Raw genomic sequence first — 60,948 nt, 5'->3', positions numbered from 1 at the left:
TTACCATATGCCTCACCTCTTTCTCCTACAAAATGACAATTGCCGCAAGTAAACTCGCCCAATGTAAATTGGGACATATTTAGAGTTGGGCAATCTCGTTCCTTTTGCGGTTCGATCTTTTCCGTTCCGTTCCGCAAAAGGAACTAGGTCGTTCAGTTAGTTCCATAGTTCCTTTTAGTACCAACCTTTATATGTATACCCACACTCATACTCGTTCACTCAGTTCATATCGTTCGTGCTTCTTCATCAAAACAAAAGAAAAATAAATTGTTTTCGGGTTTCTTCATGGTAAATTACAAATATTTAAAACAAACTTACAATCGTTTCGCTAATTAAAAATTCTTCAATTGTTTTTTTTTTTAATTCGGCAAAGATCAGTTTAGTAAGAAATCAAAAACGAAATGACACTATGAAATTCTTATTCACTAATAAAAGACAGGGAGAGAGACATCTGATGTTAAATGAACTGATGGAACTAACTGAAAGAGAAGAGCAAAAAGAATGGGAGAAAAACGAGCGAGGGAGCAAAAGGAGCTAGCTGAACCGCATAGTCGGACCTAGTACCGGTCGTTCCTTTTGTGGAGTAGTTCCTTTGAACTAGTTCGTTCCGGAACGACACAACTCTAGACATATTGAATCTGGTATTGCTGTCTTTCGGCAACTCTTTTTTCATTTTCGTCATATCACGGCAGCCAGTTCAAAATTTTACTGGCATGAAAAATCTAGTGCCAGTGAAGACGACATATTTTTTACTACGATAACATTTTTTCCTTTATGTTATCGAAAAAGAACAGTAAAAATTAGTAGATTCTTGCAGTACTGGAACAGACCAATTGTGTATGTATTGAATTTTTCGAACTGTCACTGGCATGTGTAAACGTTGGGTACACATTGTCAGTTTTGAATGACAGCTTTGTTGTTGCTTGATAGTGTGGCCGTTCATTTTTGTCATTCATCATGCAAAAATGTTATCGTAGTTAAAAATAGTAGCTTTAGCAGGTTCTGGAACAGAGCAAAAATGTATTTTTTTACATTTTTGATAAAATAAAACCTGCAAGAAGCTACTATTTTTTACTAGGATAACATTTTTTCCTTTATGTTATCGAAATAATAGTAAAGCTGGGTACACATTGTCAGTTTTGAATGACAGCTTTGTTGTTGCTTGCTAGTGTGGCCGTTCATTTTGGTCAGTCATCAGGCTACCACAAAATATTTTGTGGTTGCTGGACGGTTGGACAGTTATCGATAATTGCAAAAAATCGTCATTCAAAACTGACAATGTGTACTGTACTTAAAAATTAGTAGATTTTTTGATTGCAAAAAAAATGGAAGAATTGGAGACGCAGAAGCTTAGCGGCCAAACACGTGTATTTCGTGCTTTGTTGTTAACCAACGTAGCAAGCGAAGAGGAAAAGAAAAAAATTATATTAGGTATGCTCGATAACCGAAAAGTTTGTACAAACTTTTACAAAATGCTGTTCGATAACAAACTTGTTCAATAAAAGAGAAATACATCCCATTTTTTCATTTTTTTTTTTTTCGAAATTGCGCTACAGGTCGCAATTTTGGGGGTCCCACAGAGGAAGAAGCCTATTGATTTTGATGATGGTCGGATAATATTCAGGGGTCGGAATGGGCAAAAACTTATTCGGAGAAAAGGTCAAAGTTTTATTTTAATGCCAATATCTCTGTTTCTTTAAGAGGTGTATCAAAAGCAAAACCTGTCAAGGAAAGTAGAAAATATCACCTTAACAACGATGTAAAGTAGGTTGTCGTAGGTGGTCAAACAACAGAGATATCGCAATAGTCGCTAATGCATCCCATTTTCCAATTTTTTTGTAATCACGCTACAGGTCGCAATTTTGATCGGATCGTCACGAATATTTTTGGGAGTTGATGCGGGTCCCACGGAGGAAGAAACCCATTAAGTTTAGCGATGGTCGGATAATATTCAGGAGTCGGAATAAGCAATAAGCTTATGTGGAGAAAAGTCAAGGGTTTTTCTTATGCCAATATCTCCGCTTCTGGTAGGAGTATTCCAAAAGAAAAGCCCGTCAATGGAAGAAGATCTCATTTATATTGATGCAAGGTATGTGGGCAGACAACCGAGATATCGCAAAAGTCAATAATATATCCAATTTTTCCATTTTTTGAAAGCACGCTAAGGTTGGAATTTTGATCGGATAGTCACGAAATTTTGGAGGAAGAAGAGTATTGATTTTGGTGATAGTCGGATAATATTTAGTGGTCGGAATGGGGAAAAATTCATGTGGAGACAAATTCAAAGTTTTATTTTTTGTGAATATATGGGCTTTTATGCCCGTAATTTCTACGAGTTTCTATGAGTTCATAGATATCCCCCGTGTAAGCAAAATTTCATAATTTCAATCCATAGGTAACGTTACCGGGTCGAAAACGGCCGTGTTACTTACACCAAGGATTTTGCCTGGTTGATCGTTGCCAATGCGTTAAAAATTGTAAAACACTTATATGTGGCAATGTTTTTACGAAATCATGAATGAAAATCACCAATGTTACCACATGTTTTCAAAATTTACACGCCTCGGTAAATGGCACGTAGAAATTACCTAACGTGTAGGTAAAGATAACTAATAGGTAGCTACCTATCATGTTATCTAGGGCTAGATATTATGGGCATTAGTAGGGGTATTCCAACGGCAAAGCCGTTACATTGGTGTAAAGTAGGTTGGCGAAGGTGGTCAAACAAGGGAGATACCACAATAGTCGGTAATGCATCAAATTCTTCAATTTTTTGCAATCAAAAATCTACTAATTTTTACTATTTTTTTCGATAACATAAAGGAAAAAATGTTATCGTAGTAAAAAATAGTAGCCATGGTATAAGTAAAGAGGTAGATTTAAACTCCGTACACACTAGAGCTTTTTGCCGGGTTAACCTTCTTTATGAGGATTTGTTTGACATATAAGCAATGGAATTGACATTTAAAACCCAGTGGGTTTTGTTAAATCCGGTTATATGTAAACGTACTATAATGCCCCTAATTTCTACGCGTAGTTATCTATGAGTTCATATATATCCCCCGTGTAAGCAAAATTTCATCATTTCAATCCATAGGTAACGTTACCGGGTCGAAAACGGCCGTGTTACTTACACCAAGGATTTTGAATGGTTGATCGTTGCCAATGTGTTAAAAATTGTAAAACACTTATATGTGGCAATGTTTTTACGAAATCATGAATGAAAATCACCAATGTTACCACATGTTTTCAAAATTTACACGCCTCGGTAAATGGCACGTAGAAATTACCAAACTCGTAGGTAAAGATAACTAATAGGTAGCTACCTACCCAGTTGCCTAGGGCTAAAAATTACGGGCATAAGAGTGGTAAAGGAGAAAAGTGTCAAAATTGCTCTCTCATGAACATTTTTACCAGTAGTGCGATTCTCTAACTCATTTTGTGAGTTACCGACAATTGTCGATATAATTAAAATGCTTATAATTTCGGTAATTACCGATGATTTTCGGTAAGCTAGCGACGAATAAAAATCAGTCGTAAAGTTCAACCGATAGCAAGAGTGTTGTCAACTTTTATTTGAAATTTTCATTCAAAATTTTACGTTTTAATTTTACCGATTTCTGTCGGTAACTCAAAAAATGTGTTAGAGAATCGCACTACAGAAAAGTAAAGGAATGGAATGGTAGATCTGGCAGCAATGTCAAAAAGAAACATAAAAAATCAATTTTCGTCTTTTATTTCACAGTTGTTAATTCAGTTTTGTCAGCGTTCGAATTTTTCTTCTGTTTTTCGTCGATTTTCTTCTTTATTGTGAAATAACCCAGCAAAAAATTTTGGAAGTTGTGCAATTGGTGTTGTGATTTCACGACATCTTTCGATGTACTCCAACAGAGTTATGAAAAATGCACTCCGTTCGATACATTTTATAAGCAGTTGCTGTAGAGATCCCTACACATTTCTTCAAAAGATAAACGAGAGTGTGTACATTTCGTAGAATTTGTTATAAAGTAAATAAATAACAACATAAGGTGCGAACATTTTTGCGGTAATTTACGAGACGGAAATTTTTAATGGAGTGAAGTTGGTGTCCATGTCGAAAGCTGAACTAGTGATGGGAAGGCAACATAAAAAAACTTTAGGATGATGAAAGAAAATCAGATGCACTTGGATTAAATCGGAAACGGAGGAAGTAAGCTCAAATGTGATTGAATTTAATGGAAACTTTTTTTTAATTTGTGTTTATATAATAAAGTGGTCTTGTTTTACAAAAATAAGAAATGCATTTTATTTATTTTGGCATATTTCGCAATGGCTTGCATTTTAATTGCATCTTTAGACTGATCAAAAATGCAATCCGAAGAACGCATATAAATTCAATCCAAAGCACTGCCTCTTAAGCCGTGATTTGGATCGAAAATGGAGTGCATCCTAGATGTGTGCTGTGGAAGCAAAATGGAGTGCATCCTAGCTGCGCGCTCTCTTGTAAAATTCATAAGTGAATTCATAGGAAAATATGTATTCCAACGGCAAATCCCAGCAAAAAGTTTGCATCCGCGGATGAAGTTAAATCACTAGAACAATTGCCGCTGGAGTACATCTTTTCCTATGAATTTTACAAGAGAGCGCGCAGCTAGGATGCACTCCATTTTGCTTCCACGGCACACAGCTAGGATGCACTCCATTTTCGATCCAAATCACAGCCTTTGATGTAGTGTTTTGGATTGAATTTAAATGCAGTCTAAAGATGTTATAAAATGCAAGCCACTGCAAATATCCCAAAATAAATAACATACATTGCTTATTCGTATAAAACAAGAATATTAACTTTATAAAAGGCCGTTTACATATAACCGGGTTAACCCAGTGGGTCTGGGTTTCAAATGCCATTTCCATTGTGTATACTTCAAATTAATCCTCACAAAGAAGGTTAACCCTGCAAAAAACTATAATATAAACGCCGTATTACATTAACACAAATTATAAAAACTCTCCATTAAATTTGATCGTAACTAAGTTTACTTCCTCTATTCTGCTTTTTATGACATCGAAATTGATATTGCTTCATCATCCAAATGGTTTTTCATTTTTCCTCCTACTTCACTTCAAAAATAATTTACGTCTCGTGAATTACAGCAATGTTCGTAACTTTAGTTTGTATTTCTTTATTTTTTATAAAACAAATTCTTAAAATTTCAACACTCTTTCTTGTGTTCAGAAAAAAAGACTGCGACTGTAGGGATAAAAAATTGGCTTGCTTGTTTCGGGATCTTTAAGCGAGTGCTTCCAAAATGAATCGAGAGCATTGCATTTTCATAACTCCGTGTGGACTGTATCGAAAGATGTACTGAAATCATAACACTGCATTGCACTACTTCCAAACTTTTTTGCTGGGATGTACCGTACACTTGTAGTGATTCAACTGCATCCGCGGATGCAAACTTTTTGCTGGGAATCGTCAAACAAAAGTCGAAAAATCAATTCTGCCATTTTTTACCTGCAGAAATTTGTCTGGCAGCCTGTGGTAGAAGAGAAAGCCATTTTCGCTCTCTCTCCTCTCTCACTCTCTTAAAAATTGATTCCAGTTTTACCACTTTTCGGGGTTAAGGAACGCTTTGCAGGTTAAAAATGTTAACAAATGGTAAAAATGGTAACCTCAGGTAAGTAAAGGAACACAGCTAATAGCAACAAGTGGGTTTGTTTACAATACATTTATTGAGCATGTTATGCTTGGTTTACATTTACGAAATCCACTCGATTTCAACTGTCAATTCCATTGCTTAAACGTCAAATGAAATCGAATGGATTTCAGATGAGTTTTCATTTGACGTATACGCAAAGGAATTGACAGTTGAAATCGAGTGGATTTCGTAAATGTAACAGGGCGTTTTTGTAAAAATGCTTGCCTGTCACACGAACCGTTCGTACTAAAACGTATACGTTCAAAATGTGGTTCTTGTAAAATTTTACGAACCATTCGTTTTTATCTGAAAGCTTTCGTCTATTTCGTAAAAGCTTTTATATTTCAGGGTTTCCATGATACTTATTTTGTGAATTTTGCATAGGCATCTGCACGGATGAAAAACAAAAAATAAGAAAAAAATGTAATCAAATTTGTCCAAAAATAATTGTGATAATATGAAGAAACGGATGTACATATACGCGTGTGCTTTTATGGAAATAAATAAAATTGCATTCCCTTCCAGTTTTCGTGTGTTTTGTGCCATTTATTACTCAAATTATTAAATTTTCGTTCAAAACGATGGGTCTTTTCCATTCGTTTATTTTTCACGTATTCGTTCGTCTGATTTTGTTACGAAAACCAAAAAAAAATTAAGAAAATAAAAAGCTTTCATTTGTTTGTCACACGAATACAAACGTCAACCACTATGAAAACCAAATTGTGTCTTCGTTCATGAAATCGACGAACGAATGGGCAAAAACTTTTTACAAAAACACGCTGTAAATGTCAAAGTTTCTCCACATAATCGAATTGTGGATATGATAAAATTATTGTTTCAATGCAAAGCGGAAGAATTTCTTCCATACAAATGTTCTAAAAACAATTTTAAAAATCATTAAATTCGATTGTTTTTAAAATTGTTTGGCATATTTTTCAAACAGTACACACACATGCACTGATTGTGTATATAATTTTGAAGTTTTATGAACACTCGAAAGAAAAAAATTAAAATGACAGATAGGCTTTCTAATTAAACCATGATAGTAGCTTCTTGCAGGTTTTGGAACAAAGCATTTATTATATAAAAAAAATTAAAAAATACATTTTTGCTCTTTTCCAGAACCTGCTAATAGCCCGTTTCCACGGTACGTCGTTCGTTCTCTATTCGTCGTTCGACCCTCAAATACGAATAAATTACTTGATTCCCCATACAAAATTCTGAGAACGAACGAAGATTTTTCTATGTTGTTCAAGTAGAAATACTCTCCGAACAACGATAAAATATGTCCCATCCCTAACAAATGAGAGAATTTATCGAAAATAATAATTATGACATGTCTAAATTCAAAATTGAAAAATTTGTTCAAAACACAAAAACTTTTAGAACAAAGGAAAAATATGAATGAAAATTAATGAACTAAACGTTTTATATAGATGCAGAAGGAAGATGGTTGTGTTTCCTTCTTAATTCCACACACATTTCTTGTCCATTAGTTCAAAATCGCGTAAAAAATCAGAAACAAAAAGGAAACAAATAACTGAAAGTCTGTATACACAAACATTGTTTTGACATGTCTCTCTCTCTTTAATTATGAAAATATAAAAATATATTGAAAATACAAAATTATTCAGAATTTATGGAAAAAATGAATGAAATGTGTGTAGATAAATATAAAAGATACATTTGAAGAAAAGTCTACTGTTTTTCCTATTCATTTAATGTATATTTTATGTGTTTTCGGTTCAAATTTTCGTGAAAATAGGGAAACAAATATGAAGGAAATTTTGTTTATGTTTCTGTTAATTACGAATGGTGTCGTGGAAACGGGTTAATTCGTGCACGTCGTTCGACAGGCGAACAACGTAATTGAAACGCTCGTGTGAACATGACATAAGGCTACTATTTTTTACTACGATAACATTTTTTCCTTTTGGTCTGTTCCAGTACTGCAAGAATCTACTAATTTTTACTATTTTTTCCGATAACATAAAGGAAAAAATGTTATCGTAGTAAAAAATAGTAGCTTCTTGCAGGTTCTGGAACAGAGCATTTATGTTATCGGAAAAAATAGTAAAAATTAGTAGATTCTTGCAGTTCTGGAACAGGCCATTTATTTTACCGAAAAATGTGTACGTGTGACTACGGACTTATTTTCTTACACACACATAACCGAAAAGTAGCGAAATTTCTATTTATTTCACACTAGAATAATTTCACTGAAATTTTAACATGAAATTATTGGTCTGTTCCAGAACTGCAAGAATCTACTAATTTTTACTATTTTTTCCGATAACATAAAGGAAACAATTTTATCGTAGTAAAAAATAGTAGCTTCTTGCAGGTTCTGGAACAGAGCATATGAGTCTCTAGATTGAGTTCCATAGTAGAGTAAAATCATGAAATTGCTGAAATGGGGAATTCGGCCTAAGAACACCTAATTTCATGAAATTTTTTAATGAAATTTACTCTAGTGTGGACCGGGATTTAGGGGTTTTTATTCCGATAATATCGATAGGCAAAACTATCTATCGATATTGAATTTTTAAATAATAATCGTTATTATCAATAGTGCCTTCGATTTTTTGCCAGCTCTATTGTGGAGTCAAAAACTATCTAAACAATCGATTGTGTTATCGATTGTTTGCCAGCTCTAATCAGCAGCAATTTTTATTATTTTAATTAAATAAAAACTTTGGCAGCAAAACAAAATCGTGTCGAAACAGACCACAGGCTGATTTTTATCGCTATGAAATGATAACTTTGTGGTCAAAATAAAAGAATCGCCAACTATTTCGGAATTAAAGTGCTAAGAGTTTCTGTTGTGACGTTTTCATAAGTTTTTTTTCAACAACGAAAGGAATGGATGAAAAGATAGAAAACCCAACGGCCAAACGTAGTCGATGTAATGAGAAACTACAGAAGGACGACAAAGACTTGCCCACATCAGGTTGTAGTAGTGGTCAACAAAGGTTGGTTATATTTTGGAGTAGTTTCCACATAATTTCCTTCTTTATTTCTGCATTTTCTCGTAATTCTTGTTTTTTTTGCTCTGCAGTCCATACGACGATCAAGAAACGAATGTGAGCAGCAACAACAACAGCAGCGCATCGAATAATAACAACAACAGTGATAGCGGCCTGAGTTCTAAAATGGAAGAATCCTCATTTGGTGATACTGATTCTATGATGGTGACAATTGATTCTAAGTGCGATGAAGATGAGAATTTGGATGTTTCGAAGACAGATGTTGGTGATAGCAACATTATCCAGGAAGAAAGTATGGAAAGTTTACCTACTGAGTCTAAAGGAACAGTTTACCCAGAAAAAGATTGTACAGCATCACATCTTTTTAAGCGTTCCAAACGTGATAGATCTCGTAACTATCGTACAGTGTCGGCATCAACGTCATTGGAATATGATGATAAAGACATTTATATGAATATAGACGTTCCTGCATCTTCCTCCACTGCATCTCCACAACTTATAGACATTGAACAAAAAACTAATGTGGTACCCACAACTGTGAACAATGAATCGGACCTTAACGTGGCTCAAGGAAATTTGTCGCCGGTATTGAGTGTAGAATCGGAGGTAAGATAATTAAATTAATATAAACTGTAAGCATTTTTCAGAACATTCGGATCTAAAACCCGAGGGGTATGATCAGAACTGACAGGCCTATAGTACATTTAATAGCGGTTTAAATTAATGGAAAAAGGAAACAGCATACAAACCCACTTCAAATATTAATTTCATTAACTAAATTTCCTTTCCCCGTTTTGTTTTTTTCAAGGAATCGTTGCCGGTGGTATGTTTTAAAAACACAAGCCCCATAGATAAACGGGATGAAGATGAGAATTTGGGTGATTCGAAAACAGCTGTTGGCGATACGAATATTATCCAAGAAGAAAGTATGGAAAGTTTACCTACCGCTGCTACTGGGTCTACAGGGACAGTTGACTTAGAAAAAGATTGTACTGCATCGAATCTTATTAAGCGTTCCAAACGTAATAGATCTCGTAACTATCGTACAGTCGACCGTTCGACATCAACTTCATCGGAAGATGAGGACAAAAGAGAAGAAATTCATATGATAATAAAGGTTCCTTTATCTTCCTCCGCCAGTGTTGTCGTTAATAATACTTCTCAGGAAGAAAGTATGGAAAGTTTAATATATAAAGAAGAAAGTAACAATAATGCTGCTACGGCATCGACAGAAGTTGTCGAGGAAAGTATGGAAAGTTTAGTATATAAAGAAGATAGGAGCAATGATCCTGCTACAACATCGACAGAAGTTGAAAAGCCTTGTACATCATCAAATCTCAATAAGCGTTCTAAACGTCATCGATCTCGTAATTATCGTACAGCAGAACGCTCATTATCAACATCGTCGTCTTCCTCAACTGCTCCAGCATCTCCACAACTTGTAGACGGCGAACAAACAAGTGATGTGGCAGCCACAACTGAGAACAACGATCCAGACGTTAATATGGCAGAACGAAATTTGTCGCCGGTATTAAGTTTACAATCATCGGAGGTAAGATAAACTAAATATTTGAACTAGGTCCATTTTTTAGCTTTAGTGACTTAAGTATAGTTTAGAATCGCCACCTGTATTGCTATGAAATATATATATCAATGTTCTTTTAAATAAGATTCGTACCTAATTGCCAGCCATCGGTATTGATTAAAAATTCGGCAGCGAAAAACAAACCTATTTCCGAACATCTGGGGTGTATGATCAGCACTGAGGGATCTATGGTGTACATTTAAAAAACATCTGATTTAATTATTATTTCCAATAAAAAAATTTTGTGTTTCTCTTTTTTTCAAGGAATCTTTGCCGAATCCTTTCCTAGATGGAGAGGATGACGATAATAGTGATGATGACGACGATGATGACGATGATACGGACTTTTTGCCATCACTATTTGGCGATAGATATAGTTCCGACTATGCCTCTCCAGACTCGGCAGACTCCGCACGTATTAAAGAGAAAGATGAAGAGGTTAACAAATTGTTAAATAAACAAAAGCCTTCTTACACTTGGAGTGCTGCCTACGAATTGATGCGTCGCGAACATGGCCTTAGCGGAGATGGCAGAAGATCACTGCGTAATGGTTTCACTTATGGTTTCAATAACCGTTTCTATGCTTCTCGTCATGTAGTTGAACGTATGAAACTATCCCATGTCCTAAGGAAGCATAATGGCTGCGTGAACTGTTTAAATTTCAATAAAGGCGGAGATCTTTTGGTAACTGGTTCCGATGATGCTCGTCTCATTGTATGGGATTGGGCTGGCAATAAAGTAAAACACATATGGAAGTCTGGTCATAGTTCGAATATATTCCAATCTAAATTTGTGCCAACATCTTCATTTATTGATATAATATCTGCAGCGCGTGATGGTCGTGTAAGACGTTCTATTGTTCCATCATCCGGCGGTAAAGTACAAACATCAAATCTTTACGTACATCGTGGACCAGTTCATAAGCTAGTTATATGTCCCGATAACCCTTCGGAAATCATAAGTGTTGGCGAGGATGGTTTCATTTGTAGCAAAGATTTGCGTGAGGAATATCATAAAATTGATTTGCTGCAGGTTATGTCACACGTAAAGAAGTCGCGAAAGGTGCGTTTATTCAGTATATCCCATCATCCATTTGCTCCAGAGATATGTGTCAGTGGCAGTGATAGTTATGTGCGTGTCTACGATAAGAGATCAATGAAGGATCCTGTTCACACAATGTGTCCCGAACACATACTTGAAGTGAGTTCGTAAATGGTATTAGTAAAAGGAATTCTTTTTTCTAAAAAAAAGTTTTCAAACTTTTGTATACATATTTACATATTCTTGTATTTATCTCTTCCATAGGCCTGTACACCAAGTGTTACCTGTTGTGTTTATAACCATACTGGTTCTGAAATTTTAGCATCCTACAGTGAGGAGAACATTTATTTGTTCGATAACAAGAATTATGTGGACGGAGAATATCTTCATTGCTATAAGGGTCATTAGTAAGTCCACATTAGAACAAACATAAATTTTATCTATATGCAAATATATTTTCTCCTCCCTATTTATTTTAGTAACCAAAAGACCATTAAAGGTGTAAATTTCTTTGGCCCTAATTGTGAGTATGTCATTAGTGGCAGTGATTGCGGAAATATTTTCTATTGGGATAAAAATACTGAGGCAATACTCAATTTTATGCCTGGTGACACTGCTGGTGTGGTAAGCATTTATTTAAGGCAGTTTCTAGCCTGCAGTTTACTTTAATGTTTTCCCGATGTCTATTTGAATTATAATTTTATTAATTAAGGTAAATTGTCTGGAGCCTCATCCTACGACACCCATACTTGCAACTTCTGGTTTGGATCATCACATTAAAATATGGACTCCAAGTGCCGAGAAGGTAACTATCCATATTATTGGCTATCAAATAATAATATTTTTGTTGTCCTTTTCCAGCATCCTCCTGATCTAACCAAACTTACCAACTGTGTACGTCGTAATCTTCGACGCACTGTCATCGAAGAAGCTATTCAATTTGATTACAATCAATTGCAATATTTCATCAGACAAACTCTTTGTCGTCACAGGCGACGAAATCGTGAACGCAACAATGATGATGAAGATGATTCATCATCACCTTCATCTATGGTTGAACTAGAAACCGATAATGATGACTCCGACGACGATGAAGATGTGTCCAATTTGCAACGTCTGAATTGCGGTACACAATAAACAAACAGAAGTTTCACTTGCCATAGATTTTAAAAGGAGGAAATATTATATGAGACTGTGTTGAAAACTTGTTTCTCCTTTCTGTAATTTGTTTAGTTTTATTTTTGGCAAAAAAGAACTTTGTGTAAATGATAATGTACTTGTTTTGTGTTACGCATTCTGTTATCAGCTTTAACAATAATATCTAAAATTTGAATGTCTTGTTTAGTTTTTTTCTTAGAATTTAAGCAATTTCCCTTATGCCCAAAATTTATTTTTAGTTTTACATTCATATGCTAATTTTTAATTAAAACTGTTTCGGTTTCCTGTTTCTCTAATTGTAAGAATGTTCATCTAAAAGGTGGATATTCCAGCTTTCAACCGATGATAAAAAAAATATTTTCGTTATTTTCGCGTTGAAACATATATCACAGAAAACAAGAAAACATCAAAACGAAACATAATTTTTAGATTTTAAATCGGTTATCTGTTAAACAACAAAAAAACATACATATATTTATTTATGAATTTATAAAATAATTGAATTGGATTAATAAAATGTTATAGCATCATAGTTGACATGAGTTATTGAAGGGGTTTATTTTTAAATATGCATCATTTGGATAAGTATAATAAGGATGCCAGAAATGTTCCTGTTCCATTCTCCGGCTTAAGATGGTTTGTTTTGACATGAAAAGCAGTCGTTTTAATGCACCATTTGCGGACCATCCATGAGATCGGCCAACGAGAGTAACTTCCTCCGAGACTCTGCTATACAAGAGAGGTCGATCTATTTGCCTCGCCTATCACTGGAGAAGACTGAAACACACAAGAAATCAAAATCTACATGATGCATAAATTTGGCATATGCAAAAACTAATATATACATACGCAAAATTTATGCATTTTACATACATATTTTCTTATGCAACAAATATTTCAAAAATAGGTACAAAATGTTTGTGTGTAAAATTTTTCTGTCTAAAAGTTTCTTCAGACAAGTCAATAAAATAGAAAAATGTGTAACCACAACATTCAGAATACCGAAAATCGGAAGGTACCGTTCTATGGGGGCTGTATGAAGACGTAGACCTATATTGACAAATTTTAAGTGGAAAGTTTTATACCCCCAAGGAAGACTTTATACCAAATTTCAGCCATTTCGAAGGGATATTGAGGCCACAACCTCCAAAATACCAGAAATCCGGAAGTACCTTTCTATGTGGACTATATGAAGACGTGAGCCTATACCGACAAATTTCAGGTGGAAAGTTTTGTGCCTCCAACGAAGACTTAATACAAAATTTCAGCCAATTCAGTGTGATGTTGAGGCTATAACCTTCAAAATATCGGAAATCGGAAACCGTTTTAATGGGGCTATATGAAGACGTGGACCTATATTGACAAATTTTAGGTAGAAAATTGTTTACCCCCCAAGGAAGACTTAATACCAAATTTCAGTAATTTCGAAGGGATATTGAAGCCACAATCTTTAAAATACCGGAAATCGGGAGTTACCGTTCTATGGCGGCTATATGAAGACATGGGCCTATACCGACAAATTTCAGGTGGAAAGTTTTATACCCCCAGCGAAGACAAAATACCAAATTTCAGTCATTTCGAAGGGATATTGAAGCCACAATCTTTAAAATACCGGAAATCGGGAGTTACCGTTATATGGGGGCTATATGAAGACGTGGACCTATATTGACAAATTTTAGGTAGAAAATTGTTTACCCCCCAAGGAAGACTTAATACCAAATTTCAGTCATTTCGAAGGGATATTGAAGCCACAATCTTTAAAATACCGGAAATCGGGAGTTACCGTTCTATGGCGGCTATATGAAGACGTGAGCCTATACCGACAAATTTCAGGTGGAAAGTTTTGTACCTCCAACGAAGACTTAATACAAAATTTCAGCCAATTCAGTGTGATGTTGAGGCTATAACCTTCAAAATATCGGAAATCGGAAACCGTTATATGGGGGCTATATGAAGACGTGGACCTATACCGACAAATTTCATGTGGAAAGTTTTTTACCCCCAAGGAAGACTTAATACCAAATTTCAGCCATTTAAGTGGACATTCCGGCCACAAATCCTTGCATATATTTTTGCATATGCTCATTTTATGTAAATATGTAGAAATATGTCAAAATATGCACGATATGCAAAATATAAAAAATATGCAAAAATTTTATTTTGTGATATAACGATTTTCTGTTTAATCAGATTTTCTCTACGACCCTCCTAACCACATATGCACTTGCAAAGGATTCCGCTGTCTACTGATTAGCCAGAACCGGATGGATGGTGGCAACATCTATTGCGGTGTTAACCAGGTGTTACTGCTGCAGCTGCGAAAATGAACAAGAGGAGAAATGATTGAAAATTTATTCTGTTCTTGCCCTGCACAAATACAACGAAGATTGAAAGCTCTAGGACGATCCTTTCTATACGATCTTGCTGAGACAACGGAACTAGATCTGGGAGACCTCCTTGGGAGTTCTTCTGAACATAAATTCACCGTGAGTTTTCTCACTTTCTCTTTTAAGTTGAAACGGCGGAAGGACGACATTAAAGAGGAATTTTCGTTCAGAATAACCCCCATTATAATGGAATAGCACCCGAGTGGTGTGGTTTTCAAAACGGGAAATTCAACATACTAATTGGGGCGAAGAACCATGGTACAATAAGAAAGGTATGGAATGAAAGGTATTGTACCATGTGAAGAACAAACCAACCGACGGTTATCTGCATACTTGACCGATATATTTGGTGACATAAACAACTTTGAGTTTTAATTATTTTTTCAGAGACCTAACCGATTTTCACTATTAAATAAGCACATCTTCCAACATTATATGAGTTTGTTGCTTATCCTAGTTGTTCACCTACGCTCTCTCCCAAAGGCTGTGAAAGTTTCGTATGAAAGTTTCAACATGTGGCTTTGGAGTTATTTGGTTATTATTCAAAAAATTTAAAAAACGTAGTTGGCTTAGATAATAAAAAAATCAAAAATTTTCATGACTCAAAAACATTTAAATTTTCTTCACCAAAGCGAACAGATGTTTTAACTTTCTTCTCCCAGTACCAGTAGCGTTTTGTGTCATTGCCCTCCAACGTACTTCCATCTTTTTCCGAGTTGTTTTCACAGTGACCGTTAAGTCGTCGTATAACAAATCATCACAAAAAACATGGAAATTGAAGGCGACAATTCCTTGCCAGAGAAAAATCCTGCTGAAATGGAAACGGACAAAGCCAACACTGAAAATGAAAGCTCTTCAAAACCATTAATGCATTCAACACCAGTCGTTGTTAATGGTTCCTTCAGCAGCGATGATTTTCTCGCCCGCATAAATATTAATTCAAAAATTAACAACATTTTGAAATCGCCAATAAAAACTTCCACTGGTGTTCGTCAACGTTCGGTTTTTACAACATCGGTAAGTTGCTTTGAAGTCGGTACAAATCTATTAGAATAACAAACATTTGTGTAATTTGAAGTCCCAGTTTAATGCCAGTGCAGCTCCATTTGTTTCACAACAACACCGTAATGTGGATACCTCAATTGCTGCATCATCTTTTGATTTGGGACCTAAGGAAACATCCACGCCAACTCCAGCTGGTCATGTGGCAGCACGACAAATGCCAATTACAATGTCACCCCATCCTTCTTATTACGGTGGTGGAGTAGTGGGAGGAGGAGGAGGAAATGTAGGTTATGATTCTCCCATAACCAGTCGTTCAAATATCACTCGCAATGGCTCCTATCTATACAATACACGTTATCCCTTTGTGACACAACCCTCACCGATTTATGAATGTGAAAGTGAAGTTTATCGTATGGTAATTGTTCAAACAAAATGCCGGAAGTAATAGGTTTCTTATATGTATCATCTATTCTGTTTAATATTAACAGCCTCCCAGCATGTCGCCTCAACATCATGCTCAACTATTACCCCAACCAATGCCACCACCTCCCTTTGTTTTGGCACGTTTAAATAGCAGCCATCATCATCGTGCAGTCGATTATGAACATCCTACACCACCGCCGATGCCTGTACCCTGCACTGGTGCTGGCCCCATTGCAATGACAAATGGTACCATCCAGCTACGCTTGCGTGATGGTGTACGGTAAGTAGTGGCAAACATGACATAATCTATAAATAAATCTTTGCAATATGAAAGTCGAAATCGCTTATTATGACGGTAAAAGGACAGACCGAACTGGATCCTATAATCGAATCGTTATTTCTTCTTTTGGCCGCAGAAATTTGGGACTTTTCGTTATAAGCTATTTCAAATGTATTTTGAAATTATTTTAGCATTGATATGACCTTGGATAAGGCTGTTCGCGTATTGAATCAACGCAGCATGGTTGCCATTGGTTTATCCAGCAATTGTAATAGTTCTGCCCTCATTCATCCAAATGGCCGTGTTCTTCAAAGTGGTACTAAAGTTGAGCTTGTAACTTATGACGGCATGAAAAGTAATAATTATGTGTAAGTTGTGATCCCCTTTGGAAAGTTTAAAATCTGATTGAATGAAAATTATATTATTGCATTTTTCAACAGACGCTATGCAAAAATGTGGTACAAGGGGGTCAGTTTTACCAGCGAAACATGTGCATTAATATATTTGGTGGATACAGCTGGAACTCGCACTACAACGGACACATTTACAGATCTTACCAAAGACTATACTTTAACCGTTTTTTATGAGTAAGTTGAGAAATCTGTGCTACAATTCCATTGTTTCCATTGAACAAATTTTAATTTATCATATATTTTACAGCAATTCACGCCATGGCCCATCCTATGTCCAAGCGGCTAATGAGGTTATACAAAATGCCACATACAGCTGTACTGATGATGGAACCGAGACATATGACATCAATGGATTCCGTATTACACAAGCTGCTGATGGTTTAGTAAAGTAAGTATATAGTGGGATATAAATATGGAACCTCTATAGAAAGCAAAGGTAAATACAGTAGAACTCCTCTATAATGCACGTTCCTATAGCGTATAATAGTAATACTCTATAATGCATTGTCTTATTGACCAAAAATGAATTTTCACATAAAATAGTCTTTTTACATCGAAGTTATGTTATAAAGAAGTTTTACTGTGTGTACATTAGGGTGACCCAAAAAATTGCTTTTTTTTAAACGCCTACCCCCAAATTTTTTCAATTTGATCCAAAAACCTTATGAAATTTTATGGCGATCGATTAAAAAACAATCGGATCCGGTTGGCGTTTCAAAAAAACATCTCGTCGTTTTTGGGCCGCCCTAATGTACATTAGTAATAATTATAATTATTCCACAAACATCCCAGAAGGAACAAGAGAGACTTTTCTCATATAAATGAGTGAACCTGAATTCATATTACCTCAATGATATTGGAGACCTATTTTTTTCGCCGAGTGCGAACGGCGTGTCTTACTACACCACTTGTAGGAAATATTCAGGAAATGTCGCCAACATTACTGATGTACATCGTTAAAGAAAATATCGGTCCTCAGAAACAGCGGACCGTTATTCTGGAGGAATAAATCTCATAATAACCCGCATTATTATTATAACCGGATTTAACAAACCCATTGGGTTTCAAATGGCAATTCCATTGCTTATATTTCAAATAAATCCTCATAAAGAAGGTTAACCTTGCAAAAGGCTATAATATAAACATGGCCTAACATAAAGTTAAAAGTGATCATTAAATTTTAAGGAGGACGTTCTTGGTTTTCGTGTTTGATGTTGTTGTTGTTGTAACAGTGTTTTTGTTATGTTTATTTGTTCGTTCCTCTGTTCAATCTGGCTCTGGGTCTATCTCCAGTTCCAGAAAAGTGGCTGCTTCGATGGGATGTAGCCACAGATCCACTGGAGTTAGATGGGTAGGTTTGGCGGGGCAGTTAAAAAGGTGTTGTGTGTCGTGCGGGCCCATGCCGCATATTGGGCGATTTCCGCCCAATAAGAATTTAGGCGACTGCAATATCCCGAGCGTAGTTGAGCCAAAACTACTCTAGTTTGTCGTGGCAGCTGACGCTCCTCAGCTGCGATAGATGGAGGATGTACTCCGAGTACTTTATTCACACTATAATTGCTTAAGACCTTGGCAACTGCATCCGTGTGAATGCTATTCAATCCTGCTTGATATGCTTGTTGATCTAGGGGTTCTCTCGTGTATCGTTGGACCTCTCCCTCTAGAGCATGGATATCCTTCCGGAACTCCCTGAATGGGTCGGGCCCACCCACAAGATGGTGATTGGGATGGCTCACACGATAACATCCAAGCAGGTACTGCAACGAAAGCATCTCATTGTGTTGCTTTACAGGAAGAATTTTTGCCTGCTCATGTAGATGGTCCGCTGAAGATTTGAGGAGGCACCCTGTCGCTGTTCTCAGGGCGGCATTCTGGCAAGTTTGAATCTTTTTCCAGTTCGAATCACACAATCTCGGGGACCAGACTGGAGCCGCATAGCTTACCACAGACCAACCTATCGCGTTATATGTGGTCAACAAGGTTTCTTTATCTGCACCCCAAGTGCTGCCGGCCAGGTACTTGAGGACCTTGTTCCTACTTTTCAACTTGTCGCAGATAGCTGTGGAGTGTGCGCACGACGTGAATGTAGTGTCGAATGTGACCCCTAAAATTTTAGGGCAGTTTGTGGTCGGAATTCTGCTACCGTCTACCACGACATTCAACTCACGTCCAAACTGCGCTGTCCACGTAGTGAACAGAGTGGCTGTAGATTTTGTGGGGGAAATCTGCATATTCCTCGAATGGAAAAAGGTGGTCAGATCAGTTAAATAGTTGTTCAGTCTCTCACAAATGTCGTCAGGATAGGTACCCGACGCCAAGATCGTGCAATCATCCGCATACGTCACGATCTCAATGCCGTCTGGAGGGGGTGGAATACAGGAGAGGTAGAGGTTAAACAGTTCCGGAGATATCACCCCACCTTGGGGAACTCCCTGTTTCACTCTACGGGGTTTGGACTTCTTATTCCTGAATTCCACGTACGACTGGCGTCCACACATATAGTTGACTGTCAAACGTTTCAAGCTTGGCCGGAGGGTTGTCTGCTCAATGTCCTCAAACAGCGTGGAGTGCCTGACTGTATCAAAGGCTTTTGATAAGTCAAGAGCCACCATCACTGTTCTATCAAGGCCTCAAGTGTCTTTGCTACGGGCGACAAAAGCGAAATCGGTCTGTACGATTCACTTTTGCTGGCATCCTTGCCTGGCTTCCGTAGTGGGACCACCCTGCCCATTTTCCAGACTTCGGGAACAACGAGGGTGGCTAGCGACAAGTTGAATACTTTGGTGAGATACTCGACTCCCGGCTCATCCAGCTGCTTCAACATTACCATGGAGATTCCATCAGGGCCCAACGCTTTGGATGATTTAGCGTTCCTGATGACATTGGCAACATCATCCATTGTAAATTGTGGTGGTTCATCCTCGGCAGGAAGAGATCTGATGCGAAGTAATACTCTTCTCTTCGCCCTGTCACTCTCGGGATGCTCGACAAACTGTCGATTGAAATTACTTGCGCACCTCTTCGGGTCAGTCAAAGTAACGTCGCCAAACGTGACTGAGGTCCTATCTTCCCTTCTTCCAGGGTTCGAGAGTGACTTAACCGTTGCCCACAATTCACCTATACCGGCTCCAATGTTGCAGCTCTTCAGATGATTTAACCATTTGTTCCCCTTATGCTCGCCGACCAGCCTGACTCTGGGGTCATTGGGGTTGATACGACGAAGCTCATCACGCTCGTTTGCTAATCCCGTCGCCTCTGCTGGGAAATTTGGTCTTATTTCGGGTATTCGACCAGCAGGGATATGGCGAGCGGCTGCAGCAGTGATGATGTCCCGGAACGTCCTTTTCGCTACCCGAACATCAGAAGGATTGGGCAATTCTCTGAAGCGGTGATTGGTGAACTCTCTGAAACTCGGCCAATCAGCTTTTTTATGATTGACGAACGTGCGGCGTTCAGAGGTGCTGAAGTCAGGTGGTCTGCTAATGGAGACAATTATGGGGAGATGGTCTGATCCAAGGAAAATGACGGGTTGCCAGGTAACGTCATTTGTCAGACCAGGTGACACGATGGTTATGTCAGGCGAACTGTGACACTCTCCTCTAATTCTGGTAGGGGCGTCCTCATTGACCGTGCAAAACGTAGAGCTATCAATCTGCTCAGCCAGCGCTGTACCTCTTTGGTCGTTTCCGAGGGCCGAATGCCACATCTCATGATGCGCATTAAAATCCCCCAGGACCAGGCGATTATGACCTTGCAAGAGCGGGCTAATGTCAGGCCTATAATCAGGGATACAGCTATTTCTCGGCGGGATGTATACATTCAGCAACTCTATCTCGGCAGCTCCACACCTGACTGCTACCCCCATACATTCCATGTATGGGTCATTAGAGACAGGCTCAAGCGAGATAGGTCTGTATTGGACAGACTGGTGCAATAGGAAAGCCAATCCCCCACCTCCACTTCTGGTGCGATCTTTCCTCAGAACATTGTAACCATCGCAATGCTCTAAGCTGTGGTTGTTGTTCAGCTTGGTTTCCTGCACCGCCGCGACCTTGATGTTCTTCCGACTCATAAAATCTACTATCTCCTCGATCGTCCATTGCAATTCAATTGCAAAAAGGCTGCATTTTCGGGGATTGGGACAACAACGGCTGGTGTTAAAGGCTGCGTGTGCGGTTGTTGTCGAGGGGACTGCGGGGGAGTTTCGTAATCAGACGACGAGGGAGTCTCGTAATCCGACGACGACTCACTGGGAACTGTGTTCACACAGCATGCAGCAACATAGTCCATGTCGTAGTCCCTCACGTGGACGAGTCCAGAGCAACCCCTTAGATGCACCCACTCCTGACATCTATTGCATCTCACCGAAGGTTGGATGTGGGTGAAGATGCGAATGTGACAAACTGAGCACAGATATATTGGTCCTGGGTTTTCATCCGTCCCGGCTCGGACCAATAGAATTCGGAGTAGGCATTCCGGGATATGCTGCTCCCAACACAGAAAAACGAAACAAATACGAACATGTACACACTGAGGTGGCAGCCGCTGGCCGGAACATTGGTTTTGTGTTGTTCCGGGTCAATCCGGTACGAAAGAACCTGCTGCCGTGGGATTGTTCGTTTTTGATGGGAACATTTGATTTATAATGCCTCCTAATTGGTTTATTTTGCATTCTTAAATCCATAAATAATATAATTGTTCCACATACATCCCATACGGACAAGGTAGAGTTCTCTCATATTAATGAGTGCACCCTGATTCATATTAGCTCAATAAGAGACCTACTGTTTATTGCATAGTCCGAACTGCGTGTCCTAAGACACTACTTGTAGAGAGGTTTTACATGGCTAGAATACTCAAGAAATGTCGCCAACATTACTATGGGGTATTTTGCCACCGTTGAAAATTTGGTGTTGCCACCATTGCACCACGGTGGCACCCAAATCTATCTAATAGTAAAAGAAAGAATATAATAAAGACCTTTAGTCCATCATTTTCTAATTTTGTTATTTCTTTTAGATTAACTCGAACCCACAATAAATGCTTAATACGCACTAGTCCAAGCAATGGATCTGCTACCTTAACCACAATGGGAATACATTGTACAGCATCGTTGGGTAAAACGTCTCACTTATTTGTAAGGTAAGAATTTAAATATGCTATATTCTATAAGAGATTTTTTGAACTCTTGCATTTATATAAGGCAATTCAATTCTCGTTCCCTCGCATATGAATATCCCCAACAATTTTGAGAATTTTGGAAATTTAAAATCTAGATTCCCGTTTATTATTATGTACTACCTATCAACTTTCCTCTTCAACATAACCTTTGATTCATTACTCACTAATTTATTTATTATCTTCCCTAGGCGCAACGAAAAAAGAATGCATTTTGACGGTTCCAGTTTTATTGTACGCAATGCTGGACACTCAGCTGGATTTAATGAAGATAATTTATTGATTGTGTATTAAAGGAGTTATTTTTTATAAAACGCGAAAAATGTAATCTTCAAATCACGGAAATTGCATGATGACAGCCAATTTATATTTTTCCAAATTACTTATCGAAAATAATCCCCCATCTCCCAGTTTTTCCAGTATTACAAATAACATTAACTGAAAATTCTCGGTGTTTTTAGAGAGAAGGAGGTTAAAAGCATTCCCCCAAGAAACCTCTTAATGAATATAAAGTCAACGAGAACATACAACGATTGTGGGAAAACCAAAAAAAAAAGGATAACATCTCAGGTGTTGTAAAACAAATGTGAGTGTTCAGATGAGAATATCCTGTTCCAGTTAGGTTTATCGTTTAATATAACAAAAGAAAATGCTAGTACGCGCAAATATCCGTTATCAAGGTCAAGGATGTGAACTCAAGACGTTAATATAATTACTTATCATTTCATTTTGCTTACTAATACTAATTACAATTAATTATTATAATTGTTATTTTTCTCCATACGACACTTTCTTCTTAAATTGTTGGATTAGCGTTTCGATGTTTTATGAAGTCTAAAATCGCACACCAAATTTGTAAAGTGTTATAGTAAATAAATTGTTATCTAATAAAAAAATAAGGGTGTATTAATTTGTGCAAGCCTGTGAAAATTGAGACTTTATTCTATGGACAGATCGGTTACCGGCTCACAGCCGAAATTCTTTGCCCTATTTCTTCCATTTTGGAAGGGAATAAAGGGGTCGATTATGGATAGCAACTTAACTATAGTTGCGTTGCCAGAAATGAAAATAATGCAATTAAAATGTGTAAAAATACGGACATTTTAGTCAAATTCAATCATATCAGTGCACAGTGGTCGCACTTGCATGGGAAGGTGCGACAAAAATATTAATAATCATCGGATCAATCTGATTTTTTTCAGTATATGCTAAAAATATGTCAAAAATACTTTAGCCAAAAAATCATCAATATGGGTCCAGTTTTTCCTATAGCCCCCATGCAGCGGTACCACCCGATTTCAGGTGCTTTGAAGCTCTTATCTACATTTTCGGCCCTAATTGGATGTACGTTGGTATTTGGGGTTCCCAATGGTCAGAATCCTTCTGCACCAAAAATTGTGGTCTTAGGTCCAGGTTTAGGTATAGCTCACATATTACGTTACCTCCCGATTTCAGGTATTTTGAAGATTTTATCAACATTTTCGGCCCGAATTGGTTGTAGTTTGCTATTTGGAGTTCTTACTAGTCAAAAAACGTATCCGACTTGTATCGTGGACAGGAAACAAATCATTTCATGTTTCATGGTAGGGGATATAATAAAGTTCGGTTTTTCGATTTTTGTCGCAGGTTGGGACAGTGTGCAGTGCTTTGACCCTTCAGCTATTAATTTAATTGTAAAATAGTATACATTTTTATGCGAAAAAGAAATTTTTTTTTGTTAAATTTACTGTCGGCAACGCAACTGGTAATCCATAACACTGTGCAACACTGAAAATGCAAACAACTTCTAGTATGGATTTTTTGAAAGTACATATTTAGCTACAAAAACCCTAGTTGGGTTTTGTCCTGTCAGATCCAGTTCGGATTTTATGGCCTCATCTAAACTGGGCTAAATCTACACTTTTTTGCATTTATCAGGCCTTTATCTCAGCAACGAATAGGAATTTGGCCTTGCTGTCTTTAGCAATATTGTAGCCCTAAACTAGTAGAACTTATCTTTTGAAGAAACTACATAAGAAAAACTCCATCTAGGGCATCAAAATCTATAAAATATAAAAAATGTTACATAATTGCTGAAATTCTGGTCAGTATCGGCTAAACTATTGGGAGTTGAACCAAGTAACATTTTGCAAATATCTTCCAAATAAAGTTCTCAACAAATCTTTAGAACATTCTAAAACTCTAAAATGCTTACTTCATGTTGTTTCAGCAGTATTTTGCATCATACCTTTTACAACACGTACATATTTAAAACAAGCATCATACCTTAGATTTAGATTTATTGAGACTTTTTGTTTTCAGTAATAAAGTATATAAAACAATTATTGATGAGAATACTTAAAACTATATGTGTGTTCGTTTACTCAAAATTTGTACAAATTGTTACTGGATGTTGTTCGTTTACTCCACAGTACAATGCAAAAGAGATTAGTCGTTTACAAGAACTTACTGGACTTGTACAAATTATTGAGTAAACGAACACACCTTATATTGTATTATTTTAATGTCATGACTAAAAGATTTTGCAGCTTGCTTACACAATAATAGCTGTGTCTTTTTACGTGATAATTTGTAATAATTATTACGAAATGTTACTAAATGCTGTCTTTTTACACAAAAGTTCAGTAAAAGAGAGCGAAGTGAGAGAACAATTCTGACAGTTGTTTGCTGAGAAATTGCTAAAAGTTGCTGAAAGATTTTTTCCCAGCAACATTTAGCAAGTTCGATCAGCTGTTTTTTAATGATCTGCTAATGGTCAGCTGCTCAATGTTTATCATATTTTCGTGGAAAAATACTATAAATATTACGACTCGGGTTTATTTATTGATTATTTTATTAATTTATTAATAATTTTTTATTTATTTAGCTTAGAATTGAATAACTTTTTCATTGCTTTGGAGTTAGTTTTTCTTTCATGCATTGGCGCCAATGTTTTTGTTTTGGTCATCAACTGTTATCTTGTTAAAGTTTACTAAATGCTATCTTTTTACTTTTTTCTCTATTTTCGTATCAAAGAGTAAAATCTCTCTTACTCTCTGAAAACAAGTTACTGAATAATTATTAATGAAAAAGTAAAAAGACACAACTATTTAAATGATGATCATTAACAAGTTTATAAACAATAACTTCTTTAAGTGTACAGTGCGCATCATACCTTTTACAACACGGGCTAAATCTACACTTTTTTGCATTTATCAGACCTTTATCTCAGAAAGGAATGCTCTCTTTAGCAATATTGTAGCCCTAAACTAGTAGAACTTATCTTTTGAAAAACCACATAAGAAAACTCCATCTAGGGCATCAAAATCTATAAAATATAGAAAATTTTACATAATTGCTGAAATTCTGGTCAGTATCGTCTAAACTATTGGGAGTTGAACCAAGTAACCTTTTGCAGAAATCTTTTAAATAAAGTTCTCAACAATTCTTTAGAATATTCTGAAACTCTAAAACGCTTACTTCATGTTGTTTCAGCGGTATTTTGCATCATATGTTTTACAACGCGTAGTTCAAACACAGTTCACACCAACAGTTTATTCTCGCATTTCAGATTTCACTATATTATTGACATTTTTATTAAATCGTCGTTGAAAAATGTACTGAAAACAACGGGATAGAGGCATTTTACAACAATGACATGTTCTGAATAGTTGTGTATCCAGGGAATATTTTTCCAAAAGAAAATATTCAGAAAAAATTAACGGTTTTGGAGATACGGTGCGAAATGTATAAAAATTGTGGTATTTTTGCACATATTTTGAAATTTTAGGCAATAAATGTAGTTTTTCGAGTTCATTATTTCTCCAAATATTGTATCCTTGTCCTTATCTACAAATTTGCTTCAGAGGTCAGAAGAAGATTCGCATTGGTTTCAGAGATATAACCCCGAATTCCTTTAAGTAGGCAATAAACCGAGTAGCTATGAAATAATTGGAGTAGCTACGATGTAATGAAGAACTTTCTAAAAAAAAAAAAAAAAACGGAAGAGCAAACCGTAATTAAAGTAATTAGATCTCCAATTTCTAGCTTTAACAACTTTTTTCCCTGCACGAAAATTGATTGTCATTTACATACATACCACATCATATATCTGTTGATTATTATAAACATTAAATTTTTTATATTGTATTATTAATTTGTATTCAATTTACAAGTTGCTTTAACATTGGAGTAGCTATGATGTAATGAAGAATTTTTTCTAGCTTTAACCAGTTTTTATCACTGCGCGAAAACTTATTATCATTTGCATACCACATCATACATCTCTTAATGATCATTTCATAATTTAACTAATAACTTATACGATATACTTATTATCAATCTGTTGCTTTAAAATTGGAGTAGCTATGACGTAATGAAGAATTTAAAAAAAAAAATTAAAGAATATAATTGTAACCAAAATAATTAGATCTCCAATTTCTAGGTTTAAGATGAATTATATATATGAAATTGTTTTTAGAGTAGCTATGATATCTAGGTGGATTCTTTGTAATTATATAAATTGGCCTCAAAATTGGCTTCAATTGCAAAGCAAATAAATAAATAAATAAATAAATAAATAAAATAAAAACTCAATATTTAACCAACTAGGGTTTCTTGTCGTTTGGGTCAGTACTTTCAAAAAATCCACAGTTCGAATTGTTTGCACAAGATCACCTTAAAAATGTTGCACAGTGTAATCGACCCCAAAGTTTAGGGAGTTATACCAGTCATTTTATTTGGCCACCGTAGGACCTCTTATTAGGACATTAATGGCCTGTTTCTCTAAGACGATTCGAATACAAATTCGTTCGAACTACTACAAAACGTCTGTTTTTTTTTTAATTTTTGCATTGTTCTTATTTTCAATCGAACAAACATTTCCTTCAACAACAGGAGTTTGGTAGTAATTCGAACGAATTTGAATTCGAATCGTCTTAGAGAAACAGGCCATAAGTCATGAACGAAAAACATTCAGCCCTATCGTGAATATCAACTCCCAATGAGTTTTCTCACTCTCTCCTTAAAGTTGAAACAGCAGAAAGACAAAACTGGGGAGTTTATATTCATAATTACCCTGATTATATCGACTTAAACAGGACCACAAGTTCTTTAGCGAAAATTATGAACTTCTGAAAGGGGGATTGGCAAGCTTTAGAACCATTTATATGTAACATTACACAGGTTCATCAAACACGCAAGAAAGTTAAATATTCACGTTGTCATTGGCGAGGATGAGTCTCAGTGAAACGTTGTTTTCCTTTGCGGCAGGAGTTTTATAAGCCATGCTTAACTCTGATCGAACGCTAACAACACTGCTTGCTTCGGGCAATGTTTTGGGGAGATTTATCTTTTTCCGTTGAGTCATAAGGCATTTGAGGGCTTTTTTGTAGTCACTCCGATTATTTGAGCTTTCAACATTTTCAATTTGAGAGCAGTCAACTCAATTTCTAGATTCATTACTGAGGACGGCGGTGTTTGTCGTCAATCTACATGCTTCACTTCCCCAGATAAAGAGTACTTAGCACTTTCTGTCGGATGATTCCGTGCTACTTTCTAGACAATCAAGTATCGCTGAGCTGGCAAGCGTGGACGGCATTAGCTGGAGTAACCAACGAGCTTTGCTCTCAATTTGCAGTTTGTGAAGCTTCTTATCCTCATTGCACATCCATTCGCCTTTTACCTTGGTGATGTCAAACAGTTTCTTCAATGCATCCACGTTTGTTTTGTACAAATGGCTTGATTTGATATATTCAGGTAGTTTAATGTTTTGCTCCATAGGTCTTTAAATAATGATCGCTAACAAATCTGGTTTTTGTAAAAAATCATCCATATGATTCTGGCTTATTATCATCATTTTTCATATTTGTAATACGAACTTTAACATTACAAATATTTCACCAATAAATAAAATACCCTTTATAGATTTAGCTATTTCTTTGTTTCTTTATTAACATTAAATTCTTTAAATTTGAATACATTACCTTAATGTATAAAGAAAAAAATATTTAACAATGTTATAATAAATTATGTATTGTAATTAATGTAAATATGTATGTATGTTGTGTATTTGCATTCCTCTTCAGACATGAATGTTTTTATTTTTATTTTCGCCCATTTGTTTTGAATATTCATTTCATTTGCGATTAACAGGAACAATATTTAACAATATATTTATGTATGGCGGTAAATTATTATTTATATATGTATGTATTTGTAAAATGTTACATTTTCTTTTTTGGCAAATAGAATGTTCTCAAGTATGCACGGATGAATGAATGAATGATTACATTGATTTGTTCTTGTTTCATTTTATTTAGTGCCCTTCTTACAGCTAAGAAAACTAAAATACAATACATCTATACTGTTGTTTTTGTTATTCATTTCTTACAACTAAAGAGGATAAATAACATTGAAATGTTGTTAACTTTATTTCTTTATAGTAATTAATATACAGAGACTGATTATTTGTATTGTGAGCACATTAAAATATTTGTTTTTTGTTTTTCTTAATTTTTGTTTTATATTTGCCCTGATTTACTAAATTCAGTTCAATAAGAATGATTTGAGATTTGTGTGTACAAATCTTCAGCAGATTTAAATTGAAACATTTGAAGCAAATAAAAGTGCAAGTCTGTTATGATAGATTAAAACAAAGTTTTTTTGTTAATATTACACCTGCAAAGTTACGATGTAGAACCATAACAAATCTAGCTGTGAGATTCCAATACCTTTAAATCTGCTTTGGTAGATTTTTGTTTGCTTTATTCGCAAAGAAACTTTTGCTACAAATTGAGTTAAGCAATGAGTTGTCCGAATTACTATAATTTCATTTAATAATTTCAGTCAATAGAATTGTAAAATTCGAAACAAAAATTGTTGCAAATTTAAATGCGTACACCATATCTTCAATTACTTATCGAAATTCAATACATAATCCTTAAGCATACCCGGTAATTTAAGTTTATTTACATTTTGAGCTAACTTTCGATTCAGCGATTCGTAAATGGCAAGACGAGACAATTGTTTCAGACTGCGAGGTTTACGATATAGCGATGAAATGACAGCAATTAATTGTTCCGTCTTTTTACTTGGAACTTGAGCGACATAAAAGTTGTGCAGGGATTTCAAACAATTGTACAGAGTATCGTGCTGCATTGTAGCATAAAATAGTAAAATAATACGGGTAAATGTCACATCTGGATCGTTGAGTATGAAATCTTTCTTTGTGATCAACACAATATAATAGAACAATAAATAACGAGAATTTGTGCGAAATGAGTTACGGAATGAGGTATCACCTAGAGATTGTCGAGTACCCGTCGTTTCGCCGACGGACGAATTACCATTGGCGCCACCACCTGCTGTCACAGTACCAGCCCCGCCAGCACTATTGCTATCCGAACTGGAGCCAGTTAAGCCTAAGGCATCTCCAAAACGGGCTATTTCATTCGAATAGATGGCACCACCAGTGGTCATGTTACTTAATACTATATTTGGATCAGCTCCGTATTGTATGAGTGTCAAAGTTAAATCGTGTATACGATTTAAATCACTAACATCGCGTACATTTCTTACCATATCCATGACGGCTTGCAAAATATTCTGATATGTTTGATTGCAATCGAGGCCATGTTGCAAGAGAAGCAAGAGTATATTTTTGATAAAATCGAAATTGGTTTGCCTTAAGGTATCACTGCTCAAGGTGAAGTTTTCACTAACGGTAAAGACCAACACCTGTAGCGGTGTTAGATTGTGATGATACGAACAATTGGGATTGGCTCCATGTTGCAATAATATCCGTATACAGTTCACAAAACAGACCTTAAAAATTTATTTAAAACTAAAATGTTAAAAAAAAATTGTGAATTGAAAACTTGTTAATTTTACCTTCATTGAATGAGTATAATGTTGTAGGGTATCTTTGTTAATTAACGGTATCAACAATACCATTATGGGAACGGAACCATCACGTCCCACAATATTTGGATCACTATCTTCTATCATCATGCTTAGGAGTTCAAAACATACGTCCATATCACGTATATGACGAAATACACAAGCCAAGGCACTATTGCCGGCTTGATTGATGGAGTTTTTAGCGCCATGTTGTAGTAAGAATCTCACCAAATGCAAAACATCCCATTTGCTCCACTTATCGTAACCATAGCTGCAAAGAAAATAGATAAATTAAAAGAGGAAAGAAAGTAAAGATATCAAAAAGTATGTATGCTTGATGTTTGTTTCTCAAATTTTCTTACCGTGCCTCTTCTAGGGCATAACGTACGATCAAGGAATGTAGTGGTGTATTGCCCAAGACATCTGGTTCGTTGATTAGTTCCTTACAACCACGCTCCAGTAATATTCGCAACATGCTAAGAGTATCTTCAGCAGATTTTCTAGCTATAAATATCACTGTAAGGAAAGTAAATTAATAAAAGTTTTAAACAATAGAAATCAAGGCGCTTAAGTCCAGTTTAGAGGCTCCATTTTGATTGTTATGAACGAACGAAACCTCGTCAAAAGCTTACTATCCAATTTCCCCATAAATGATGAGTAGTGGGGGTAGAACTGTCTATGCAACCAAAATGGAGCGCCAAAACTAGACTTGTTACAAAGCTATGATTATTTTACCCATATGTAAAAGAGTAAATTGTTGGGTACAGGTTCGTACTGTTGTAACAGCGCCATGTTGAATTAGTAATTCCAAAAAACGCATATCATGCAGCACAGCATGATGTATCGGATAGTATTCATCTTTAATGAGATTTATTTCATCGGAACGTGTCACCACCAGTTGTTGAACACAATTCCAAGCTCCACGTTCACAGGCCATGTGAAGCAAATGAAAAACAGGACGTTTGGAACGAAATGGTATCTTTAAAAACAACAAAACAACTTGAATTGTAATTTCATAAGTAAATTCGTGTTACATTCATACCCATGGATCATCTAATTTTTGTACCAAAATATTTAGTACATTTATTTGATCGCCATCTATGGCATAACAAATTGCATTTTGTAATTTTGAATTATCAAAATTACGTTCTCTAAACTCAACATCTTCGTAATGATTGTTGGCATTGCACTGGAATAGCTCACAATTGGTCGAATGTGAACCGGGAAAACACATGCGAGATTCACATTCGATGCGTGCTCCATATTTCAATAGTAATTCCACACATGATTCGTGTCCCTTAAGACAAGCAATGTGTAATGGCAGGGAACAAGGACTGCGATTTACATCGGGTCTATGACGTTGTAATAGCCACTTGGTTAGTTCGACGTGATTAAGGCCCACAGCTCGTTGTAATATATTGAAGCCACAATCATCGTGTATTACTAAAATATTTTCATTCTATATAAGAAAAGAAAAATATTTATTAACATTTTCAGGGAATTTAATTATGATGACAGATTTACCTTTGCAATTTCTAAGAGCAATGATTCTAACAGTTGTATGGAAATTTTGGGATTGGCAAATAAAATTTCAAAGAGTGTTGTAATTTTTTCAGTTGTTTCTTTGGAAACTTTATGGCCATCACGGTGAGATAGTAGCGCCGAGCCGGAGCGAAATATTTGACTTACGGATCCTCCCATCGTCCGTCTTCCAATGGTGCGGAACTTTGTGGAATGTGGTGTATCGCCTAATCCAATAACAACAATGACTTATTGGCTATATACTGTAATGAATACTTAAACCACACAGCACACAGCAGATGTATTTGTACAAAAAACAAAGATGTTGTTCAAGGAACTTGTCCTTTGTTGCTGCTTAACTGATTGTGTGCGAGGAGAAAAACATTGTAAAGTTTTTCATGGCACCTGTAGAAATATTGAAAACAAAACACACATTTTTTAAAACATTTTCCAATAAAAAAGGGATAAATTACAAGATTACGTTAGTCAAGTCCTAGTGAACAAAGTGAGTGGTGAAGCATTTTCACTGTGTATTGATAAAGTTACATTTTACATATAGGAAAATCCTGGCCGAATTCTTTTGGAAAATTATTGTTTTACGGAAAACACAGTAATACACAGGAAAATAGCAAAATTTTCACCACAACTTACTTTACAACACCTCTGAAACATAACAATTAGAACAATTGAACAATTTGACAATTGGGTCGCTCACGAACTATTCTGTGAAATGAACAAAGGGAACCACTTCCAGCTCATTCGGTTACATCGTTCATTTCGAAAGTCTCGTTATGGTAATGCCAAGTTTACACTTGCGCTCTAAAATCCACTGGATTTCACGAAATCCTGAAATACATCCCGGTGTTTACACTTATTTTTTTGTTGATTTCATACATATCACAACGATCAAGGTAGATGCATACGCGCAGCTGATCGAACATGAATTTTCAAAACAAGTTGTTGCAAATTGAATTAGTCATCAAAAATATACGACAATATAGAACTTTACAACTTTATTTCGAAAATTATCGTAAAACTATCCATATATCGTATTTATTGTGTATAGAACCCGTTCCTGTACTCCGAAGTCTAGCAAGACTTGCACTTCTCTTTAAACAAAAATAGCGCCGAATAACACCCTATTCTCCTGTTTTCTGCCATACAATTTTGGCATAGTAGAAACTAGCAACATGTTCATTATCATCTAAATACGATAGCTGATACGTTGATTTGTTGCAGTTTTTGCAATTTCCGTAATTTTTTCGTTCCCGTATTTTTTAAGAAATTTGTATGGGGAAGCAATTTTAGACATTTCGCTCTTTTTTCTAATGGGGTTTCTACACGGTATGTTTTTTACATATTCATGCATAGCAACTGTCACTTTTTTTCGCCCATATGTGATTCCTTCTGCACGGCAAAATTTTATTTTTCATTCGTTTTCTGTGGTTTTCTTTATTTATTCCGCGTACAAACAAAACAGCTGTTTACCTTTGGTTGTACAGACGAGAATAGAGCGCGTTCTATTCGAAAAATATACATATGTATGCACACAACACTTTCATACATTGAAATTTCTGTATGGTTCACACCATGTGTACAAAATTCAGATTTGTAAAAAGTGACAGTTGGTATGCACAAATATGTAAAAAACATACCGTGTAGAACAGCTTTAACATTACCATTAAAAAAGTACGAGAACGCAATGAAAAATAGCATTTTAACAAAGTAATCTAATATTTTTTCACATTGTTTAAAAATTTTGATTCTAAAATTTTTTGTTGCAGCAATTGACCATCTACCTTGTTTATTATGATACGTGAAAAGTGTTGCAACTTTTGGTACTTTTTCAGTCACAAACTGGGTTGTATATCATGTGTACTGTGATTTCGATGTTGATTTCTCTAAAATCACGAAATGAGATGATTTCATTTTTGTATGCGAAATCATGATAATTTTTGCTTGATTCCGCGCGAAATCACGAAACGCCTTCGAAATCACCAAAAGACGCCGAATGTAAACCAAACATATTAGTAAGTTTACATTTACCAAATCCACTCGATTTCAACTGTCAATTCCATTGATAAAACGTTAAACGAAATCCAATGGATTTCAGATGAGTTTTCATTTGACGTATACGCAAAGGAATTGACAGTTGAAATCTAGTGGATTTCGTAAATGTAAACCAAGCATAAGTTTACATTTACGAAATCCACTCGATTTCAACTGTCAATTCCATAGCTCAAACGTCAAATGAAATCTCATCTGGATTTCATTTGACGTTTAACCTATGGATTTGACAGTTGAAATCGAGTGGATTTCGTAAATGTAAACCAAGCATTATTTTAGTTTCTTTCCTTCAGGTGAACTAAAAAAATAAATAAAAATATTTGTTGCCTATAGTAATTTAACTAGACGTTTACACTAGACAATTTGTCTTCAAATTCCAGAACTGCAAGAATCTACTAATTTTTACTATTTTTTTCCGATAACATAAAGGAAAAATAGTTATCGTAGTAAAAATTAGAAGATTCTTGTAGGTTCTGGAACAGGCATATTCATACATTTGTCGCTTGCCTCCCAGCTGTCCATCGTTTTTTCACAGACAGTAGGGCAACAAATTGTTGACATTTTTGTAAAAAGAAGTGAGATAGTAATTGAAATGTGTTGAAAACAAAGGGCAATGAACAATATTAACATACATATGTTAACGGAAAACAAAAATAAATCGATGATTTTCATTCATAATTTTACAACTGTTTTTGCAGTTGTCGGGACGCCTACGTCACACAGGCAAGTTTTGGGTTTTTGACAGTCAATACAGGAATTCAACTGTCCTGTCATGTATAAACGCAAGGTAAAATAAGATGCGAAACATTTATTTTCTTATAGTCTGTGTTTAAACTCACACAGCCTGTTTCTGTATGTCGAAAGAAGAATGTGTGCGAAAGAAATACGTCCAAACTCTTGTGTGTTTTTCAAATTTGTTTTTTGTTTTGAAGCAAAAGCAAAGGTAAAATTATTTCGAAAACTAATGTTCGAGCGTGTTTCATTCGGACACATTCTTCTTTCGACATACAGAAACTGGCTGACAAATTTCTCGGGAAAGTAAATTGATTTTTTTGGTAGAGAGCGGAGAGGAAAGAGCTCCTCAATACTTTTTCCTACCCCCTATTGCCTAAAAACTGAATTTACTTTCCCGAGAAATTTGTGTGTCTAAACTTAAGACGGAGAAAACTACTATTGATTATTGGTGGTGAGAAGAGGAAACATGAACGATAATAGGTCTGTACGATAACCAAAAAGTTTGTACAAATTTCCACAAACTTTTACAAAATGCTTTTCGATAACAAACTTGTAAAGTGAAAGAGAGCGAATTTGGAGACAATTGTGAGAGAATTTTGGAGAGTTGTGGAGAATTTTGTTTACAAGTTTATGCAAGGAACATTTTTCTTGTAAGAATTTGCAAGTTTGATCTGATTTAAATTCGAATGCTTTATGGTGGACTTCTTGGCAAAAACATAAACAAACGTTTGATTATTAAAATAAATAGAAATTAAAAAGGGAAAAATATTAAATAAATTTAGAAAAACGATAATTGCTCTGTTCCAGAACCTGCAAGAAGCTACTATTGTTTACTACGATAGCATTTGTCCCTTTATGTTATCGTAAAAAAATAGTAAAAATTAGTAGATTCTTGCAGTTCTGGAATAAACCAAATGTAAGTGAAATAACTTATTTTGTAGTTTGTGGGGACCATTTTTTATTTTGTTATTTATTTTATTTAATCTTTTCCGCCAACTTCTTCTTGTTTATCACATCAGCTAACATCTTGCAAGTGTTGGCAAATTGCTGTTCGATAACAATCTGCAAGTTTTTTGCTTCGAGAGAGTAAAATTAGTGGAGAGAGGTTACTGAGAACTTGCAAGTACTTTTCACTTGCAAGTTATCGTACAGACCTATTCACAAGAAAGTTATGGTTTGAAATGTAATCAGCGTTGCCGTTTTGGGCATTTCGGACCATTCGGTCTAGCGGTTGAAGAGGAATTCAAGGTCAAAGTTAAAAACTTGAGTCTTTTTTTTATATTTTGTATCAAAATATGAATGTTTTTGAGTTTTTCATATCGACGCCTCCAAACAATAGTATGCTAAGTCGACTTAGCATGTTTTCAAGTTCTTTACATTTTTATATTTAACGTCCTTGAACTTAAATTCTGTCAAATTTTGGTAATGATCGGACAATCCGAACAGAAGTTATAAACAAATATTTACTTAGCATAGTACTGAAGGTCAAAGAAATTTCCAAACTTTTAGAGCTTGTCCTGCAAAACTCGCTTTTCAGAATTAGCAAACTATAATTTGGAGGTGTCGAACGTCCTTTAACTTAAATTCTGTCTAATTTTGGTAATGATCGGTCAATCCGAACAGAAGTTATAAACAAATATTGACTTAGCATAGTACTGAAGTACAAAAAAATTTCCAAACTTTGAGAGCTTCTCCTGCAAAACTCACCTTTTAGACTTAGCATACTATTATTTGGAGGTGTCGATATGTTCTAACTATTTAGAAAAGTTCAACCCCAATGAACAAACCATGAGAATACAAAAATAATAAAAAAAATTGGAAACAATTTTTTTTAAAATTTTTTTTCAAACATTTTTTTCAAAAAATTTAAATTGTTTTTCCACAATTGAAAAATACTCCTTGGGTTTTCAAAACATTCATATAACTCTTAAAAAAAAAACTCATATATTAAAAAAATGTCAATTTGAGTAAAAAAGCTATGATTTATAGGGAAACGGTATCTAAAAAACACACATTTTTACCCATGTAATTTCAAAAAAATTAAAATTAATCGGACGGAACGGGATGGATACAATAGTATATATGGGCTGAAAGAGGACACTCTTGGGCATCATTCTGTGAAAACGGAACTTTGTTCCAAGCTGTTTCCTAAAAGTTCTAGTCAACTAAACTTTTCACAAAAATTTAGTACCTGAGAAAAAATAAAATAGCTCACTTCGTGTAAATGCTACAGTAATTTATTAAAACGACTCTTAAAGGCAAAACAAAAACAATGAACACAATATTTGTTATATTTTCCTGGAAATAGTTATTTCTTTTTCCAGAAATTTGCAAAAATGACGCATTTTCCAAAATTACGAAAAAATCGTCGAGCACGCCCACACCTTCCATTATTTTGACCAAATTTGTTGGTTTCCTTAGTTTCAATTGGTCTGTTCCAGAACTTTTTCGTAGTTTTTACCATTTTTGAGATATAGAAGTTCAAATTGGCTGTATCGCCCCCTTATAAAACAATGCCATGAAGGGTGCGCCTTAACTAACTTTTGATGAAAACCGCTTACACAGGGAAAGTTTTTGTGAATTCTGAAACAGCAGTGTTCATAGGTGAGAAAAATCCAAAAACAAGAAAAAATCGCTGGAGGGATTTTTAAATAAATCGGGATCATACGATACGATACGGTAAGTCTTATCGATATGGGACCTGAGAAAATCTTAAAGCTGTGCAAATTCTCTACAAGACTGGCTTAAGTAACTTATCCTAAGTTGTAACATTTTTTTAGATATATAAGTTTAAGTTGGGAATTTGCAGTCATGACATTTTTTTTATAAGGGGGCGATACAGAATTGAATTAAATTTGAATTGTCCCAATTTGAACTTCTATATCTCAAAAACCGTAAAGCCGACGAGATTACCATAAAGGCCAATCTTGTAGACAATTTTCATAGCTACAACATTTTCTTCAGTCCCATTTTGATAGGACTTGCGGTTTCCAAGCAAAATCGTGAAAACCTAAACAACCCCTAAAAATTTCAACTTAAATCGCGATTTATTTAAAAAGCGCTCCGGCGATTTTTTTGTTTTTTGATTTTTCTCATCTATAAACATTGTAGTTTCAGAATCCGCAGAATGCCTTTAACACCCGTTAAAGGTAGTGAGCTAACATGTGCCGCGCGTTCACCCATAAGAACGTTAAAAACTTGGGTTTGGGCTGGAAAAAACAGCCTACTATGAAAAAATGGAAGAAAAGAAAAACAAACCCCTCTAAAGTTGACGAACCCACAAACGTTTTAGGGACCATGATCTGCGAATCTGCACCTGGAATGTTCGCACTCTTTATAGAGAAGGTGCAGTCCTTGCATTGGCAGACGTACTTGAAAAGTACAAGACCGATATTACTGCCATACAGGAAATACGATGGATTGGGAAAGGCGTCACAACAACACCTAAAGGTGACGCACTGTATTATAGCTGCCATGACGTAAAGCATGAGTTTGGTTGCGGATTCGTAGTTAGTCGGAGGCTTAAACATCTGGTATCCAGCTTCACCCCAGTGAATGAAAGACTTGCTGCAATTCGAATAAAAGATAAATTCTTCAACATCAGCTTGCGCTCATGCTCCCACTGAAGAAAAGGACGAACAGACCAAAGCGCTTAGAAGAAACATATGTCCTGCCCATGACATTAAAATCATTCTAGGCGATTTTAATGTCAAAATTGGAAAGGAGAATATCTTTGGCCAGTCGGGAAATTCATTCTCCACAGTGAAACATCTGACAATGGTATGAGGTTGATAGACTTTGCAGCTGCAAGAAACATGGTAGTTAGCAGTACCAGATTTAATCTTCTCGATATTCATAAGGGCACCTGGCTGTCTCCAGATCAAAGAACAATTAATCAAATTGATCATGTTGTGATAGATGGAAGACATTCATCGAGCGTGTTGGATGTATGAGCGTTTCGACTGCATATTCCACTCAACTAGCCCAATTGCTTAATGAGAGCACTCCTTGTCCCGATAACATAACAACACAATGGCAAAGTATTGCCCACTCCATGCAAACAGCCGCAAAATCCATACTTGGATTCCAGAGACCTCCACAAAGGAATTCATGGTATGACCAGGAGTGTCGTGCTGCTACCGAAGAGAAAAATGCGGCATATAGAGCTACTTTACAATCAGTAGCAACGCGTAGCGCACGAGAGAGATATCGGGATAGAAGAGAAACGTATTTTTCGCAAGAAAAAGAGAGAAATGGAAAAGCGGGAGTGTGAAAAAATCGAGATGTACAGGAGCCAGAATGAAGTCGGAAAATTCTACCAAAGAGTGAAACATCAAACAGATGGCTTTGGTACAGGCACCTCCTCCTGTAGAGACCAGCAAGGTAATATGGTAACAGATACAGATAGTGTGCTCAAGATATGGAAGGGACATTTTTTCAATCTGCTGGTATCCAGTAGTAACGAAGGCGATGATACCACAGATCCAATCCCAGAAGATGGTATAGAATGCATACCACCCGGCCAAGATGAGGTAAAAACAGCAATCAACCGGATGAAGAATAATAAAGCAGCAGGGGCCGATGGCTTACCAGCCCAGCTGTTTAAAACCAGAGCCGAAGCGCTGGTAAGGTGTATGCATCAGCTAGTTGGCACCATGTGGCAGGAAGAACGCGTACCCGACGATTGTAACCTGAGCGTCCTGTGTCCCGTCCACAAGAAAGGAGATAAGACCGTATGCTCCAACTATAGGGGCATAAGTCTTCTCCCTATTGCATATAAGATAGTGTCAGGGATATTGTGCGAACGACTAAAGCCAATGGTCAACAAAATAATTGGACCCTACCAATGTTGCTTTAGACCTGGCAAGTCCACCGTCGACCAGATATTTACCCTGCGGCAAATCCTTGAGAACACCCAAGAGATGCAGATCGACACATATCACATTTTTCGATTATAAAGCAGCTTTCGACAGTCCCCTCCGATCAAAGGTATTCCATGCAGTGTCTGAATTTGGTATCCCCGCAAAGTTCATCCGGCTTTGTAAGATGACTTCAGTTGCCACTAGGTCATCAGTTAAAATTGGAAAGAACCTCTCCCAACAGTTCAGTACCAAAAGAGGTTTCAGACAAGGAGACAGCCTTTCGTGTGATCCCTTCAACATCCTGCTGGAAAAGGTTATACGAGAGGCAAACGTCAAAAGAAATGACACAATTTTCACCAATAGTCACATGTTACTTGCTTATGCTGATGACATAGACATGATAGGACGATCAGTAAAGGAAGTAACTGACACCTTTAGGAAGATCGAGGGAGAATCTGCGAAAGTGGGTCTGGCGGTAAACTGCGAAAAGACCAAATTGATGGTGTCGACGCGCAAAGCGTCCATAGAGCTCGGACCAACTGTGGAAGTTGGTACCTATAATTTTGAGGTAGTTAAAGACATCGTCTACCTCGGCACTGCCATAAACACAACAAACAACATCAGTTGTGAAATAAGAAGAATTGTATTGGCCAACAGATGCTACTATGGTTTAAGTAAGCAATTTAAAAACATCTCGTCATCTCGTCAAACAAAAATAACACTACACAAAACGCTGATACTGCCCGTGCTAATGTATGGCTCCGAAGCATGGGTACTTGCGCAAGCAGTTAAGGCAGTGCTTGGTGTATTTGAGAGAAAATTTCTTCGAAAGATCTACACTGCGTTGACGGTGAATATCGACGTCGTATGAACCACGAGCTATATCAGCTATACAAAGACATGAATATAGTTAAACGTGTCGAGATACAACGATTGCGTTGGCTAGGCCATATCATAAGAATGAACGATGATGAACCCGTTAAAAAGGCGTATGAATACATGCCACATGGCGGTGCACGCAGAATCGGGAGGCCTAAGCTTCAATGGAGCATACAAGTGGATGAAGAAATGAAAAGGCGCCGTATTCCAAAAAGCGAAGCGAAAAACAGAGAGAATTGGAGATCTGTTCTTAGTTCGGTCTATGGAACAAATGTTCTGTAATGGGCCAGCTTTGTAAGTAAGTAAGACGACAAAAAATTGGGGTTTTGGCCAGGAAAATCGATTTGTGAAGCACTGTGCGTTGGAACCTCTGTTGCGTATGATATATATATATTATGGTTTTTCTTCTTAATATGTATATATCATACGCAATATGTGCTCCAACGTTAAAAGCACAAAATATTAATAAATTAATGGTTTGTTTGAAAGGTAATATTCGACTCTTCTAAAGAAAAGAAAAATGGTAGAAATCCGTAGTGGGAAAATAATTATGATCGTTTAAAATCTATCAAACACCATTTTTTCTATATTTATCATTATAAAATCAAATAATGAAGTGACCCAAATAAAGCAAAGGTATTTTCGTCTTCCATGGACTGCTACAAAACCGAGTTGGTACATCAGATCCCCTGCATCGTTTTGGTGTAGCACAGTGTAATTGTATGAAATTTTTGCGAAATATTTGAAGAACTTACTAACTTTTGTGTCAAATTTTTAGTACCAAACCAAAAATATATACATACATACAGTATGTATTTGAGATAATATTCCAACATTCAGTTTTTCTCTTCTGTAGTTATAATTTAGACGATTCGTGACTTGGAAAAAGCTAAATTTATCCAAAATTTTTTTTTTTTTTTGATTTTCTTCGAAAATAAAAATAAGTTTAAGAAATATTTAAGTATCGGCGGGTAGTTATCAAATGCTGTTAACGATTTATACAGATATTTTCTTATTACAAAGGATTTTATCAAAACTTTTTTATCAGTAGTTTTCACCAAATAAACGGATAGTGGTAGAAAATGGGTTAACAATACAACAACTTGATTCCAAAAAGATATTAAATGTTAATTATATTGAACATTATAATGAAATGAAAACTCTTCAGTTCCAACGCACAATTGAAAAAGCCCCCACATTAAAAATAAAAGAGAATTGCATCTCCACAGCCATACTGAGACGTAAGAGAATTCCCCAATAAACTTGACAACAGTAAGAGCTTTGCTTTTGCAACATAGATGGTCAAAATTACTCTTAAATATTTTTAAGGGAAAAATAAAACTGCGTTTTTGTTAGAATTGTTTAACTTTTTTAATATTTTTAACACACAGACGACATCTAAACAATTACAAAAAATGATTTTATTAAAAATAAAATAACAAAACAACCCGTAAATGTTTATTTATGTTGTAACAACGAAAAAGAGAAACAAACCACAGCAACGCTGGCGTGCGAGAAAGCACATCTATGTTTTGCAATGACCCCCACATTATAAACGTTAAGAGACAGAGAGCGCCAGTAGGCCTGGCTGGCATTGTTGTTTGTTTACTTGGGGAATTGTTGTGGGGAGCGTATGCGAGCAAGAGACCCCGACGACCAGCCATTGTGAGTGCAATAATTTGTGTGTTTTGTGATGAACTTGATGATGATGACGATTATGATGATGTGGTTTGTTGTAAGCTTCCATGTGAGCGGCATGTTTCGACGTTTATTTAGTTTAGTCTACAGCGGACTTTTGTATCGAACGGTTGTTTTTTGAAAACAAAATAAAGCAAAGCAAAATTTTTTAGTAGCAAAAAAAAGCAAACAAACGGAATAACTAACGTGCAGTGCGTTTTTTTTTTTGAAAATTCACACCATATTATTTCGAAAATCGGAAATTGTTTATGCGTTCAACAACAATAACAACACCATTACCACCACCCGTATAAGGTGGAGGCGCCAAACAAAACATATTTTGTGGATTTTGAAAAAGTGAAATTTTGAAAATAAAACTGGGAAATTGGATTAATTGCCTTCAAAACAACAAATTCTAACAAGAAAAATTACAATCTTAAAAGAAGCCAAATTAGTCTTAAGTAAAAAAAAAACACAAACAAACAGAAAATCCCCAATAATTGCCTTTAAAAGAAAAATAAATAAACCTCTAAAATATTCTGCCAGCAATCAATCCTTAACTGCCTTACCGAAAATAAAAGTCTGTGACAAAACAAAATAAAAATTAAAGTGATATTTTTTACAAAACAAATATTTAGAAAGAGCTGTTACACCCTTTTGTGTATAAAAAAATTAAAAAAAAAAAAAATCAGAAGAAAACAGCCCTCTTCGAAAACGTCATCAGCAGCAATTGCAAAATTCATTGGTCATGTACTGACTGCTGCTGGATGGTGTTATGCGATAATTTTTGTAAATACAAGTTACGTTATCCCCCCAAAAAACCAACAATAACAAGAAATCAAATCAAACCAAACAAACCCCAACACCAAACTTTTTCTCTCTTCCTTATTGGTGGGGAGTTAATTGCTCGTGTTACTCACTCTCTCGTTACTCAACAGCGGCAGCAGCGCAATTCGCAATTGATTTGAAGTGCAAACCAACTTGCATTGCATCGAACACGGATACTTTTACTCTGGTGCTGCAAGTACACGACGAAAACAAAAAAAACCAACGACATTACTCGTTAATGATCATCGGGTTGTGTGAGTGCGGCTCGTTCGTCGTTCGTTCATTGATCATCATACTTGCTCTCATACCAAGGTCAATAAACGTAAGATTGCACGCGATATCAAGTCAACAAAGACAACAACAATAAATGCAACAGCAGTAGCAACGACAACAACAACAAATTAAACAGCAAAAAAGCGAAAGAAAAAAAAAAACAACCGGGGTCAACGGTAGGAAGGAATACGTCGTGGTCGTCGTCGTCATACAAACAAAACAAATGTAACATTGCCTCTAACGTGGTGTAATGTACGATCACTTTTCACGAGTGGAAAGAGGAAAAAAAGAAATGTGAAAATTATTCAATAAAATAAAAGTGGAAGAAATTAAGCCACCATCCAACCAACCAATCAGCTGCAGCAGCATCCATACAAAGAAATACAATGTGAAAAAATTTGCAAAGTTTGCAAAAAAATAGAAAAAAATTACAACCACAAATTTAACTAAAATTTCAAATCTTGAAAAAAACACAACTCTTTTGAAGACATACTTTACGATCCGTCCGGGTTCTTCGTATTTCGTATTCGTTCGGTTTTTGTTTCTATACTTGGGAAAAAAAGAAATCATAACTGGATAAAAAGTGAATTCATTCCCTTTTCTTCTTTTTTTTTCACCCACATCATGTCTTCAATTAAGGGATTCAATGATCTTTGAAAGGTAAGTCCGTCCGTCATTCTTGTAAAGAAACGGGTTTTTATCTTTTGCAAACAAATTTTTGGGGGTATTTTTGTGTGGTGAAATTTCAGTTTCCTTGACAACATTTCGTTGTTGCCGAACGCCGAACCCCACAAACGATGAAAATATGCATTGTCATGTTTGATCAGAGAGGAAAAGTTTTCCTTTCATTTTTTTCTGTGTTTAATGCGATTAACAAAGGTTAAATGTTTACATTTAACGAAATATGTATACATTCAAAACCATGTTGATTTAAAGGTTACTAGTCATGGGTAAGGGGTCAATATTTGGGCGGCACATGGGGGAATTTCACTATGATCATAGTGCTTAAGGCAGGGGCGTACGTAGGATTTTATCCACGGGGAAAGGTGGCTCCCCCAGCCTATCTAAGGTGTTTGTGGGATATATTTTTGTATGTTCTCAATACAATGGAATTGAACGTCGTGTGCATTAAGGCCTTGGTACATAAGAATCCTCCCCGGTTGGCTTTCTTGATCCGCTTTATTTCTAACATAATAAAAATAAAAGAATAAAGAAGACCTAGTCAATTCCGAACTGGGTTGCCCTTTTCTTCTTTATTTTTTTATTAATTATGTCAGAAAAGAAGCGATGCAAAAGTCAACCGGCTAAGTTTCTTATGTACCGAGGCCTTTAATTAAAAGAATAACGATGGCCGATCCAATTTCGAACTAGGTTGCCCTTTTCTTCTTTATTGTTTTATTTTTATTATGTGAGAAATGAAGCAGGGGAAGAAAGCCAGGCAACGAGGCTGCTTGCCTTGCTTGCCTGCTTCATTTCTGACATAATAAAAATAAAAGAATAATGAAGACCGAGCCAATTTCGAACTATGTTACCCTTTTCTTTTTTATTATTTTATCAGAAGCAAGCAAGGCAAGTAGGCAAGACTGCTTATGTACCCAGGGCTTAAGAATCCTTGTCGCCTGACTTGCTTCATTTCTAACATAATAACAAGTAAAAAAGTATCAGTCGGCTTTGCGGACAGATAGATATATACCCTCAGCCAATGTGAAGTGAAACTTTCACCTACGGACAGATCGAATGTATTTAAGGTCTCTTCAGAATTTTGTCGCCCTTTTTGGACATTTAAACTTGCCGACAAAAATGTGGATTAGGAATTAACTGCACTAAGACACAAATTTTGAACTTTTTTGGGAGAGGTACCCTTAGGGAGGGCATTTTAGAAGTTTTGACAAAATATTAGGAGATCCAAATTGGTTGGCACATTCAAGAGATATCGTCCTAGCATTTTAATGACATTTTTTAAATATTGGGGAGAAGTGACGGAAGTTGTGGACCGGTATTGTCCCATTAAACTAAGTTTGGATATAACACGACTAAGACCAAATCGCTCATTTACTCAAAGAGTGACACATTTCAAAAAATCGACTTTCGAGAAAAACGCGTTTTAAGTTGACGATTGAAATTTGACTTCCCAACTTAAAAAGGTTATTACACAAAAACTAAAATAACTACTGGGACCATATTTTGCAAAGAGATAGCCAGATATCAGTGCTAAATGTCTGTGCAAGATCAAGCATGATTTGAAGTGATTTAGTGCTTCACAAACTCAAAAAACTTTTGTGTTGAATTATACGAAACTTTTAGTAAATGAGCTGTAACTCGACGAGTTTTAGAGATATCAGTATGAAAATTTGACACAAGATAAAGTAGAAGTCGTAGAAAAAATAGAAATTGCTAACTCAGAAAACGCATTTTTTGAGTTATGCCACTCTTTGAGTAAATGAACGAAATGTTGGACTAAATCGGTTGAACAGTTCGAAAGTTATCGTGCTCTCCATCTACTACATGTGGTGCCATAGGGGGTTTTTTACACCTTTCGGGCTGTTTTCCCAAGAAATATGGACTTGCCCCTGAAAAACCTTTACCGTCGTAATGGAGGTAGTGAATGCAAATCGTTTCAACAAAAACAAAGTGATTCGAGAGAAGGTTTTAAAGTGAACTTATCCGAAATTTTGTGTGAGAGGTACCTGAAGGAGTAGACAAATATAGTCCATATTCGAACCTGACCTATATCAGGTAGATATATTAGGATGTGCAAAGTATGGATTACACCTGTTACTCCCTTCAAGAGTTATCGTGCTCACAATTTTTCCGAACATCTTTGAACTTTTGTGGGGGAGGTACCTGAAGGAGTGGACCGATATGGCTTATCTTCGAACTTATAGGTGCTTTTTGCATCTTTCAGGCTATTTTCTCAGGAAGTATGGACGTGCCCCTGATGAAACTTGTACCGCCGTATGGGGGCAGTGAATACAAGTTGTTGCAACAAAAATCAATGCGATTCGAGGGCAGGCCCTAAACTGAACTTATCCGAAATTTAGGGTGGGAGGTACCCGAAGGTGTGGACCGATTGAGTCCATATTGGAACCCCATCTAAGTTTGGTAGAAATTTCACGATGTGCAAAGTATGGACCACATTGGTTACTCCCTTTAAGAGTTATCGTTCGCACAAATTTTCGAACATTTTCGAACTTTTGTGAGGGAGGTACCGGAAGGAGTGGACCGATATAACCCATCTTCGAGCTTAAACTAAGTTTGGACAAAATATTACGAAAGCCAAATTTTGGACCGAATCGGTTGATCGGTTCGAGAGTTATTGTGCGCACCAGCCAGACAGGCAGACAGACGGACGGACATTGCTCAATCGACTCCAAATTGTCTGAAACACATTTCGTCCAAACATACTTGGGGTCTAAAACCATTATTTCGATGAGGCACATTTAGCCCGTATGAAATTGTATATACCCTCGTTAGCATAAATGCTGAGGGTATAAAAACCAAGGCCTATAGATGGGCTTATTGGCCGACCTTGAGTAAAACTAACAAAAGAGGGAAATGTCACAAATTGGTACCATACAAATTTGTTAAAAAAGTAGGAGAACAGAAAAATGGTGTTCAAAAATGGTTGGTAGATGACGATATTGAATGCCAGACTTGTTTTTTCAAATATTTGGCCTGTACCCGTACTTTATAAAGTGGTAAAAGTCGTAAAAGTTGTAAAAGTCGTAAACGATTTTCATATAAATTTTGTGTACGGGAACGCAAAATGTGTAAAAGTGGTAAAAATTGTAAAAACTTTTTAGTTCTGGAACAGAGCTATTATTTCATCATACAGGGGCTCTATTCTGTTTCTATGAAAATGTGATATGAAAACTTTTATAAAGGAAACAAATTTCAAATGAAAAATAAAAATATAAAGAAAATATTTTTCGATTGCTTAAGTCTGCAGTATTTCCCTATTGGCTGAACTTAATCATTACTTTCTTTACAGAGAGTAATGTTTACAAAACGCACTGACAGCTTGCAAAATTTACTGATCGCTACGAATATCATGATTTCATCATATAAGGTATACTTTTGTGGTTTTCGAAAATTAGATTTCTTGGCATGGTAGAACAATATAAGGTAACAGCAGTACACAGCTGACTGAACTGGGTTGTAACGTTAGTGTCAAATTCCATACGACATTTTGTATATTTATTTCTATTTCGATGTACATTAGGGATACATATTTTTTGAAGCAAAAATAAAATAAAAACTATTTCCATGAAAGACTTCTTCATATCAAAGATATGTAACCTCCTCCAAGTCCGAACGACGAGTCGCACAATAAAGCACCGCTTATAGAGGCGGTACAACGTTTGATAATACATATGTGTGGTATTTTGTTAAATTTGAAAAAATAAAGTCCCAATAAACATGTACTACTTTGATTTCAAAAAACAAACATTTCCAGCGACCCCAAACATTTTTGCAAGAATTCTACTTTCTGCGAGAAATTATGCATCATCTGTCGGCAAATAAAAAAGTCTTCCCTTGAAAACTGTCCTCCCCCTCGATGGTAGGGGTACCTTTTTGCGAGAAATTATGCATTTAGTGGAATGAATTGAAAATGTAACGAATTTTCATTCATGTTTTCCAAAATATTCAATCAAATGTGAAAAATTATTAGTTTTTTTAATTCAAATAATTTATAGATATTTCCTTATTTTATTTACATATACCTTTGACACTAACATTACAAACAAAAACAAATTTCTATGTAGTTGTTGTTGAGTTGTATTTGTTGTAGTATTTACTCTACCTTATTTGTTCCACCATGATTTCTTGGTAACTTTCTGAAAAATTCACTAACGTTGAAAAATTCTTGTAGAGTTTTTATTTACAAATAGAGAACAACAAAAGAGACGAAAATATTTATTTTTTTAAATTATTTAATTTCTGTAAAATAAAAAATAATTCACAATTTTATGATTTTATATAATAACATTTAGTTTTTTCATTGGGTTTTTTTCAAGTATAAATAGCATAGAATATGTGGTAGTACGTCGGAAAAATCGGCTGAGATATGAGCGTAGAAAAGATTCATCGTGTGTTGTATGTGAAACAGAAAAATTAAATGCGTTTTTCTCCAAACGACATTTTTGAAATCGATGGCGATTGTTGTTCGAAATATGTACATATATAACAATTTTGTCTGCATGTTTTATGATAATCGGTTCATTCGTTTTGTTGCACATGCAAGCGTTTAAACAACCCTTAATGTTCGTACGCACGGTACAATGTGTAGTGTGTTTGGCTGCAAATCAGAAGTTCACATGTTCAAATCCAGCAGAGAGCAAAATAAAAATGTTTGTTGAATGTGCCCTTTAACATACATATATTTTATATCTTGTAATTATTATTTATTGCTCTGTTCCAGAACCTGCAAGAATCTACTATTTTTGAATTTTTTAATAATTTATAAAGGAGAAAAAAATAGAAATATCTGAAAATGGCATAATTTGGCAGAATTTGAAGAAAGATGTACTCGCACTTGTAATTGGCTTCACTGTAGATTAAACAATCCCTTTATTTTCATTTTTCACAAACAAAAATGTTGTTGTCTTAAAAAAACACAAAAAAAAAACAAAAATGACAACAATCAATGGTACTTCGTATACAGAGCAAAAGGGGTGTAAAGTGTTGGTTGGTAGTGGTGTTAGTACTGCTGATGGTGTTGTTGTTATTGCTTACAGAATAAATAAATATTCTAAAAGGTTATTGACTTTGTTTCGTAAAAAATAATTATTATTAATTGCAAATTATTTTCTTTGTTGTAAAAAAGTAGCTACTATAAACGAAGAGAAGGGGGAACATTATTCTGACTCGTAGTAGTACAGCACCTATTAAACACTTGTCAATAGCTGACCACACAACAAATGGGTCAAAAATGTTATAGATTTTTTTGTAAACCTAAGCATAAAGTGGACTTTTGTAATTAAAAAAAGTCATTTAACAATTAACAATCAGACTCACACACCGACACACAAACATACCATGTTACTCATAGCAATTTAGTTGTAATCATTATCATCGATTTGTGTATAATTTTTTTGTTTTTGTTTCGTTTATTATTATGATTTTTTTTTGTAAAATGCTATTACAAGAGTTATACATGTTCAACGAAAGCAAAAAATGCTATGAAAACCAAACAAAAAAATTGAAAAATTATTTTACTCACATGCCTTGAGTATGTCCAACAGTTGTAGGTAGGGTTTTTTGCCTTCTTCTTTTGCTTAGCTTTAAAAACGATTTTTACCGTCAGCAATATTTTGTAATAATTGTATTATTCACTACTGGCGAAATACTCACTTTCTTGGTTACAAGTACAAAAAAATAATCAATTTTGTTGATTTGCCAAATATGGATACAAAGGTTACAGAGTTTTCATAACACTTAAAAATTAATAATATTTAAATGGTAATATGGTTGGATTTTCTTTAATTGCTTAATTTTACATAGACATACTTATGTTATATATTATCCATTTATTTATGTGTGGGACTCCAGATTTATGCACATATTTCAACATTATACGAGGAATATACAAAATTGTCAGTGTGTTTGCAAGATGGTTATTTGAAAACATAGAACATGAAATGCAATTTATGGAACTGAAATTAAAACACAGCCGTTTTATGTTTGCTTATTAAAGCGATGATGATCATATGATAGAATTTCAATTTTTTAATCTTGACAGATGATTCGCAACAATCAAAATATTTGTCTTCTCGCGGATAACAAACTTCCTGAATTGAAGTTTGTGAGAGTTTGTTTGTGAGCCCTTGTGGTGCCTATCATAAATTAACTCTCAGCAACGGTGACGTGTGTATATGTATATTAGGGTTATAACTTTTTTTTTTTTCAATTTTTTGCAAATACCAAAAATACCACCACATAGCCGTGTAGAGCATGGACAAATATAGAGAATATACGTTATCAATTTGTCCTGCCTTTAAAAAGTTTTAGCACCGATTGCATTCAAGTTTTCTATTGCAGTTATTTCTATTAGATCTTCCATTTTGATAGCAAACCGTTATTAAATAAGCTATTTCATTGTAAAATTTAATATAATATTCAATTTTGACCAAATCGCGATTAATTAAGCGTTCATTTTAATAAATGAATGATATGTGTACATATAAATATTGATTCAAAGCCTATAGCCTTTGTTGCTAGTGCTTTGCAATTATACTTTTAATATAATTTGTTGTTATAATAAACATTTAAATAAAAAAATATTGATTCAAAAATTAAATTTTTTGCAAAGAAAAATTTATCCAAAGGACTTTAGAAATCCTTGTCGGTGCGGAAACTTTTTTCAGCGAATCGATCTTAGAAACCGAATTTCCTTATCAGGACAATATTCCGCACATGGTGTTGGTGTGGTATTTTTTGGTTATAGCCCTAATGTATATGTGACAAATGACATCGACAAATTAAGAATGAGTTTGTCAAAGTTGGTGGATAAGACAAAGTATTTCAGACAAACTTCATTGAGATATGTAGTTAATATATATATTTATAATATATATATTTAAAACATATATATTTAAAACATACATCAAAATCGCTTGCCAAAAACACAGAGTTTTAAAATATTGATGGGAATCGATTATTGACATATCAACAAAAATTTAGCTCAACAAGTGAAAAAGTATCAGTCGGCTTTTCCGACAGAGATATACCCTCAGCCTGTGTGGATTGAAATACTTTTTTCCAAAAAAAAACTTATGTATTCAGGGGACCAAATCGGTCACTCCTCATCAAGAGTTATGGTGCGCACAATTTTTCCGAACATTTTTGAACTTTTGTGAGGGAGGTACCTGAAGGAGTGGACCGATATGGTTTATCTTCGAACTTAAACTATGTTTGGACAAAATATTACGAAGGCCAAATTTTGGACCGAATTGGCATATCCGTTCGAGATTTATCTTGCGCTCCAACCACTACACACGGTGTAAAAGGGGTTCTTTGCACCTTTCAGGCTATTTGCTCAGGAAGTATGGTCTTGCCTCTGATGAAACTTGTACCGTCGTATGGCGGAAGTGAATACAAGTTGTTACAACAAAAATCAAAGCGATTCGAGAGCAGGTCCTAAACTGAAATTTTCCGAAATTTTGTGTGGGAGGTACCCGAAGGAGTGGACCGATTGAGATTTCACGTTGTACAAAGTATAGGCCAAATTGGTTACTCCCCTCAAGAGTTATCGTGCGCACAAATTTTTCGAACATTTTCCAACTTTTGTGGGAGATGTACCGGTAGGAGTGGACCGATATAACACATCTTCGAACTTAAACTAAGTTTGGGCAAAATATTACGAAAGCCAAATTTTGGGCCGAATCGGTTGATCCTTTCGAGAGTTATCGTGCGCACCAGCCAGACAGACAGGCAGACAGACGGACGGACATTGCTAAATCAACTCCAAATTGTCTGAAACACATTTCGTCCAAACATACTTGGGGTCTAAAACCATTATGTCGATGAGGCACATTTTGTCCGTATGAAAGTGTATATACCCTCGTTAGCATAAATGCTGAGGGTATACAAATTTAAAGCACCGGAAGTGGGTTGTACCGTTAGATGGGGGCTATACCAAAACGTGGACCTATATAAACTGCTTGTTTTGTAGAAATGTTTTTTTTAGTCCCTGGAAATACAAGTTGTCGTGCTCATCAGTTGTTTTAGTTTGTGCCGGCAGGTTTCTATAGAGATTTTGAGTACGGACTTGCCAATCTGCTGCAAAAACGCCAAAACGATCCGAGACATGCTCTTAAATTGGAACTGTGTGAAAAATGTTAAAATGTTGAGTGCTAGGAACCTGAAGAAGTAGACCCAAATAGACCATACTCAAAACTGATCTATATCTGGATGAAATATTGCCAGAAACAAATTTTGAACCAAATCGGTTCCGTCCGAGAGTTTGAGTGTGCACTATTTTAGCGAGAATTTTTGAACTTTTGTGGGGGACGAAGTAGACCGATATATCCAAGGTACAAACTTGGAATCGTATATCCGTTCGGGAGTCATTGTGCGCTACAGCCAGCCAGGCAGATGGAGGGACATGCCTAAATCGATTCCAAAGTGTCTGAAACGGATTTCGTCCAAACCGGCAGGAACAGTCACATTTTTTAATCGTATCACCCTTGTTAGCCTGAGGATGTAAAAAGAAGTATAAGGGGTCGATTATGGATAGCAACTCAACTAGTAGTTGCGTTGCCAGAAGAGAAAATCATACAATTAAAATAAGTGAAACGATAGAAATTTTTGTAAAATTCATTCAATATCAGTGTTTTGAAGCTTCAGCTTTTAATTTAATTGTAAAAAAGTATAAATTTCAATACGGAAATGGAAATTTCGACTATAAAATTTGCTGTAGTTGAGTTTGTAGTTGAGTTGCTATCCATAAACGACCCCTAAGATTTGTTCCGTTCCGTACACTTTCATAGGGACAAAAGGTGCCTCATCGAAATAATGGTTTTAGACCCCAAGTATGTTTGGACGAAATGTGTTTCAGGCAATTTGGAGTTGATTTAGCCATGTCCGTCCGTCTGTCTATCTGGCTGGCTGGTACGCACAATAACTCTCGAACGGATCAACTGATTCGGTCCAAAATTTGGCTTTCGTAATATTTTGTCCAAACTTTGTTTAAGTTCGAAAGTTCCAAAATGTTCGGAAAAATTGTGCGCACGATAACTATTGCAGGGAACTACAGATTTAGTCCATACTTTACACATCTTAATATATCTACCAGATATAGATCAGGTTCAAAAATGGAATACATTTGTCCACTCCTTCGGCTACCTCCCACACAAAATTTCGGATAAGTTTACTTTAAGACCTGCTCTCGAATCATTTTTTTTTTTTTTGAAGCAACTTGCGTTCGTTTCCTCAATTACAACGGTAAAAGTTTTTTCAAGGGCAAGTCCACACTTCTTGAGAAAAACAGCCCGAAAGTTGTGAAAACACCCTATAACCGATTTGGTCCAAAATCTTGAAGATGGACAATACCGGTCCACAACTTCCGTTACCTCCCCCATATTTAGAAAATGTCACTAAATGGTATACACGATATCTATTGAACAGGGCAACCTATTTGGTCCAAACTTTTGATATCCTGATATTTGCCCAAATTCAATTTATCTTTTAAAATGGCCAATGTCGGCCCTCTCCTTAGTGTACCTCCCCCACAAAAGTTCAACATTTGTATCAAAGTGCAGTTTAGGGTCCTTTGGAAATGTATTTTCCGTGGACAAGTCCATGACCCACTGAAATGGCTAGTGGGCCACTGAAATGGCTAGTGGGCGCCAAAAATTTCTGAAAAGACCCTAAATAAATTCGATCTGTCCGATTCAATTCACATAGGTTGAGGGTATATATATCTCTGTTGGCAAATCCGATTGATAGTTTTTTACTTGTTTTTTTTTTTTAATTTATTCTTATTTTAAATTATAAAACAAAGTAAGTGTTATCCAGATATAGGTAGGTACACATTCCCGACTGTATATTCTACGTAGGGCTGCTGCTTTACTGCATTTTGGTTTTCGAAGTTAACTTCGAATTTTTATCATAAGTTAAGGATAATTTTTCCAAATTCATTGAATGCGAATGTTTGTACTAACCGGATCGAAGGACCATGTACTAATTTGAGTGCTTAGGCTTAAGTACTCTGTAAATACGTTTAATAAAAAGATGGCAACTTCTTCAGTGATATGTAGGAGATACCAGAAAATAAACTAAGCAGAAATTAAACCAAATACCTTCTTGATGTTTTGAGGGAAGTAATTTTTATGTATTTTAAAATTTGACATTTATCAAATATGGTTCTTTACATGTTACATTATTCATTATATATATGTTCAACTTATTAGGTCATTTGAAATAACGTAAGTTTACATAACATCAGATTATGTAGCAATAGTTTTAACACCTATCCACTTCTAACTACATAACTATTGAATACTAATTAAGTTCATTACATATATTACACATTGCTAATACACATGCTTAGATAAATTTCTGAATTTGTTCATATTTACAATTACATTGTTGCATACTTACAAAATACCGCGTATTTCCGCTTTTTTCTGACATTGCAAATCGCCAATATCGATATATAGCAGCCAGTTTGTATTAAAAAATTTCCATGATATGCGTATTTTGGTATTTACGGTTATTTGTTTAAGTATTTTTTTAACTGTAGAGATTACACAGCAATAACAACAACAACGACAACAGCTACTTACGTACAAATTGTTAAGGAAGATATTAAATACGAAATTCCCCTCCAAAAAGCGATAATTGTCATATTATCGTGCGGGTTGTCTTAAATTACAAGCAAATGTTGTAAATATGTAATGGATAAACATACATACGTACATGCACACTAACACATTTATCAAAATGAGTTTGAGTATGTTAGTAAGTTTTTTTTTTGTTGCTTTTTTGTTGGCCTATGTTTTGCAATTTTAATTCGTTCCTTATATCGATTTTGAATTATTGTCGGACAAAACGTTTGGTTTCCAATTTTATTTTCGATGCAATAATTAAATGTTAAAAACAACAACAGCTCAATCAGTCAGCCAGCCAGCTAGCCAACAAGCCAAGCATAAATAATAAATTTAATAAAAAGCGGCAACAACATGATGACGTTGATGACGGCGACAAGTTGCACATTGCAAAGCCGCCAACCAACCAATCTACCAACCGAGCAATGTAAAGCAAAGCACAGCAAAACATTGACATTAGTAAGTATGAGCATGAACGTGAACGTCGTACTCGTTGTCGTTTTGTAATGAATGACCTTAACATTGACTAACCAAACGACTGCAATGCATTCAATGTTGCTTTTTGCTGCTGCCTTCACCGCTCGCCGCTGTTTGCCGCACACACACACAAACCCACAATCAGCCACATATTGCCATATATAGTTTGACCATACACTTACGCGCTCAAGTGAACTTCGTAAAAAAATATTTAATTCAAATAGTTATAAAAAAATTTAAAAAAACCTAAAATTGGTGCAATTTTTCAAATGCCAAGGAGAGAGAGATAGCGAATCTTCCTTCAAGGACATAATTTAACCCTAAATATTCCTTTAGTACCAACACATTTTTAAAGACTTGACAAAAATATATTTCAAGCCAAAATCTGAAACATGTGAAAAATATTAAAAAAAAAACATTAGTAAAAACATATAAAACGGTTTTAACAACAGCTTAATAACCTCAGTAATAAACCATGGACATTATACATATCTCTCTACACAGCATCACAAGGAGTATCTTGGGTAAAACGATCCTCGAACAGCCCTAAACTACATTTAAGCGAAAGTTTTGATTTTTTATGAGGAATGTACTTGAAGATATTATCCTTCTTGAACTTGGATGTACGCCTGAAAGAAATTTTACAATGTGCAAAGTTTCGGTCAATATCACTGTGCAACATTTTTAAGGTGATCTTGTGCAAACAATTCGAACTGAAGATTTTTTGAAAGTACAGACCCAAACGACAAGATACCCTAGTTGGGTTTTGTTGTGCCAGATCCAGCACGGATTTTATGGCCCCATCTAAACATGGTTAAATATTGAGTTTTTAAAGAAATTCGGGGCTATATCTCTGAAACCAATGCGAATCTTCTTCTGACCTCTGAAGCAAATTTGTAGATAAGGACAAGAAAAAAATATTTGGAGACATAATCATCTCGAAAAACTACATTTATTGCCTCAAATTTCAAAATATGTGCAAAAATTCCACAATTTTTATACATTTCGCACCGTATCTCCAAAACCGTTAATTTTTTCTAAATATTTTCTTTTGGAAAAGTATTCCCTGGAATGTAATACTCTTCAGAACATGTCATTGTTGTAAAATGTCTCTATCCCGTTGTTTTCAGTACATTTTTCAACGACGATTTAATAAAAATGTCAATAATGTAGTGAAATCCGAAATGCGAGAATAAACTGTTGGTGCGAACTGTGTTTGAAATACGTGATGTAAAAGATATGATGCAAAATACCGCTGAAGCAACATGAAGTAAGCATTTTAGAGTTTCAGAATGTTCTAAAGAATTGTTGAGAACTTTATTCGGAAGATTTTTGCCAAAGGTTACTTGGTTCAATTACCAATAGTTTAGCCGATACTGACCAGAATTTCAGCAATTATGTAAAATTTTTTATATTTTATAGATTTTGATGCACTAGATGGAGTTTTTCGTATGTGGTTTGTTCAAAAGATAAGTTCTACTAGTTTAGGGCTACAATATTGCTAAAGACAGCAAGACCAAATTCCTATTCGTTTCTAAGATAAAGGCCTGATAAATGCAAAAAAGTGTGGATTTAGCCCGGTTTAGATGGGGCCATAAAATCCGAACTGGATCCGACAGGTCAAAACCCTACTAGGGTTTTTGTAGTCTAAATATGTACTTTCCAAAATTCATACTAGATGCTGTTTGCATTTTCAGTGTTGCATAGTGTATCTCAAGAAATAGGTACTTGTCTCCGAAAAAATGTGTCGTCGTAATAGGGCAATAAATCAAAATAACACGTGTCTTGCGAAAAAATTGTGATTTTGTGAGGGAGGTATCTGAAGGAGTGGTGTGATTTAGTCCATTTTCGAACATAATCTATGCCTCTATGAAATATTACGATGTACAAATATTGCCTCTTCGAGAGTTATCGTGAACACAATTTTACCGAAAGTAACCCATTACGATATAATATGAATGTATTACCAGTAGTCTAAAATATAATTAGTTTTTATACCCTTAGCATTTATGCTAACGAGTGTATATACACTTTCATACGGGCAAAATGTGCCTCATCGAAATAATGGTTTTAGACCCCAAGTATGTTTGGACGAAATGTGTTTCAGACAATTTGGAGTCGATTTAGCAATGTCCGTCCGTCTGTCTGCCTGTCTGTCTGGCTGGTGCGCACGATAACTCTCGAACGGATGAACCGATTTGGTCCAAAATTTGGTTTTCTTAATATTTTGTCCAAACTTAGTTTATGTTTGAAGATGGGTTATATCGGTCCCCTCCTTCCGGTACCTCCTCCACAAAAGTTCGAAAATGTTTCGAAAATTTGTGCTCAAGATAACTCTTGAAGGGAGTAACCGATTTGGTCCATACTTTGCACATCGTGAAATTTCTACCAAACTTAGATGTGGATCCAATATGGACTCAATCGGCCTACTCCGTCGGGTACCTCCCACACAAAATTTCGGATAAGTTCAGTTTAGGACCTGCTCTCGGATCGCTTTGATTTTTGTCGCAGCAACTTGTATTCACTTCTCCCCATACGACGTTACAAGTTTCATCAGGGGCAAGTCCATACTTCCTGAGAAAATAGCCTGAAAGATGCAAAAAGCCCCTATGACACCTTGTGTAGTGGTTGGAGCGCAAGATAACTCTCGAACGGATCTGTCGATTCGGTCCAAAATTTGGCCTTCGTAATATTTTATCAAAACACAGTTTTAATTCGAAGATGGGCTATATCGGTCCACTCCTTCAGGTAAGTCCCCCCACAAAGGTTCAAAAATGTTCGGAAAAATTGTGCGCACGATAACTCTTGAGGGGAGTGACGGATGTAATCCATACTTTGCACATCCTAATATATCTACCAGATATAGATCAGTTGTCTACTCCTTCTGGTACCTCTCACACAAAATTTCGGAGAAGTTCAGTTTAGAAGCAGCTCTCGAATCGCTTTGGTTTTTGTTGTAACAACTTGTACTTGCTGCCCCCCATACGACGGTACAAGTTTCATCAGCGGCAAGTCCATACTGCCTGAGAAAATAGTCTGAAACATATAAAAAACACAATGACACCGTGTGTAGTGGTTGGAGCGTAAGATAACTCTCGATCGGATCTGCCGATTCGGTCGAAAATGTGGCCTTCGTAATATTTTCTGCAAACTTACTTTAAGTTCGAAGATAAGCCATATCGGTCTACTCCTTCAGGTACCTCCTCCAAAAAAGTTCAAAAATGTTCAGAAAAATTGTGCGCACGTTAACTCTTGAAGGGAGCGACCGATTTGGTCCATACTTTACACATCCTAATATATCTACCGGATATAGATCAGGTTCGAATATGGACTATATTTGTCCACTCATTCGGGTACCTCCCACACAAAATTTTTTTCATAAATTCACTTTAAGACCTGCTCTCGAATCACTTTGATTTTTGTTGAAGCAACTTGCGTTCGCTTCCTCAATTGCGGCATTTCCGCACTTGTTGATAAAACAGCCCGAAAGTTGCAAAAAACCCCTATGGCACCATATGTAATGGCTGGAAAGCTCGAACCGAATACTGCGTTCGTCCACACTTTGGATATAGTAATATTTTTTCGAATATTAGATGAAATTCAAAGGTAGTGCTTATAGGTCCACTCCTTCCGGTACCTCCCCCACAAAAGTTCGAAAATATTCGCTCAAATGTTACGCGCTATTTCTCATAGACGTAGCAACCGATTTGGTCAAAACTTTGGATCTCTAAATATTGTCGAAACTTAGTTTATGTTCAAAATTGGGCCCTATCTGTCCAATCCTTGTGGTACCACCCACACAAATGTTCAAAATTTTTGTATGGTTAAGGGTCTGTTCGAGGATCCTTTGGACACTTTTACCGAAGGTTTTCCTAGTGACCCTGTCTACAGGGATGTTTTTCGTATGCTAGTGTGATAAAAAAGCTCTATCTATCGATATCATCGCAAATTTTTGACCTTCATACCTTCATACTTTTGTCGGTTCATTCGCCCAAAATTTTGAAAACATAAGTTTTTTTTTCGGGGAAAAAGTATTTAAATCCACACAGGCTGAGGGTATATCTCTGTCGGCAAAGCCGACTGATACTTTTTTACTTGCTTTTCTTTAAAAATTTGCAAGGCAAGACTTCTTAGTTTAATCATTACAAAGTAATGGGTAATGGGTGGCACAAAGCGTGCGTGCCCGTCTACAAAACCGAATGTTGTATGTTCAACGCTCACTGTCGGCAAACAATGTTTTTGTTAGAAAAATTACGACGAGTTGGTGGTGCACATGTAAGTGTTTAAAAACATTTTATGTTCGTGGTTATATATAAAGATCAGAATTGTGCATGTTCAAATTCGGCAGAAAGCTAATTAAAAGTGTGGTATTCAAAACATTCAGCTTAACATTTCTATAAACAGAAAATACTTTTTTAGCTTATTTATCGACTTCTAGTGGCCATAGAATAGGTAGGAATTTAGTACGTCTTGCCCTTGTTAAAATAAGGGGTTAGTAAGTTGATTTGAAAGTAGTTACGAGTACCAAAAAGTACTATAAAATCTCGAAAATTGGTAATGGGATTTTTTGCTGCATAGAATAAATGCTTATTTATTGCGATTCTTTGTTAAAATAATGGGTTAGTAGGTTGATTTCTAAGCTGTACGCTACCAAAAAGTACTATATAAACCTTTTATTTGGTAATGGGAATTTTCGCTGAGTGCCTACGATAGCATAAAAATAAAATTGTAGCCTTCAGGGGGTACAGAACATTATGGTACATTACCGTAATGTTTATTTTCGAACACTGGTTTTTGGTTAAGATTCTTGCGATGTTTACAAATGAAATTCTTGAATTGCAATAGACATCTATCTAATTGCAAATATAATTCCCGAATTACATATATACATATTGTGTCTGATTTTTTCCACTTAAAACATACATGAGTTAATTTATCTTTCTCTCTTGAAATATTATATTCTCAAACACACATTTATTTTGCCACCGTTTGCTTATGAATAGAAAAGACATGAAAGAGTAGAAAAAATACAGTTAACTTTTGTTATTTTTTTAGTTTTCCAAGGTTTTGCTTTTTTCCATGAAAATCACTTTTTATTTTTTTATTTAATTTCAGACTACACAGCACAAAATAAAAACGGCCCAGCAGCGAGTATTTTTCTTTTTGCTTGTTTGAGGTCTTCTTTACACCCACCACCCAGCCAGCAGCTTTCTTGCTGCTGTCAATATTGGTTCTTTTCTTCATTTGAAATTACATGACTTTGCCACAATTTGCAGATGATAAAACTTTCTCTTGAAAAGTGCTGTGTTTTCAACAAAAGAACACCAGTAAAAAATCTATTTTAATTTCGTGTTAGTTTTTTATAAAATTTGAATTCTGCCACGTTCATGGTACATGATATACTCATATTGTGAATGTCAATGTTTTACAATTTCTTAGAGCTGATGTTGCATTTCGCCAAACGTTTGTTTTACGGTAACCTTAAAGGGTTTTCATTGCTAAGTTGTGAATAGATTCTTCATTGGAAAAAATGAATTTTTTAAAATTAAAAAGGGTTTAATATGTGAATATGTTTATTTTCTTAGGGAGCATTTTAGGAAAAGCGGCATCCCGATAATTCAAAGTTATCAATAATTCGTTCTCTCTCCATTACTATGATTTCATATTGACCCTAGTATTTTAATATGAGAAAGAAATGTATAAAACACGTCGTCCTTAAATGTCTACATTTTTACGAAGAGTAATTTTTAACACTGGACATATTAGATGATTTGATTTATTAAAAAAAATATTAAAAAAAAATACAAATTATCTCAAATGTTGGAAAATGTCATCTTAGTTACATTAACGTAAAAAGCTTTTCAGCATTTGCTTTATCATCAACATATTCTCTGTTTATCATTTAAACGAACGGATGTAAGTCTTTATAACGAATGGCAAATTTCTTAGCCACTCAAATCGAAACCACCAAAATCCACATTTTCAAAATTGTTGCATTTATTTAAATGCTGGCAGTCTTTAAATATTATACTTAATTGAAATGAATTCCCATACTCAAAAAATATGGAATAATCTATTTCTTTTGAAGAAAAAAAACGTTGTATTTTTTTTTGTTTTTATCGAAAAACAACAAATGTTTTGTTGTATGATGCATTCTTTGTTATTTTTAATGGTGGTCATGTGTGCCATCTTCAGCGTCAGCACCAAGTTAACAATGAATGACCGACCGACCACAGAGCAGCAGAGCGGATTTAGTCTGCATTCTTTGCATTTTCACCTGATCGAC

The 60,948-nt window shown here is 35.6% G+C and overlaps 3 protein-coding genes across 5 annotated transcripts; 2 read left to right on the top strand and 1 right to left on the bottom strand.

Annotated features, from left to right (window-relative positions):
- The first annotated feature begins 8,275 nt into the window (after positions 1-8,275).
- LOC141403665 (uncharacterized) lies at positions 8,276-12,981 on the top strand. Its single transcript, XM_073986422.1, has 8 exons — positions 8,276-8,650; positions 8,737-9,271; positions 9,474-10,217; positions 10,515-11,450; positions 11,556-11,698; positions 11,771-11,915; positions 12,004-12,096; positions 12,153-12,981. The coding sequence occupies exons 1-8, from the start codon at positions 8,541-8,543 to the stop codon at positions 12,426-12,428; spliced, it is 2,982 nt and encodes a 993-aa protein (XP_073842523.1). The 5' UTR covers positions 8,276-8,540; the 3' UTR covers positions 12,429-12,981.
- A 2,388-nt stretch (positions 12,982-15,369) lies between these two features.
- fest (wurstfest) lies at positions 15,370-23,031 on the top strand. The gene is made up of 8 exons (XM_073980475.1): positions 15,370-15,853; positions 15,915-16,256; positions 16,330-16,544; positions 16,736-16,912; positions 16,985-17,131; positions 17,205-17,345; positions 21,977-22,099; positions 22,327-23,031. The coding sequence occupies exons 1-8, from the start codon at positions 15,605-15,607 to the stop codon at positions 22,427-22,429; spliced, it is 1,497 nt and encodes a 498-aa protein (XP_073836576.1). The 5' UTR covers positions 15,370-15,604; the 3' UTR covers positions 22,430-23,031.
- A 5,001-nt stretch (positions 23,032-28,032) lies between these two features.
- Positions 28,033-32,541, bottom strand: LOC141404379 (uncharacterized). 3 transcript variants are annotated; one of them, XM_073987939.1, is made up of 7 exons: positions 32,186-32,541; positions 31,538-31,939; positions 31,056-31,472; positions 30,749-30,992; positions 30,376-30,529; positions 30,005-30,284; positions 28,033-29,938 (listed from the first exon to the last, which is right to left on the bottom strand). In XM_073987939.1, exons 2-7 carry the CDS (start codon positions 31,712-31,714, stop codon positions 29,027-29,029), a joined length of 2,184 nt encoding a protein of 727 aa, XP_073844040.1. In that variant the 5' UTR covers positions 31,715-31,939; positions 32,186-32,541; the 3' UTR covers positions 28,033-29,026. The 3 variants fall into 3 exon arrangements, with proteins under 3 accessions (XP_073844040.1, XP_073844041.1, XP_073844042.1); XM_073987940.1 differs by having other exon boundaries at positions 32,016-32,245; XM_073987941.1 differs by having other exon boundaries at positions 32,081-32,199.
- Between the last annotated feature and the right edge of the window lie 28,407 nt (positions 32,542-60,948).

This window comes from Musca autumnalis, unplaced genomic scaffold (genome assembly GCF_047663935.1).
Source record: "Musca autumnalis isolate F117 unplaced genomic scaffold, ASM4766393v1 scaffold_4, whole genome shotgun sequence".
NCBI classification, from domain to species: Eukaryota; Metazoa; Arthropoda; class Insecta; order Diptera; family Muscidae; genus Musca; species Musca autumnalis.
The sequence above is the reverse complement of the archived record's forward strand: the minus strand, read 5'-3'. Positions and strand labels throughout refer to the sequence as shown.

Bases quoted from the DNA above. Each gene is read 5' to 3' on its own strand.
- fest (XM_073980475.1), top strand. From the start codon at position 15,605: ATGGAAATTGAAGGCGACAATTCCTTGCCAGAGAAAAATCCTGCTGAA. The intron at 16,257-16,329 runs GTAATTGTTCAA...TAATATTAACAG, and splicing joins AAAGTGAAGTTTATCGTATG to CCTCCCAGCATGTCGCCTCA. The intron at 16,913-16,984 runs GTAAGTTGTGAT...ATTTTTCAACAG, and splicing joins ATGAAAAGTAATAATTATGT to ACGCTATGCAAAAATGTGGT.
- LOC141403665 (XM_073986422.1), top strand. From the start codon at position 8,541: ATGGATGAAAAGATAGAAAACCCAACGGCCAAACGTAGTCGATGTAAT. The intron at 10,218-10,514 runs GTAAGATAAACT...CTTTTTTTCAAG, and splicing joins TAAGTTTACAATCATCGGAG to GAATCTTTGCCGAATCCTTT. The intron at 11,451-11,555 runs GTGAGTTCGTAA...TCTCTTCCATAG, and splicing joins GTCCCGAACACATACTTGAA to GCCTGTACACCAAGTGTTAC.
- LOC141404379 (XM_073987939.1), bottom strand. From the start codon at position 31,714: ATGGGAGGATCCGTAAGTCAAATATTTCGCTCCGGCTCGGCGCTACTA. The intron at 30,530-30,748 runs GTAAAATAATCA...CTTTCCTTACAG, and splicing joins ATTTACTCTTTTACATATGG to TGATATTTATAGCTAGAAAA. The intron at 29,939-30,004 runs GTAAAATTAACA...TAAATTTTTAAG, and splicing joins ATTATACTCATTCAATGAAG to GTCTGTTTTGTGAACTGTAT.